This window comes from Natator depressus, chromosome 1 (assembly GCF_965152275.1).
Source record: "Natator depressus isolate rNatDep1 chromosome 1, rNatDep2.hap1, whole genome shotgun sequence".
Taxonomy (NCBI): Eukaryota; Metazoa; Chordata; order Testudines; family Cheloniidae; genus Natator; species Natator depressus.
Window position 1 is genome coordinate 162,953,960 of NC_134234.1, and position 72,089 is coordinate 163,026,048.

Below are 72,089 nucleotides of genomic sequence, written 5' to 3' on the forward strand. Positions count from 1 at the left end.
CATCCATTCCTATTAATTTTAATTGGAATTGGGCATCCATATTCCTTTAGACAGCTTTGAAAATCTCTTCCAAACTATTTAAGATTAAAGAGACAAAAATTATATTTTAATTTAAAAGGTACAGACATTTACTAAATGCTATTGATTAATAACATTATGGAGACATGTTTTTAGAACACCATAATCTTAAAACTGTTTGATTTTTACCATATAAAAATCTACCCTGGGTCCAGCTGGGCCATGCAAAGTTTATGGAAGATCAGTTTCTCTTGGGGGATTTGGGGGCAGAAGTGTGTGTGTGTGTGTGTGTGTGTGTGAGCGAGAGAGAGAGAAAATTGTCTTAGAAAGTGGAGTTAGCTTCAACCTTAATTATGAAGCAACTACTACTGTGTAAATTGCCAGCAGTATTAAGCCTATCACTCTGAACTGGTGAATCATTTAGGACAGTACTCGGTGGTGGTGGTTGTTTTTTTTTTTAAGGTTCTTATATATATTTAACTATACTGCCCTATGCCTTAGTTTCAAATGTTCTTCCTACACATATTATTTTAAGGTGTATGTGTGTGTGTGTGTATATATATGCACATTTTGTTCTCCAGTCTTATTACCAAATGACCTGATAGGAAAGAAAGCCCTAGACCATGTTTCATGCCTCGCATAAGCTGTTTCCCCATAATCAGCAGCAAGCTATGCAGATGTATGGGTGGACATTGTCAGGCGTCCCCCGGGGCAACCAACTTCCCCGTTGCTAGCAAAAGGGGAAAAGAAAAAAAACAAAACAAGAAAAAAGGGTTTGACGGACTCGTTTGAAACTGGAAACGCCGCAGCACTGATCTCTGAGCCCAGCATAACCAGCAGTGTTAGGATGGATTCTCGCAACCATCTGTTGCAGACAGAAATGCATTAGCACATTAACAGCGTGCTCTGCCTAAATATCATTCTGTATGGAGTGAACGCAGCAGAGCTAACAAAAAGGAAAGGGATGGGTTTTGCATAAGGCCACTGTTTCGACAGTCCCCAAAATTGGAATCTTCCCATAACCCGCCCATGCCCCCGATTAGCGTATTTACAGTACTTAGTGCACTTACACCTACTGTATTCACAGCACTGGTCACAGCTTAATAGGAAAGGGCTGTTTTATGCTGGTGAAGAAATCTTAGATTCTTCAAGTGAGCACATCCGACGGATTGTTTATCACGTTCTAGTCTAGCTATTTTTCTCTTGCTCTTGATTGGCAAAATGGATTAAGAAGGGAGTACCCAATTTTAATTCCCTTTAATCTTCAAGTGACTGCTACGGCTTGAGGTCTTGATCCTTCTTTGCGCCCCCAGAGAATACTAAGATTTAAAGAGACCTGTTTTGACCGCGGCGAGGGGAATGTTACTTTTTAAGCTTTATGAAATGCGGCAATGCTATCAGATTCGGGATTTCATCCTCCCAACCGCACTCCCGGCACCAACAGCGCCAGACACATGCACGTCGTGATCAGCCTGGCTTTTGCTTGCTTGCTGGGTTGTTGTTTTTTTGCGGGGTGGGGTGGGGTGGGGGGAGACGGAAGTATATTGCGTAGAAGGGTTCTGCTGCTGTATTGATGAAAGATACAGACGGAGAGATTCTGGAGGAAGCTGCTGTTTGTTTTTGACAAATGCGCACCCCGCTCTATTCAAAGAAGAGAGGTCGATAGGGTCTTTAAACTGAGCTGCAACTCTTATCACTCATCAGAACGCCTTGGAGCGCAGTTAGATCGGCTGCCAAAAATGGGGGAACCGTGTCACTCCAAATTCAAATGATTTTCAATCCTTAGAATTTGAAAGGGACCTGTGTTCGGTTTCCAGGGCTTTCCATTACGTTTTTACCTCCATTGGTTTTGGGGGGGGGGAGGATAGTTTTTAGTGAGAAAATAAACGAGCTGGAGAAAGGGGTAAACAGTGAGGTGGCAAAGTTTGCAGAGGATACTAAAGGGCTCAAGATAGTCTAGACTAAAGCAGACTGTGAATAACTTCCAAAAGATCTCACAAAACTAAGTGCTTGGCCAACAAAATGGCAAATGAAATTTAAGGTGGATAAATGTAAAGTAATGCACATTTGGAAAAAAATAACCCCAACTATACAAACAATATAATGGGGGCTAATTTAGCTACAACTAATCAGGAGAGAGATCCTGGAGTCATCATGGATAGATCTCTGAAGACGTCCATGCAGTGGCAGTCAAAAAAGCTAACGGGATGTTAGGAATCATTAAAAAAGGGATAGAGAATAAGACGGAGAATATCTTTTTGCCCTTATATAAATCCATGGTACACCCACATCTTGAATACTGTATACAGATGTGGTCCCCTCATCTCAAAAAAGATATACTGGCATTAGAAAAGGTTCAGACAAGGGCAACTAAAAGATTAGGGGTTTGGAACAGGTTCCATATGAGGAGAAATTAAAGAGACTAGGACTTTTCAGCTTGGAAAAGAGGAGACCAAGGGGGGATATGATAGAGGTATATAAAATCATGAGTGGTGTGGAGAAAGTGAATAAGGAAAAGTTATTTACTTGTTCCCATAATATAAGAACTAGGGGCCACCAAATCAAATTAATGGGCAGCAGGTTTAAAACAAATAAAAGGAAGTTCTTCACACAGTGCACAGTCAACCTGTGGAACTCCTTGCCTGGGGAGGTTGTGAAGGCTAGGACTATAATAGGGTTTTTAAAAGAGAACTGGATGAATTCATGGAGGTTAAGTCCATTAATGGCTATTAGCCAGGATGGGCAAGGAATGGTGTCCTTAGCCTCTGTTTGTCAGAGGGTGGAGATGGATGGCAGGAGAGAGATCACTAGATCATTACCTGTTAGGTTCACTCCCTCTGGGCACCTGGCATTGGCCACTGTTGGTAGACAGGATACTGGGCTGGATGGACCTTTGGTCTGACCCAGTATGGCCGATCCTATGGCCTTAAAATATTGTGGGTTTTTTTGTTTGTTTTAGTAAACAATTAAAATGATTTTGGTAAACATACGAATACAAATTCCTGTAAAAACATTGCAGGAACTATCACAAAACTCGGATTTTTTAAAAATGTCAGCAATTTACAAAAATGAAACTTTTCATACAAAAAGGCCATTTCCTCGGGGGGAAACAACCCCCAGCCTTTGTGAGACGTTTTGACCGGCTCTAATTGTTCTTGCCCGGGTAGAGGCTGCAGGAGCAGGTTTCACTCCCTGCAATACAGCGTTTATCCTGCATTGCAGTACAGCCACCTCTGGGGTAAAACAGCCGCTGTAACCTGCAGCTGTAGGCCAGGAAGTCTCCCCGTCTCTCCCTGGAACTGCGGGCGGTGAGGGGTCAGCTGCCTACTTCTGCCCAACTGCCTGAGATGGAATGGAATTTGTCTCGTGTTAACATTCCCCCCCTCCGCCCCCCAAACACACACACTACTGCAAAACCAGACACACACCCTTTAGCGATCACCAATGGTGGGGACCTTTGCGTTTACAATTTAGGCAGAATGCAGAAGAAATCTGATTTTAGTTCCGACTGATGATAATCTCTCGTTGGCATGATTTTCTTACATAGTTCCCTGTATAAGTGAGAACAGGATAGCTTTATATAAAGAGACTTTTTAAGACCAGACTTTCTGAAGTCCGATAATCATGGAAAAGGAAAATAAAAAGTGCTTTTTAAAAATCCTGTATAGTTATCGTTGTAAAACCCTAATGTTCGCTTAAAAACCCCCTTGCTGCATATAAAACGAGCAAGTCTTGCTGTAGATATAGACATCCAGTGCATCTGTGAAGATATATATATGGCATGCCGAAAGAAAGGTACTGCAATGTTTGTATTGTAAGATAAATATCTGGACTATGAGTTTACTGAGAGGAAGTCGCCAGTTTCTGGTGCATTTAACAAAATTCAATCTTTGTATACGCCTGGAAGGGGAGGGGTCTTGTGTGGACTTCTTTTATTCCAGGACTCAAAACAATCGTGTCTGACTTTGAATTGGGTGATATCAGACAAATCAGAAATGCCAGGTTTCTGATTACCGTCCTCTGACTACGTTCGACTCAGTGACAGGGGCTGGGAGTAGTGTTTTTGTGAATATTTGTATTTGCATTGCAGCTTCTGAGAGAGAAGGAGCCAGCTGCAGTCAGCAAAAGTAATAACCCCAAGTGGCTGATTGATATAAATATCCTGTGCTCCCTGCGTCCCCGCCACTGCTGGTTTGCTCACATGATGGCAACCAGAGCAAAAGCGATGATGCTTCTAATTGGAGACAGGCTGCTTGCAGCCTTGCTACCTGTCCGAGCTGCAGGTTGAAGAGCTTATTTACATCTCTCTCTGGAGAGCAGGCACGCTGCTGTCCCTGCCTTCATGCAGCAAGCTTTAATTCTAAATCGCTTCCTTCCTGGCCTTACTACACAGATCAACCCTCCGTCTTCATTAGGTTCCTTCTTTATCACATCCTCCGGGGCAACCTGGGAATCCCAACGCACCTTCGGCCACCTCTTTCCCAGATCAGTGCTTCCCAGCCTTCACTGGACTGTATTGGATACACTTACCCAATCCGCGCACACAGGGAGCTCTATTTAAGCACAAAACTCACCTTGTGCCCAGCACTCATATTTACCAAACTATATTTCCATGGAAAGGAAGGAGTTTAGATCAATGCGCAGTTTTTTCTTGTATATAACAACCCGTTTTAGCCGGATGTTTAAATATATTTGCTTTGGTTATTATATGGTACACATTTTATTAATACCCTTAAATATGTCTCATTTGGGAGGCTCTGGCTCCACTAATAATTAGGATTATTAGAGATCATAAGTAGCGTCTTTGAGCTCCCTTCACAATGCACAATTAGAAAATGTCGGGAACTTGTTACGCTATGATATCCTACCTATGCCAAGAGTAAACACGGGTCACCGCTTCGTGTCATCAGTTTGGACGTGGGGGTCCACCGAGAAGCCTGCTTTTGTTACTACTCCTGCTAGGCCACTCCTGCGTTTTATCCTGACTGAATTTTGGTGTCATTCCCTGGGAAGCTGTCAGGAAGTACTGTACTACATCGAGTTAGAGCTTCCAAAAGGTGTGTGGGGAAACTGCTTTGCGTGTGACCTTTGCGGTGTTATAACCAGCTCACATAAAGTGCGAAAAAATAGATCATTTCCCTAGCTCGTTTGATAGAAGGATGTTAAGAAGCGATTAGGTGGCTCTTTCCAGTAAAAGAAAATGGTATTTGTTCAGGTATTGAAGCGGATCATCATTCCCATCAATAAAACACGGCTTAGATCAGATCCGTTTTCTTAGAAGAGATTCTACTCCCAATGGCTTCACTGAATATTCCTTAAGATTCTGACTAGGAAAACCAGGATTTCCTCTTCCCCCCATCGTCTGATTGTACAAGGCGAGAGCTCAGCCCCAAACAGAAGCAACGCTAGCCTCTCTCTCGCAAATCTCAGTATAGAAGGGTGCTGGGCATCGTAGGAGGGGACAGTTATTTGGAAAACCAGTAGGGCGCTACAACAGTCCTTTAAGAAATCTGAACATCTGAGAAGCCAAATAAATCTAAGGGCAGATTTACAACATCTCTTTTCAGGGTATGTCACTCTGGAACCTGTAATCTTCTGTTGCTCTCCAGCACATTTTAAATGACTAGCTGCAGGTGCATGGTTACATTTCGCCCGATATTGATCAGAAACATACAGCGCAACCACTCCAGCTGGCTGCAAACGACCAAAGGAAACCGATCCCCCTGCACCTTTTCTGGGAAGCACAACTAAAACGTCTAGATTTCCGGCCTGCACCTCATCTATGCCCATTGAAACCATTCTGATATGGAGGGATAACTCGGATATACTAGCGGTGAAATCTAGACACAGACGATTGTTCTCAACTCCATCGGGTTTAGTGTCGTGCTTGATTCTGCTTGAGATTTCCCCCTGCAGTTCACCTCCCCCGCCGCAGCACATATGAACCTGTAACTTGGTCCCGCTAATCTGGCCATTCTTCAATAAACCTCACGCTTTGTCAGCCAAGGCAGAAGAGAAATATGATCCGTCTTAACAAGGAGAAAGCAATTCGCTGGTTATCTAAGGGAGGCTGTTTTGTGTGACCTTAAAACAGCAATGCGCAGTGTGCAGTGGATAGTGTGGCTTCCACCATTTCATTTACATTAAAGGTTTATACGTTACCGGTTTTAACTTCGTCAACAAAAACCCTACAGGCAGGTTTTCCTTTCGTATCAGATTTTAGAACTCTGTAGCTCGCCTGACTCTCATCTGATACTGGGGTTGTTCTGATCAGAATTATCTGACGAATTCAAAACCAAACCCAAGCTTGTCACGTTTCCTTTCCATGTAACACTTCAGGGGCTGTAGTGGCAGATGAAAGGATCAAGGAAACGAAATAAGTGTTATACGCGCCCTCACCCCCGAAGTAAGGAGATGTAACAGTCCCCAGCTAACTGCATCCTTCCTCCACTACAAGCAGAGCTGTCATTTTCGTATCGGGCACAAGCCTGGAAGAAGTCACTGTCATTGTCTCTGTCCCCGGAGGCGAGGGAATATTCTGCTGGGGCTGCTGTACGTTTAGTCGTTTCAATGTACTGAAGTGCCCAGCCCCTTCCTCTTAACGACTTATCCAAAACCCGTTGAAGTCTCCGTGGGTGTCTTTGGTTTACTTCAGGGGGCTTCGGATCAGGTCCATACTGGGCGCTGCAGCGTGACTATTACCAGGCTAGATCAGAAATCACAAGTGAATTGAATGGCAAATGCACCGTTCGTCACATCTCTGGGTCACACCACGTCAGGGAGATAGGGCTGCAGCTGGGAGCGGAGGGTTCATATGCTCCGCTAGCGGGAGAACGATCCCAGTGGAGCTATTTTGATTTACACTAGCTGAGGCTCTGGCCCTCGTATTTTTGAGGCGCATCCCCAACAAGTTCAGGGAACACACACGCTGTAGGAGGTGGCAAAGGTGTCACTTTCCCTCGAGCCCCAATGAGCAGATTTTATGCTTTGGGCCCGATCCTGCAGCTCTTTCTCAAGTGACTCTAGTGGGACTCCTTACCTGGGGAAAGCCTGAGGAACAGGGCCATTTGTGAGGCTTCTGGAAACATTCGAAAGTTAGGACCAAATTTTGCTCCTGTGAGTTGTCCAATTAACTTTCACTACTCCCATGAGTAAAGGACGCGGGGCTTGGCCCTTTTCTCTCTTCATTCTGAAAACGGACAGTCAGTGAAACTGAGGCCTGCAGAATTGACAACAACTCATAAATGAGAAAATTCTGAGCCCTGGAAACGAAGCACAAACGGATAATTTCTGAAACAATTTAACTCGATTTTTAACAGCTTCCGTGGTGAATGGAATGAAACGAAATTGGGAAAGGAAAGCAGATGGTTTGCAGTGATGGATGCCACGTTGCTACTAGAAGAACTAAAAGCTAAGAACTACATATTGTATTTTCCATTACATTAACTAAATACACTGGAATACATAGTAGGATCCCCCATAGATTTAGCTATTCAAATGTGAACCAGCTCCTGGGTTCTGCAAAAGTTTACTTGGTGCATAACCTGTGGAAGTCAAGGGGTGACATCCTGCCTCTATTAAAGCCAATGGGAATTTCACGGTTTACTTTTGAACAGGGCCAAGATTTCATCCAGGAGGTCTACTCATCCGCACAAAGCACGTGGGTACATCTTGGCAGGATGGGGCTATAAGGCCCACCCTGGCGATCCTTACCTACGGGTCCATATCCTTCTCCGCCCTGTTGTATTGTGGTCCTTTCAGCAAAATACCCCCACTTTGGTCCCAAGGAATGGATTATGGTGGGGAGGAGGGGGACGGTTAGGGGCTTTTCAAAGTCTTTACAGCTACAATTTCCAGAAACCTGTGGGCCCCATCTTGGAGCCCAGTTGAGAACCTAAACAGAGACTGTACGATGCAACCACAGGCTCTAGCTTTCTGGATAAATGAAACTTAGTTATATACGATCTAATCATATAATGCTCTGGAGCACAGGGCAATGGTATGAAAAGGGAAAAGAAACATTATTTAAAGTGTGTTTGTATACAGCTTCCCTGGACTGACATTCTTTTTCCCTGCAATGAGTATGACCCGTTAGTAGGTTAGATTAATACTAGCAGGTCTGAGAAAAGGGAGGCGATTTGATCTAACTTGCTGGGAACCGTCTCCAGGCCTGATCGAAAACCCACTGAAGTCAATGGAAAGGGGTTCTTTGGCTTCAAGGAGCCCTGAAATCCCAGGGCCCAATCCTGCACCGCTTGCACACCCATTTAACCAGCGGCGTTTGGGGTGAGCCGGAAATGAGGAAGGGGCCCAGGATGGTATTGGTGACTTGCCCCAGCCTGTGGTTACCTATTGTATCCATCTCTAACTTCTGTCACTGAGTCTTCTTTTCTTTCCTCACCTTTCTTGAGCAGTGGCTCCAGATTACTGTACCCCTTTCCGGAGTCTGATTTGTCTTGTGTACCCCCAAGTTACACCTCACTTAAACGATTTCCTTACAAAATCAGGCCTAAAAATACAAAAGTGGCACAGCTCATTATTACTGAAAAATTGCTGACTTTCTCATTTGTACCATCTAATTATAATATACATCCGATGAAGTGAGCTGTAGCTCACGGAAAGCTTACGCTCAAATCAATTTGTTAGTCTCTAAGGTGCCACAAGTCCTCCTGGTCTTTTTATCAATTGGAATATAAATACTGTACTTACATTTCAGTGTGTAGTATACAGAGCACTGTCTGTATGAAATTTCAGTTTGTACTGACTTTGCTAGTGCTTTTTATGTAGCCTGTTGGAAAACTAGGCAAATATCTAGATGAGTTGTGGTATCCCCGGAAGACCTCTGCGTACCCCTCGTTTAAGAACCACTGTTCTAGGGGTTTGAATGTTGCAGTACGCATGTGGGAGCTGATGTAAAGTAAATCTAACCTGGTGTATGTAGAAGCATATGGACAATCCCACCACTACCGCCAACTCTGTAACTCTAGATGAACCAAGCATTGGCTTAATCTACAGTAAATGTAATCAGTGGAGCCCTGTGGGGCATTTGCCCGTACCGAGCCAGCAGGGGAACATATGGGCATAGCATAGGGTTGATGGGATTGCGGATAAAAAAAATCAGCTAATTTCATTGGCAGGTAAAGTGAAAGGCAATGCAGGAACACCGAGCTGGGAAGAGAGTCACTGAACAGCTGGCAACTGGATCTGTGGGCTAGTCCTGTGGGAGTGCGGTGAAGGGGAAAAGAACAGGAATATCCCGCCGGTTTTTCCGCTCCAGGCGTTACTGCTGATGGTCAGAAAGGAAGCGGGGTTTTCTCTCTCTTTCTTTCTCATACACTCTTTCCTGTTGTCATATTATAATACTTTGCACCTGGCGCCATGCAGCCTAGAATCTGATAGTCCTACAGACGCTGAATCAGCATCATAACAGCCCTAGACTAGAGAGGCGTTATCCTATACTACAGACGGGGAAAACAGAGGCAGGAGAGGCTAAATAGCACATAAGGAATGACGGACAACAGGCTTCCTAACTCACTTCCCAGCCTGTAAACTAGGGCTTCCTTCCTCCTGGGCATGGTTCCCAGGGGTGCCCATTTATTGCAGCAGGGAGCCCGATCCTGCAGCCCTTCAATAAAAGAAGTAGGATTGTTCGGCGGGATAAAGATGGCAGGGCCAGATCCAGGGAAGATGCCTTCACTTCCTGAATTCAGGGCCCCTCTAGAAGGGTGTGAGGTGGAGGAGCTCCCTAGCGGAAGCAGAAGGGCCTGAGCCTTTCAAATCAGCGTCTCCTCCCTCTGCACGGGATCCTGCCTCGGATGTTTCCTCCAGTTTGTAGGTTCAGTTCGGTTGGCTCGAAGAGGGGGCAAGTCTAGGTACCTTTCTGGTCATGTAGATTCACAATACTTTGGTTTGGTTCCTTCCTTCCTTCCCACCCCACCATCCAGTCTGTTTAAAGTGAAGTCACCACGTCAAGGAGGAAACGAACCATCTCAATGGTCATGGTCGGGATCCAAAAAAACTGTCACTAGCCCATCAGGGATGGGCCCAGGACTAGTGCTCTTTGTAAGTGCTGCGATTTGATTAAAAGTTTCCCCTTTCAGTTTGATCTAGTGCACTACCCCCAGTTTGTACCCAGTAGTGCACTACCCCAAACTCTTAGCTGACCTCATCAACAAGATCAAGAGAACTCACACGCTCAAACTGTACTTTTCCCCTGTGTGGAGAGAGAGAGAGAGTGTGTGTGTGTGTGTTAGAGCGACCTGCTTCTTAGGCGTGACATTCTGTCACTGTTCTATATTTGTTCCTTCAAAGATGCTGCTGATCTTGTAAATCCAGGTTTCACTGGTCTGGTTCCATTTTTAACAACTAAATCTCATGGAAGGAACAGAGTGTGCGCCTGCTAAAATTGAGTTCCAGTAAGTATTTTTCAAAACAGAGTTTATTGAATAGAAGAACATTCTTCTTTCTGTGGCGATGCTTGTTCTTATGCAGCCCTTTTCACCCGTACAACTCAAAGCACTTTACGAAGGAGATAGAATTGCTTTAATTGTTACGGGGGAGGGGGGGGGAGTGGGAATTGAGAGACGGAGATGGACTAGAACCCTAACTCCCAGTCTACTACCTGATAGCCACAGCGCCCGACTGATTTCTGGGGAAGCGGTTCTGGCTTTTACAAGGAGAGAAATGTATTTCGCTGTTGATTTAGCTGAGTTACTACTAGCTATTTACGGGGTGCAACCTGATGATCTAGCTGCAAAGCCTGTTCTAAATGACTTGCTCATTGTATTTTTTATGAAAATCGCCCGGGGTTGGATGTACATTGACAAGTCTCTCTAATAACACGGGGGATGCCTCATTGAGGAAAATATTGTTTCAGGTTGGATGATGGCATTCTGCTGAGGAACATTTTATAGGCCGGGATATATGAAATCATACTACACCTTTGCCTCTATGAGAGCCCGATCCCACTCCAGTCCACCTCGGTGAGAGTTCCTCCGTGCTTTGGGAACTACGTCCAGCCAGTCACTGTGCTGTAGGCCAGTTTTTTCCTTAGTCACTCAAGAAAAGTATCAGTGCTATGAACAAATTCCATTGCATGAACACCAAGGAGTGTGACTGTAACCCAGCTCATAAAAAATTTAACTGTTACCACGAGGCAAGCCAATTAAAGCAAGTAACCTGGTCACAGGGTCAATTAGTGATAAGCGTGGCCTGCTTCACTCAGAGAGAGACGAGGAAGGGAGCCAGAGCCTTCTTGTCAACTGTCTAAATGGGCCATCTTGATTATCACTACAAAAGTTTTTTCTCCTGCTAATAGCTCATCTTAATTAGCCTTTCACAGTTGGTATGGCAACTTCCACCTTCTCTGTATATACATATTATAGATATATATATAATCTTCTTACTATATGTTCCATTCTATGCATCCGATGAAGTGGGCTGTAGCCCACGAAAGCTTACGCTCTAATAAATGTGTTAGTCTCTAAGGTGCCACAAGGACTCCTGTTCTTTTTGAGAATAGGAATTGTGAGTTGAGGATCTTTCCACTGCATTATTCTACATCACTCTTCCTAATGTGGTATGACATCTCCATCCCCCGAGCAAGAAGGAACACGGTATGCAACATTTCAGTTTGCCCCCCAACTATCTCCTCCTTTGCTCCACCTGTTAGTCTTACGGAAAGGCCCTCTGGGTAGAAGCGAGCGATCAGCGAGACAGCCGTGTAGATTTAGTAGCTTCTGGCCTCTGCTGAATCTCTGCATCTGGCAGGGTGCTAATTGTTGCCTTTAATAGAGACCAAGCACAGTTCCTAATGGTGCTCCCTCTAATTCTCGCCTGCTCCTGCGCTTCCTGCAGCATCACTATCTCACCAGAGCGGTGCTAATTGGGAAAGCTGCTAAATAGTGTCAACGGGAAATGCATCGGGGTTGGGATAACTGTATTCGTGGGGAACACATGGCGGGTTAATACTAGAGTTAACAAGAGTCTCATCTGGGGGCGTTCAAAGGAGCTACCGCGGTGGCTGTCTTGTACCGGAGTCCAAAGGGGTGGTAGGGGAGTGATTTTTTTTTTAAGAGGTGCTGAGCATCCACAACGCAGACCGGCTTTAAAGAGATCTCTGAAGTGTCAGGCTCCTAGTGACCTTTCTACGTGGAGGTTCTTTCCGGTATCGTGTCTTCTCTTATCCCCCCGAGCCGAGCTAGACTGCTTTGGATGACCACATAGTAATACTGTCTCTACCTCCTTTAAAGTGACGGCTGGGAACTGGCTGTTTGCGGCAATGAAGGCCGATCCCGCCCTCCTCCCTCCCTCCACTCTGTGGGAGCGTAGCTTGCAAGATAGCTGCGGGATCGGGCCATTCCTGAGAGCGGTGCCCCTGGGACAGAAGGGTGATCTGCTTCCTTCCCTCCAAAGAAAGCCAGTGCCTTAGGTGTCTTGCACAATACATTGCCAGGAAAGGGAACGAGAACAAGGACCTTAGTGGCCAAAGCTTACTTTGAGTGTCTGGCGTTTGTAACACCCTGCTAAATTCGCATTTAAAGCAATGATCAAACCCTGCGAAGTGTATATTCAAATATATTGCATGGGCTAATCTTGAGGGCCAGCAGCATCGGTGCAGATGGCGGCCAAGAGAGCTCAGAAAATAGAAATTCACCAGGGTTCACGCCAGCTACCTCTGATAAACTGCTGTGTCTGTGTGTGTGTGTGGGGGGGGGGGGGGTCTTGCCTGCTAAGGGCATCTAACACCTTGATAACCACCTGGAAGTGCTGTAGTGGGAAAACCCAGGGGCTGCTTATTCTTTCTACTAATGCACTCAACGATATTTGTTCTAGAAACCAATCCCATATTTTCCACACTGGATGCCAGCAAACGAACCACTGGGTTAAATCTTAGCCCCACGGAAGTCAATGGGGCCAGGATTTCACTCATTGGATCCTGTATTCCGTATGCAGCAGTCTGCAGCTTCATGAACTACATAACGTGTGACGAATGGAAGTAACTTTGGGCTATGTGATTGAGCCCCTACTCTGGAGACACACTCCTCTGTCTCTGTTTCGGTGCTTTAGACCGCGTTGTGCACAGGGACAAAGAGAACCTTCGGTTCCATCACTCCACAGTGGATGGAGATGTCAGTCACACCAAATGGCTTTATAGCTGATGTCTTCTTCCGATCCCTTTTCTGCTGGCGCGACTAGCCCCTTAAGGATCCGTTCCTTTCTGCTGCCGCTCTGAGAAGTTTGGTGCTTAAAGAGCTCACCGAGTGACTCGTTTTAACTCTGAAGACGGTGGTGGGGTGAAAAATCGAAAAACTAAACTTATTATTAAACAAAACAAAACTAGCTTTTTGGGCCGGAGGGGGAGGCTGTTCGATTTGATTTCCCCCTTTTCAAACAATTAAGGGAGAATACACCTGCAGCATTTAAAAATAAATGCCTAAGGGCGTGGGTTATTTAAGGAAAATCCTTCCTAAACCGTGCCCTGAGAAGAGAACAGAGGAAACTCTTTTCTCCGATACAGCAGAGAGGGATGGGAGAAGGTGCCCCCATTCTAACCCAGGTGGGTGAGTGAGGCTGGGTACAACCCGCGTGGGTGTCGCTAAAACTCACTATTGATTCCTCGCCGTATCTAATGAGCACCTTTGGTCTTGCACACAGGAAATCCCAACGGATGCGCGTATCACCTTCTTTAAGCAGAGCGCCACATTAACATACGAAAGAGCCTCTGGTTGCACTCGTATAGGAAGCAATCCAATTCTCTCTCTCTGTGTCGGGGGCGGGGGTGGTATATCTCGGAGCATCTTCCGAATTGCTTCCCTCCAGAGACTCTTAGGGGGAGTTAGGGAATACTATGTAAGGAGAGATTGGCTTCACCAGGCCAGCTTGTGTTTGAAACTGTATCTGCTGTTCCGAGTAATCCTGGTCAAGAGTAATAATTAGCACAGGAAAGAGCGTTCGCCAATAGCAATTGCTAATATTCTCTGTCTGCCTGATATGTTCCCGGAGCCCCGGTTAGACCCTAATGGTCTTCTCTTGCTATGCCAGTTTTTCGCTACCAAATAAAACGCTCTGCCAGCCGCTGAACGCAGTGGGAATTTAGCCACGGTCTCCAATGGGGAGCAGGATCTGGCCCCTCGCTTTATAACTGTATGGGTAGAAACTAGCTTAACAGAACTCAGCCAGTTTATTTTTTCGGGGGGAGAGGGATAGCTCAGTGGTTTGAGTATTGGCCTGCTAAACCCAGGGTTGTGAGTTCAACCTTGAGGGGGGCCCTTTAGGGATCTGGAGCAAAAATTGGGGATTGGTCCTGCTTTCAGCAGGGGGTTGGACTAGATGACCTCCTGAAGTCCCTTCCAACCCTGATATTCTATGATTCAGTTTCTAGCATGGGGTTTAAAAGCGATAGCTGCGCGCAGGGAATGGCCGCCAGTCGTTCACATTTTCCAAAAAGAACAGGAGGACTTGTGGCACCGTAGAGACTAAACAATTTATTTGAGCATAAGCTTTCCTGAGCTACAGCTCACTTCATCGGATGAATTCAGTTACTGTAGCTCATGAAAGCTTATGCTCAAATAAATTGGTTAGTCTCTAAGGTGCCACAAGTACTCCTTTTCTTTTTGCGAATACAGACTAACACGGCTGTTACTCTGAAACCTCACATTTTCCAGTGAGTGCAATCCTTCACCTGGCGGTTGTGTTGCAAGGTTTTCCTTGGGAAGGTGATAACATTAACGGAGAAGCTTAAAATTCTCTCTCTCTCTCTCTCTGTCTCCAGTAACAGCCATTAAATCTGTAAGGCTGTCTGGACTTATTGGAGTGGGAGAATTTTAGCCCATCAAAGGAGTTTACGTCTCTCGTCTCTGTTCCGCAGACTGGTTTTTAGTCGAGTCCCATTCCTCCTGGACTGAGAGAAAGAGGTTTATCTGGAAAAGCCAGTTCGGAAAATGCCAGTCTTTTTTAGTTGTCCTGAGAGAGTGGATCGAGTTGCGTATCAAAATAGCCCGAAAAGACCTCCTGGCAAATCATTCAGCACGTTTCTCGGGCTCTGTGCTCTTCCTCAGAGAGACACCCAGCCCCTTTCCCCCCACACCGAAAGGGTTAATGTGGAGTTCCTCTGCCAACTTCGCAAGGCTAACTCGCTTTCTGCCAATGCTAGATCTCTGCGTAGCCTGTAATTTATCATCGTAAACCCCGCTCCTTGGCTCCTGCTTCAGCTTCATTTAAGTTCGTACTTCAGTGTTTGTAGGATCCGGGCCTAACTAAGGGTGGTTTAGGCTACTAGGTGCCCCAAATGTTTAAGGTGCATTAAAGAGGGGATAATAGTAATGGCTGTTATTGATCGATAGAAGTGCTGTGATCTGCCTGTAGGAAGTAAGAAAAATTAGCCCTGCCCGTGGGAGTTCAAAAAGGGCTGATCCGTAGTGGAACTCAGGCGCTGTGCTCCGAACCGACTGAAAGGCCCCGTGTGGATCGGAGCCTTCCCCTGGGTCCAAGACCTCGAAAGCTGCAGGATTCTCACGCTAGCTAAAACTGAGATCGCCACGCACACGCAGAAATCTGCTTTGGGCATTGCTTCAAAATATTCACATCTTGAATAAAAATGCCCCACAGAACCGAATTCACTTCCATTCCCTGGCAGGTTTGGGGGGCACAAAAACGCCTGCTGGGATATCTTGGGGTCAACACCAGGAGCTTTTATGTAATTTTTAAAAATGGCTCCTGAAAAGAGACAGGACTTGCCGGCCAGATGCTGTGCACCTGTCCATTGAAGTTTTGCCTGAATAAAAAGCTCAGGATCGGGATCCACTGAAGTATTTGCACAAGTAGAAGCAAGAAACTGAGATGGGGTGTGCAAAAATACTATTGCTGAAGAATTTCTCTGCACTATTCAATAGAAACGCGTGTTATTGTGGGGGAAGTGCAGTAACATCTAGAAAGTTAAGCGAAGTAGTAATAAAGCTGAAAACCGTAAGGAAGAGTTAAATGGGAAAATGAGTGCCCGATCCTGCTCCTCTGGAAGCAGATGGGATTGCTGCCATTTCTTTCAGCGGGAGTAGAATCGAGCCCAGCGTGTGGTGTCAGATGTTAAGTATATTAACAACCAAAGCAAAATTGCTTATTTGAAAAGTGTATTTGCCTCTTTTTTTTGCTAAGAAGTGGAGTTAATTTTTTTAAAAGTGAAGAAATAAGGCGTCTTTTTCAGTGCGAACCATCTCCTCATACCTGCCCTTTAAATCAATTAAATCATTTGCTCTTTTAGAGCTGGAGGCTTCAAGCGCACAAGAACTAAAATTTTGCTCCAATATATTGTTGTGTCTGAATATCTCAGTTTAAATAGGCAAATACATGGATACACAGTGAAGTAGAAATCATTTCGTTTTCAGTTTTTTGTCTAAAGTCTCCTTATTTTGAACTGTTTAAACATGCAACACCAACCTGCGTTTAATATTTCCTTCTCACAAGCAATTCCTTATCTTTGCTGGATGCTGAGTTTTGTTTAAGAAAATCTTAAAAGTTTGGACTTCATAAACTAGGTTAATTGATCATTAATCTTGCCACTTAGAGAACTGATGGGAAACCAGTTTCAATTGCAGCCTTGTAAGATTGTTAGGAAAAAAGGCTGGAAGTATTATCTTTAAAATGTTCTAAATCTTTTTCGATCTGTTTTTTGGTCTATTTAACCATGGTGCCATATTAATATTTCTGAAAGTAAATGTGTCTTGTTCTTCTTCACCCCAGGCTTCAGCCACTAGACTTCCCAAAATATAAATGGATGGAAAAAAGCAATTTACTTAAAATGTTTTTTATTTAAAATCTCAACAGTGGATCACTCGTTTTGTTTTTGCAACCAAACAAGTAATAAATATTATTTAGCAACTTTTTTTACAAAAATAAACAGATGATAAAATCTCTGCAAGGGGCAGTAATAGGGAACATTGTTATTTCAGAAACAAGCCCAAGTTCTCAGTATTGCAACACAGGCAGCGTGGAGTTCCTACATCGAAAGCACATTAAAGTTTTGTAACTTTGTTAATGGTGGCAGAAAAGAAAAACGTGTTATACACTAAAACAAAACAAAAAATCCTTTACCATTCGTAAGGTTTCCTGTACAAGTGCACAAACAGAAAGCTCAAGCATAACGGACTTACATAATCATTGGACAGTATATTTACAAATCCAAACCCCAGAAAACTTTGCAGGCTACATTTACATCAAAAGCCTTCATTCTTGCAAATTATGCTGGTAGGAAGGCACCAGCCCGGTGCTCGGAATAACCACTTTGCATGTCTTTAGGATATGAATCAGAAAATGTTGAAAGGGACTATGTAAAAATAATAGAGAAAAGCAAACAAAAAATCCTATGCCATTTTGGTTACGTCATTCGAGGAGGAGAGGCTATAGCTATTTTCAGCTCCTATCAAAGTTTAAAAAGATGCACATATATTTATTTAAAAAATGCTCTGTGGGTTTACACACTTGCTATTGAGATTGGACAAAACATCAAGTAACGCTGGCCTCCATTCCCTGCTGGAAATGCTGGAGGAGAGAGGATCAGTTCTGCGTGGAGTCGTTTGCAGGAAGAGGAATTGGGTTTTGTTCATCTTTCTCACTGGTGGGCTTCAGGGATTGAGTGTCCTCAGTCTATCTCAGTATGGAACATGCCTGAAGGTGGCCTTGGGACCAACCTGTAGTGAGGGGTGGGCGGGGGGGAGGGTGTGTTTAAAAAACTTGGCTGAGACCGGTATGTCCTTGTAAGTCCTTGTATGTGCCTGTGCTTTTAAGGGAGGCCCCCCATAGAGTCTGTGTCCCAAAAAATGTGCCCGCGTGTCCTCGGGGCTTGAAGCTGGAGTCTCTCTCCCCATTCCCCACCTTGTTTCGGCAGATTCTCTCCCCCTCCCCTGCCCCACTGGCGGCGGGTCCCGCGGGGGTTCATTTGGTGTCGGTGGCTAATCTGGGCAGGCTGGCCGTGCTCATGCTGGAGACGTGGTGGTGAGGCGGAGCGGGCACCTGGCACATGCTGCACGGGCAGGGCATTCCTCCCCAGTGCTGGAAGCTGCTGCCCAGCGGGGCCGAGGCGGCGGCGGCCGAAGGCGACTTGAGGAGCCCATGCGGGGGTCGGATGGAGCTGACCGCGGAGAGGCCGGAGCCGGGCAAGGAGGCGCTGGAGACGGCAGCGGGGGGCAGGATGGGGTGGTGCACGGGGTGGGCGGCGGGGTGCCCGGGGTGCCCCGGGAGCGGGGCGGAGTGGGCGGCCATGCCCCCCGGGCAGGCGGAAGGGTGGAAGCCGGCGTGATGGCCGCCGTAGATCTCGCTGACCAGGCGCTTCATCTCCTCCAGGGAGTTGGTGAGCATGAGGATGTAGTTGCGCGCCAGCAGCAGCGTGGCGATCTTGGAGAGCTTCCGCACCGAGGGCCCGTGCGCGTAGGGCATCACCTCCCGCAGCCCGTCCATGGCGATGTTCAGGTCGTGCATCCGCTTGCGCTCCCGGCTGTTGATCTTCAGCCGCAGCTGCTGCAGCTCGGGCTCCGTCATCTGCTTCTTGTCCTTCTTGGAGGAGGAGGACGAGGAGGAGGACGAGGAGGAGGAAGAAGACTTGAAACCCAGCTTGTCCACCACCACCACCCCGGCCGCGCTCATGGCGCTGCGCAGCTCGGCGCTCAGCTCCGGCGGGGAGTCGCTCTGGGTGGAGCTGGACACTGTGCCCCCCGAGAAGCCCCCGCTGCTGCCTTTATTCCTCGCAGAGAGGAAGAGGTCATCGGGCTCCGGGGAGGAAGGTCTGCTGGATACCAGGCTAGCGTCGGAGTCCATGTCCCCGGCGAGGGGAGAGCGCCGCGCACCAGGCTGCCTGCGAGGAGGAGAAACCAGAGAGCGACCCCAAATCAACGGGACAAGGAACTGCGCGACAGCCTCAACTTCACCTAGCTAATGCTCCAGGCAGCTCCCAGCTCCTAGCCACCCCTGGCCACTGCCCAGCCTCTTCCTCCCTGTCCCCGGCAGTGTCTGCGAGATCCTTCATGTGCGACCTTCCCAACGGGATCCGAGACCCTCCATTCCCCTCTCCCGCGATCACACGCCTCCAAGTTCAGCAGCAAGGAACTCCCCAGTCCGCTATTGTCTCCCGGGCTACTTTCCAACTCCTGCGCCAGAAGCAAACGCGTTATTCCACCCTGTCTCCCAGGATAGTTCCCAACCTGGCCTCCTCCCCTGCCCGCCCTTTCCCCACCTCCCGCGCCAGGATGCTCACCGGAGAATTGTCACCGGGATACCTTCCAATTACTCCCCATCACCCGCCAGCAAAACCCTGGATCTCCACCCTGCTCCTCACCCCGCCAAACAGCACGATCTTTTAATATATGAATCTTGCACGACTGGTTTCCGAAGGGTCACAATTACGCCCCAGCACGGGACAAACCGCTACAAAAGGAGGCGGAATCCTGGTTAAGTGACCGGAGTCGCTGATGGGGGCGGTTCGGGGAGGACCGGGGGAAAATGAATCATATTCTCGGGGAGACCTTCCTAACCAGATCAGTATTTGTTTAGACACTTAACACACACCGCTGTCTGCCCCCGCATCTGTCACCTCCCTCCCTCCTCTAGCTTGGGCGAATGAAGAGGTTCATTTCAACCCGGATCAGCGCCCGCGAGGAGCCCAAAGCGGCGAGAATCGGAGACAGAACCGGCTGGGTGCACAGTTCCCTTTGGGGGGGCGGGGTCCTGTCCATCCCCATTTATTTATTTGGGGTTAGTGGGTCAGGGCTACTGGGGAGGCTGGCGGACGCCTCCCTTAGAAAGTTAGCTGCCGCAGCCCACAGGAGTCAGGGAGTGAATTTGTTTGGGAACTTACTGTTTGCAGAGTGATCCCTTTGGCAGGACGGACCCGCTGCAGCGCCGCTGGTGGTTGTCACAGATCACAATAATAATAAGCACCTTTTGGCGACTCGATGGTGTTTTTATAGGCACATCGGCAAGCAGCGCCGGGTAAGAACAATGTTATTGTCCTGGAGGGGCCGCTGCACCAATAAGCAAAGTGCTGCTAGGGGGCTGGGAAACTGATGTCATTCCGGCTAATTCCGCTCAATGAAACTGACTAAGACACGCTCCTTTGCAGCGCCAGCCAATGGCGTTTGTTAGGAGGAGAGACCCAGAGAGACAGGAGGGAGAAAGAGAGAGACCTTTGTCAAATCTATAATAAAATGTAACAATGCCAGCGTTAGGAACAGCTGTTGGGGGGGGGGGAGGTATAGACCAAACAAACCTTAGTCCCAGCATAACAATAACATTTTGAAAGGAACGGCCCTAAACTCCTAAAGCACTCCACCGGGCTCTGCCGCTTGAGAGTATTAATAGGTTTCACAAACACATCGGTATTTCTCTCCTCCAACTCCCCCCCCCCCAATGTAAACACTCACCAGGCACAATGCAACCCTTCCCACACTTACTTAACCACTTATCTCTGGTCTGGGCAATCTCCCACTGCACCCCGGACACACATATTTCAGGGCAATGAAAGACATATAGTTCAAGGGGGTGGGGGGTGTTCATAGCAGCCTAAAACCATTCCTAATGACCCCCGCTCTGCACTCCTCGGGGGAATGGCTGACGAAGGCAAGGTGATTTAGTCTTTTCTCCGCTTACTTCAGTAAAGAAAAAGAAAAGTGATTTTTTTAGCCACCCCAGTTTTTGTGTCAAAGGGTTTACAAAAGAACAAATGTGACTAAAACACTGCGATCGGACAGCGAAGTTAGCAGGAGTCACCACGGCCGCTAGCTCAACAGAGTCCGATATTTCTATTTTAAAATATTTCCTTCTTTAAAACCCCGCTCACAAGAGCAACCCTTTGCCACCATAAGGCTTTCGTGTTGCCCTAAAAATGCACCTGTCCTTATTTACAGGGTATTTTTGTTAGCTCTCTCTTAAAATAACATGCCCACAATATCATTTCAAGATAGCTCCTCCTCAAAACTGAACACTTATTTTAAGTAGTGACACAGTTTGGGAAGCAAGGGAGCTCTGCTTCCTAACTAGAAACTTTAATAATTTCTGTGCACCTGCCACATCGTTGAGGGGGCCGGGGTGGGGGAATTAACCTTTGGAAATAATGTTGGATTTTGCATCCAATGCCCCTCTCAGCGCCTATCAAGTAATGTCTGGTGTTTCCTCACAGCTACAAGCTGGCCCTTCCTTTCCATGAGTTTAATCGCTGGGTTTAGCTTTTCCTCTCGTTTGTATATATCCTTGTCCTCTCCTTCCCCACAGCCTTGCCGCCTTTGTTGTATTATTTTTATACCCGGGTGTTTCCCAGCTGGCTCGGCAAGCCTCAGTCATCCGTTAAATGTGTCTTTAAAACCTTTAAGAAGTGAAGCGTGGAAATGTGTTTCCTAACGGTTATGAGGATGATCCATAACAGTTCAATTAGCAAAATCTGTCACGGGGAGCCCCTGCCTCGCCGCTTGCGTCTGTCCGGCTCGCTGGGTCTGTGCCCGCTGCATGCGTCCCCGGGAGTGTGCCCGTGCCCGGGTTTGAAGCAGAGTGAGTGGGCAGGCGTCTGGGAGTTTGCTGCTGGGGGTATGGGTGTGATGGCGTTACCTGGCGTGGCGGGCACGGGTGCCGAGCTTCAGGCAGAGAGAGCGTCGGGGGGGGGGGGGTGTCTGAACTGGCCAGGGGCGCTGTGTGCGTAGGTTTAGGGGCAGGATTGTTGGGTGTGGACACCAGCCAGCGCGGCGCGCGAACGTGTCTGTGTGCGTGTGTCTCTGCCAGTGAGGGCATGGGGGAAGGAGAGGGGGCACTGGGATGTCCGTGTGCCTGGCCAGGCAGGGCAGGAGGAGAGAGCGGGGATCGCGCTGAGGGGAAGGCTGGACAAATATGCAAACGTTGCATTTCAAGATAAGAAAGTAATTAATTAATCAGCAACAACAACCCTTCCTTGCCCTTTGACGGACCACTCTATTGAGCGTATTGTGAGAGTCCCATCAAACAGGGCAAAATCTAGTCAAATCAATTCAGCCAAGTAGCATTTCACCGTCAGGCAGACGTGACCAGCGGGTAGCCAGAGACACAGTGAGCGACACTGGGGAAGGGCGCTGCAGACCAGAGGTTTTCGAAGTATTTCTCAGTCTAGATTCCCAGAACGGCTGGATCCGATCCCCAGTGAAACAGAAGGAGATTGAAGTCTGTGTCTTACGGGGAATAAGTGAAAGAATCGTTCTCTTCCTTGTCCCTTTCAGTCTATGAAAGCTGCTTGATTGAGTATATTCATTAATGAATTTATCGATATAACGGGACACGTCCAAGGCGGGTTTTAGGTTGCCGGCTCTAGTAGATAAACCTGGGTAACCCAAACTAATTAAAGTTTCTACTAATCCCTGTTTAATATCAACACCTGCCACCTAGTGGCTCCCGGATAAAAGCTCCAGAACTTCTCCCAAACTTTGCCCCGATGAGCTGGTGAAATACGTAATTTAGGGTTCGAAAAAAAGTCCTGTTTCCTTCTTTCCTTCCTTCCCTTTACCCTCTCCTGCCTTCTCCCTTTCAGTCCTTCTCTGTTAACTCTCTTCCTCTCCGTCTCTAAAGCATTTACTTTACCACTCATTTTGAAATGAGGTGCAACAAGTTTCCGTTCTCCAGAAGCAGCCCAAACTTTTCAGTGATGTTTCTCTGTACAAAGCAACGTGAGTCCACGCTGCAGCTTCGGGGGCTTTGCTCTGTTTGCTCTTCGCGCCGGAGAAGCGGGTCGAACCGGCGGCTAGGAACCGGGGACAAGCGATTGGCCCGTTTGATTGAGGCAGGATAAAAGTCGCTCCGAGTGCGCGGGGACTGATGTGTGTGACTCCGAACGCGTGCGCCGTTCCCTGGGCTGTGAATGCGCTTGTGGGTCTCGAAGTGTGTGCGAGGGAGGGTGTGTGGGTGTGATTGGAAAAGGTGGCAAGGAGAGATCCACATTTTACAAGGAAATGACACTCCGCCCCGGGACAGGCCGTGGACGCCAAGCAGTGATGGGGCAGTGAATGGCACACGAACACATACCTTCGATTATCAATTTTTGTGTCAATGTTAATAATCCAGGAGCCTTTTCAGATTTTTTTGGTAACCCACAAACACAAGATTATTGAGCCCAATGTGTTTTTTTGGCTTGTGCTACTGAGCCAGCACCGTGGAGGTTATTACACCGGAGCAGGAGAGATGGCACAAATCCAGATGGCACAAATGCGGAACATTACTCCAATATTTCATTTCGGGCGGTGAAGCTCCAGAGGAATGACGTATGTCTTTAAAATACATTTAGAACCTTAGGTAACATGTTTCCGAAGGCTGATTTTTGAAGCTGGACAAAAAAAGTTCCGGTATATATCTGGTTTGAGCTTTCATATCCCAACACTTCAGCACCTCGGCTTTTCTCGGACTCCTTTTCTTCTTTCTGTATTATGTCGTGGTTTTAAAATTGGCTGTACAGTTTCGATCCTGCACTTTACACTCAGCCAAAAGTCCCATTGAGAATTTTCTCTCAGTAAAGATCTGGTCCACACACAACATATCAGGTGTACGTCATACACAAAATGATCAGTTAACCCCCCCAATTCCTTACACTATTATCAATTATTATTATTATTTGCAATGGACCAGGACCCCCTTGTGCTAGGCGCTGTACAGAAATCTTTGTATTCTGAATTGTGCCGCTATGTAGATCTCTGTCTAGGTGATCTAAAATTCCTTTGATGAAAGTATGGTACCACACTACTATGTCTGACAGACAGGGCCGGGTTGCATTATTTGTAATTAACATACTGAAGAACGGGTTGATGGGGTGACCTGGATGGTTTCTTTTGTAAAGTGGAGAGCCACGTCAGCTTTGGAAGGGACTGTTTACGGTGTTGCCATGTTTAAGGGAGAGTTCAGCCCACCCTGGACCTTAAATGTTCTGTGAAAATGTCTTAATGATTCGGCGGGGCTTGCAGGGATTCGGATTTTACAGGTGATCTAAGCGTTGGCTTTGTCTTTCTATTAGTTAAACTCCCAACCGGAAGAGAACCCCTTTAATGTGGCTAGAAGGCTTGTAAGTTGGGAATCAAACTCCCCGTTCCTGCAGGCAAGGTCCAAAGCCTTGTCCCTGCAGTCTAGCTCCAGATTTGTTCCCATCCCACACAATCAGCTGTCATTTTACTATTTCTGTTGCAAACAATCCTCAAGGCAAAACCCATCAAAACCCGAAGCTGCTGCATCCAGATCACAAGCAGAAGAGCTGTGCTAAATAAATGAATCCCACACTTAATGTGACTTTGGCGAGGTCCCTCAATTCGCAGCCGTTTGCCACGTGGGCTTCTTAGCAGGTTGAGACCAGTGTAGACAAAGGAGGCCGGCCGAGAGGCGCTGAGCTCCCACCATCCCCGGCTTCTTTTGAGAGTTACCTTGTAACAAAAAGAAAAGGAGGATTTGTGGCACCTTAGAGACTAACCAATTTATTTGAGCATAAGCTTTCGTAAGCTACAGCTCACTTCATCGGATGGATACCACAGTATGCATCCGATGAAGTGAGCTGTAGCTCACGAAAGCTCATGCTCAAATAAATTGGTTAGTCTCTAAGGTGCCACAAGTCCTCCTTTTCTTTTTGGGACTACAGACTAACAGGGCTGCTTCTCTGAAGCTTGTAACAAATATTGCTCTGGGGACCTGACCGCGCTGGGCTGAGAGCACCGGCTGCTCGGGCCAAGCGGGACGTTGGGAGAAGCCGGCTGAATGAGTTCAGGGCTGCTGCTGAGAGCAGAACCGCACGGCGCGAGGCCCAAGCTCTGAGCTTCAGGCAGAGACGCCGGCTGATCGCGAGAAGGAAGTTTGTGCCGACACGCAGAGCTGATGCCCCCCTGCAGCCCGGCTCACCTACCCAATGGGTCCAACGGAGCTGGAGTGTAGGGCCTCCAGAGCGTGCGTGTGCAGGGCAGTTTTGTGACCCCCCCCCCCCCAGCTGTGTCTTGTTCTGTTTGTGGGAAAAAATCGACCATCAAATAAATGAGAAGCCAGGGTTCCCAATCATCTGCTGGACCTTTTACTCGGTCGGTTCAGAACATACAGATCGAATCGACTTTTTAAAATAGCCGGCCCACCGATCCGAATCGTTGCATCCACGCTGGGGCGCATCCTTCCCTTCGAACCGTTCGCAGCGGGTTCTCAAGCGATGGGGACATTGCTGCGCTTGGAGGGAGAAACCAGGCACCGCCAGCGAGGGGCTCTGAGAGCGTCTAACGCCCGCTGCTTTCTAAAGCGGTGCTAGTGGACTGTCCCGAGTAATCAGTTCATACACAGTCTCCCGGAATGTAAAACGTGAGAGGATTCGATTTCGGACTCAGATCTGCGGGCTGAAAATAAAAGGGCCCGTTTGTCCTGGCTTCGCAGAACAGATCTGCAGCGAGAGAAACAAATCCCCTGCCAATCCACACGCCGGCTGTTTGTCGGTAACAGAAAACCGTTCTTCAAAACACCCCGAAGCAGCTTCCCGGCGAATTAGGACGGGCTCTGTCAAGAATCGCGGGACATTTCACTTTAACAATCGGTGAAGTATCGTTTCACTGCAGTAACGTCGTGCTGAGGATCGTTTCACTGTCTAGGAAAAGTGCAAATACCTGCCACGGTTCACTAAGCCTTTAACAATTAAACCGCGCGGAGAACAATTTTGTGGGGATGAGGCAATGCTAAGTATCAGCAGTCACGTCCCCCAAATGCAAAGCCTACAAAAACCCGACAAGCCAAACCCCGATTTTCCTGTTAACTGACAGAAACAGAAAACCGTGTTTCTTCCCTGGGCATCGAGAAAGCTCTAAGGAGCAACGAGTGGTGGGGATCGAAAACTTTCTTCTGGAAAACCTGATGGTGCAGCCGCAGGAATACCTCGACTTTGGTTAGAAAACGCTGTCAGGACTGGAAACCTTTGGGACGTTTGCCTGGAGTTCTGTACAGTGTAGGAGCAATGGTTTTCCCACTGGCATTTGAACTCTCATGTGATAATTTCAGATAATTTCAGACAACAGATAATTTCATAGCGTTCGAGTTGTGGGGCAGGTTTGTGAGCGAAAGCAGCGTTTAGCCAAACCGGGGGAAGATCCTATAATGCTATAAGGAAAAAGATTTTTTTCTGATTCCCCACTGGTGAAATATTCTCTGCTGCTTCCAATTTGCTTTTACTTTGTGACAAATAAAACATGCAGGGAACTGTGTGTTTTGTGTTTATCTGTTAACCAATTCATATAATCTGCCCCTGTCCAAATCCTGGGTTTAGTCCTGTCCTCACTGAAGCTAATGGCAAAATTCACATAATCTTCCTTGTGAGCAAGATTGGCACTCTAGAAATTTAATTTACTAATTTATCTTCTAGTTCAATGGGGCCCGATACTGCAAGCTCCTCCTCTTTGGAGGGGCTCCACTGAAGTCAGTAAAAGGATACCTGGAGGAGCCATTCACCCCAAGTTGGTTTTGACAATAAAATGTGGAATTGAGCATACTTTATTACTTACCAATTAGGGCTGTCAAGCGATTAAAGAAATTAATTGTGATTAATCGTGCAATTAAAAAATTAATTGCATGATTAATTGCACTGTTAAACAATAATAGAATATCATTTATTTAAATATTTTGGATGTTTTCTACATTTTCAAATATATTGATTTAAATTACAACACAGAATACAAAGTGTACTGTGCTCACTTTATATTTATTTTTTATTATAAATATTTGCACCGTAAAACACAAAAGAAAAAGAAATAGTATATGTCAATTCACCTAATACAAGTACTGTAGTGCAATCTCTTTATCATGAAAGTTGAATTTACAAGTTTAGAATTATGTGCAAAAAAACCTACATTCAAAAATAAAACAATGTGAAACTTTAGAACCTACAAGTCCACTCAGTCCTACTTCAGCCAATCTCTCAGACAAACAAGTTTGGTTACAATTTGCAGGAGATAATGCTGCCCACTTCCTGTTTACAATTTCACCTGAAAGTGAGAACAGGCGTTCTCATGGCACTCTTGTAGTTGGCGTTGCAAGGTATTTACATTCCAGATGCGCTAAAGCTTCATATGTCCCTTCATGCTTCAAGCACCATTCCAGAGGACATGCGTCCATGCTGATGAGGGGTTCTGCTAGATAACAATCCAAAGCAGTGCAGATCAATGCATGTTCATTTTCATCATCTGAGTCAGATGCCACCAGCAGAAGGTTGATTTTCTTTTTTGGTGGTTTGGGTTCCATAGTTTCCGCATCAGAGTGTTGCTCTTTTAAGACATCTGAAAGCATGCTCCACACCTCGTCCCTCTCAGATTTTGGACGGCACTTCAGATTCTTAAACCTTGGGTTGAGTGCTGTAGCTATCCTTAGAAATCTCACATTAGTACCTTCTTTGCCTTTTGTCAAATCTTCTGTGAAAGTGTTCTTAAAATAAACATGTGCTGGGTCATTATCGGAGACTGCTACAACATGAAATATATGGCAGAATTTGGGTAAAACAGAACCGGAGACATGCAGTTCTCCACCAAGAGGTTCAGTCACAAATTTAATTAACACATTATTTTTTTAACGAGCATCATCAGCATGGAAGCATGTCCTCTGGAATGGTGGCCGAAGCATGAAGGGGCATATGAATGTTTAGCATATCTGGCACGTAAATACTTTGCAACGCCAGCTACAAAAGTGCCATGTGAATGCCTGTTCTCACTTTCAGGTGACATTGTAAATATGAAGCCAGCAGCAGTATCTCCTGTAAATGTAAACAAACTTGTTTGTCTTAGCAATTGGCTGAACAAGAAGTAGGACTGAGTGGACTTGTAGGCTCTAAAGTTTTTATATTGTTTTGTTTTTGAGTGCAGTTATGTAACAAAAAAAATCTACATTTCTAAGTTACACTTTCAAGATAAAGAGATTGCACTACAGTACTTGTATGAGGTGAATTGAAAAATACTATTTCTTTTGTTTATCATTTTTACAGTGCAAATATTTTTAATCAAAAATAATAATACTGTACACTTTCTATTTGGCATTGTAATAGAAATCAATATATTTGAAGATGTAGAAAAACATCCAAAAATATTTAATAAATTTCAATTGGTATTCTATTGTTTAACAGTGCAATTAATTGTGATTAATTTTTTTAATTGCAGTTAATTTTTTTGAGTTAATCACGTGACTTAACTGTGATTAATCGATAGCCCTATTACCAATATTTAGTCTTTTTAGATCAGATCTGTAGGTAACTAAGGCAAGAATGAAGACTCTCAAGGAATATCATGAAGGGAGTAGCCTAATAGTAATCAGATTATTGCTTTCATGCTGCTATCACTTGGAAATGCCATTATATTATTATTTTAAGTATTTAATATATGTATCAAGATAACTCTTTGAAGGCCTCAGTCACAATACAAGCCACGCTGGGTGCTGTAGTCTTGCAGTTCCTGCCCCAAAGAGTTTACTTTTTATGACTGTTGTTGTTTTAGGACTGGAAAATTGTGAATAAATAAAAAGAATGGTTTTCTGGAATTTTTGGAGAGTCAAACTGGTTTAATGGGTTGAGCATGGGAGGAGGAGCTAGCTATTCCTGATTTCTAGTACTGGATCTAGCAAGGACATATTGTGTGATCTTGGGCAAAGCACTTAGGGTCCAACTCACACCTGTACATGGGGACCAGCACAAGACCTATACATAACTCTCACTTAAGTCCTATTTTGAGCCAAAATATTGTGCTGGCCATTTGCCATGGGTGAGTTTCACCCCTGAAAATGATCTGCAAAGTTATGGGGGAAAGGAAGGGGTCTACGGGCCTGATCCAAAAAGGAAAGACTCTTACTGACTTCAGTAGGCTTTGGATCAGACTTGTATGGGTTTTTGGTGTACAAAGAAGGCCTGAAAGTTTTCCTTCTTCCCCAGTTTTCTTTTCTGCTGTTCCCCCAACCCCCTGGATAGACAAGACCTGAATTTATAATGTAGACTTTACAACTGAAGAATTAGTAAATTTATGACATCAGTGATACCAAGGAAGGGAAACTTGGTTAACTGAGTGGGGAAGAAATTTTTATTCTGATGGTTTACATCAATGGTTTATTTGTGTTAACACTTATTTAACACAAATGTTTGATAGAAATACTCTCTGTGCCAAAGACACAACACACCTACCCCTACAGTGAAAGGCTGGCATAGCTCCCAGTCCACATGGGTATCATCCAAGGAGTCTTCCAACAAAACTGGGGAAAACATGTCTTGATATTCTTGGTTTTTCTAGGGTAAAAGGATGCAGGAAAAACAAACAATCTTTTTGTCTTGTTTAAACAGAAAGATAGCTCTGATTATAGTAGAGCTGGTTAGAACATTTTCAAATATATGAAATTTCCTGGGGAAAGTCTTGGGAGAAGTTGCATTCTGTAGCCCAGCGGTTAGGCCACTCACTAGGGCTGGAGGAGACCCAGGGTCAAATCCCTGAATTAGAGCAAAGCTTTTCATCCCAATTCAGGCTGAATCTGGGTCTCTCCCATCCCAGGCTAGGCCCCAACCACTAGGCTCGACACCTCTCTCCCCAAATTGAAAAACTCAAGTTTCAATCAGCAAATGGACATTTCAACACAATTCCATTTCCACACAAACATTAGAAAGGGTGTAGTTTCCTTCCAATGTGAAAATAAAACACATTTTAATCCAAAACGTTGCTGCAAAACAGAGTTGTCCTCCTCTGACCCACTCTAGTTATAATACACCACTGACGACATTGATGTCCACAACAAAATAGATTATTGCATCACTTCCACGGCAAACCCGAACCATATTTTTCTCCCTTTGCTCTCTTTGGGACTGATCTGAAGTTGGTAAAAGTAGTGCCATTTACTTCAATTGGACAGTGAACGTGAGTAAGGCAAAGAAGATTCGACCTATTGTTTTGAATAAGCTTTTATCTAAGCCTTAAAATTCAATTCAATCTGAAACTTGGAATAAAAGATATTAGTCCAGAATCTGTTTTACTGTTTAATTTGGGAGTGAAGGGAGTGGGACAAGAAGAGGGGAATGTCCAGGTGTAATGATTAAATACATACTAATTCTGATGACTATTTATATAATTTAATGCAAGATAACTTTTGTGCACTCCTATAATATAAAACAACTTCATTTAAAAAGTTGTAATAGACAAGAAATAACTCCTTAATTGCCTTTGTAAAAAAAGGTTTAAAGACTGCTAAAAAAGCAAAGTTTGGGAAACAATTTACAGTAACTAGTTCCTTTCAATTAACATTTTCTAAAGTTTATTAACATGTGTGCTAGTGCTCCTTCCTGATGATGCATCTCAGGCAAATTCACAGGCGGAGACAGAAATGAATATAGAGCACAGTCCTAGAAGTGTTTTGTGCACAACACTGCTGCTGAAGTCAGTGGGAGTTCTGCATTCAGAGGGTGAAATCCTGGCCCCACTGAAGTTAATGAGAATTTTGCCTCAACTTCACTAAGGCTAGGATTTCACCCAGAATGTCTGATCCAAAGCCCATTGAAGTTAATGGAAAGACTCCCATTGACTTCAAGGAGTTTTAAAACTGGCCCAGGGTGTTTTCAGTATTGGGGTCACAGTCTGTCTCAGGTCTTTTATGTGAAAAGAAGGATCTAAGCAACATCTATCTTTGTAGCTGCATAAGCATTTTTAATTTAACTATCAGTAGGATGTCTTATAACAATTCTGAAGGAGTTTTTTGAGGCTATTAGGTAAGGAAACACTATTGGCACTGTTAATTCAGGTACTAAACTAAGGTCTGTGTCCATAGTTTGTAAACTCTTTGGGGCCGGGACTGTGTTCTAGGCTATGTTTGGATAGAACCCAACACAACTGGGCACTGAACTAGAGTAGGGCCTCTTGAGGCTACTTGAATTTACATAATAAATAATTATGACAATAGCAATCATAAATAATATGTGAAATATTCATTAGGCTTCATCATGCAAGTGCTCCTGGTGCAAACGCCTATTAACTTTACTACTGGAAAAAAACTAAGGAAATTCACAGAAACACCCAGAGTGAAGTAATTGTTACAATTTTGTTGTAAACTCACTGACAAAGGCAAGGAAACAAAATTAGGGCTAAAACTCAGTCCTTAATTTACCCAGTTGTGCCTAGTTTTATAGCATATAGGGAGTGGAGCTTTCAAACGTTCTCAGCTTGGTTTAACTGTGCTCCTGTTAACTTCAATACTCAATACTTTGGAAAACCCTACCCAGGGTGTCTAATCTATTTTGCTAGTCTCAGATTCCTACATCACCTGAACACAGCAGAGTGAGTTAAGGATAGATGGAATTATGGACAGAGGGCTAAACTGAGCCCTGGTGCAAGCTGCATGTAATTTCACTGAAGTCAATGGAATTGTACTTATTTACAGCCAGGGCTGAATTTGGCCCAGGAAGCCATATTCTACCCTCATTTCCATGAGTGCAGCCCTATTGCTTTCAGAGTGGTCTATCCCATGTAATGGAGGGCAGGACATGGCCTAGAGTTTTAGCTTTAATTTTGAATTTCCTGTTTGGCTGATTAATTACAATTTTACCACTCTCTAAAATGTCCCCTTTTGTCAGTATGTTACACCTTTCCCATTTTAGAACTACATTTTAACTGAGCACTATGAGGCACTTTTAAAGGTCCTCATTAAAGATCAAAATTAATGAGGTTTCAATAAGTTTGAAAAGATTAATATATAGAGAAAGAGGTACTTGTGTGTGTGTGTGTGTGTGTGTGATTTTTCACGTTCACACTCGTTGGACAGAAAGTTTTCATCAGCCAATTGCTTTGTCCTTTCCCAGTGAACATTTCCAAATTGCTTCCTGCACGTCATGAAAAGCTGCTTTAAAAATCCTTTGAGTTACCATCTTTATAATATATTAATATATTTGTTTCATTTAGTCTACTCGTTTCTTTTATTTCTGTTCTGAATGGTGTCCAGTCCCCAGGCCATGTCTTTTTAGCTTGTTCAGTGGGGTCGTGTGTTTCTTTTAACATACATCCATCTTTCCAATAACAACAACAATTAATAATGTGCTCATCATGATCATTTCATTTGTAAGCTTTACTTCAAATGTCTTGACTGATAGGAGCTGGAAGTTTCTAGCCAACCTGTTGTCTAATGTATGATAAAGAATGAAAAATAATGAATAGAACCTCGGTATAGAAAGGCTACATTAGATATCTGGCAAGATTTCTCTTAATTTGTCAAAAATTTTGGGGGGCTGTAGCCTTGTCATGTCATCGTGGGACTTGCATTAATGGAGTAACAGCTGAACTAAGTGTTCAGAATGAACATATCAAAGACCAGAGTCTGTACGACACCATCTCTTGTATTCCATGATGTCAAAGGTTGCTGCAAATGTATCCCTTGCTTTCTGGGTGGCATTGTTTAGGATAGTGGCCCCAGCAGATGGCCCAAAAACGCACCTCGGCCTAGCAAAGAGGGACCACATGTGATGAAGCATAGATGTCTCATTAGCAAACAGGGGAGGAAGGGGGGGAAAAGCAAGGATGAGAAAAAAAGATAAAAAGAATACACAAAGACATTTACATATTTACATTGTTTCTCCCTCATTTTAAATTCTCCTTTAGCTGAAGTGTCAGTGTGCTTGCTTTTCTCCTTCTGTTTGTATGTTTACTTGTGCTAAATAGATTATGATAATCAGGCACATAAATGCATGCAACTGTTATTATGGCATTTTAATCACAGAGTTTTTCACTGGAAGCCTTCATTAGAATTCTCATAATCTCACTTGTTAGTGTAACAAACAGTAATAAATGCCAAGGAACTTGGATTAAGTCAGAGACATTCAGACATTAAAGGAGGAATATGGAAATGTTGTCAAATCTCTGCATTATTTACTGAAATGTCACATAAACAGTTCAGGACTCTAAATATCTTACTCATTATAGGATAGGGAGCAGTGCAACCTGAAGACAGGAGTTACATTTTTTTATGGAGAACGGTAACCATATGTGTCTCATAGATTCTTTCTAACTTTGCTGAACTAACTGGATACTCTTGCACTTGTTAATATTTATTGATTTATTTTTATTTACAAAATCATCATCTGAAATACCGAGCAGTGGATGCTTTGCCCCCAGAAGACTGAACACAATTATAAAGCCTAATTCTTAAACTTTATGCTGCACTTTTACATTTTCAGAGTTCTGTACAATTGATCATAATTGATCATAACCAAACTGACCATAACCATAATTGATCATACCCCAACCCTCCTCTAATTACAAAATAGGCATCTGACGTGCTCCTAACATTTTTATATTAAATACTATTTTGGAAAAGAGGTAGCAAATAATTGTGAGCTGTCATAATTCTATAGGGCCAGATCCTGCTCTCCTTACCACACACAAACTCCAACTGACTTCAGCTGGACCACTCAGGGGAGTAAGATAATGATTTGCTCCTTATTTTTCAGCTTGGGTCCTTCCTGCGTGACATGCTTCCATAAAACTGCCCATTGAATTATAGCACTTGTTTGGGACCCATCTATTAAAAAATAGTTATACTTAGAGGATAATGTAGCATCAGTGAAAAACGACAAGTAACTGCTCCTTACAGGGAACTGTAGTTATATTTGTTACTTACAGACAGAGACACATCCTGCTCCTGCTCCTGCATATGAGTTGCCCTATTGGACTGACTGACACTATTACTGGGCGCAAGGCAAGTGGGATTTGGCCCAAAGCCAGGACTGAAGTGCCTATAAAACACTTTAGCAGTGCAGTGATTTAAAAGTTATTTTTCTTTCATTTTTTGTCTCCCTTATGAAATAGAGGGGAAATTAAATTAACAAAAAGTGTTAATGCAACAGTAAGATACAAAATCAAACACTCATCAGAAATTCTATTGGTTACATTTTCTACCACAATATGGTAACTCAGTCACACTGTAATTATGTTGTATTTTCTAGTTCTGATTTTGTACCGAATGTAAGACTTAGTGTATTTGTGTATATTTAATCTGTACCTTCACAAATAACAGGAAAAATCCTGGAGCTTTGAAATGTCATGCATTTTATGTGTTTGATTTCAGTTCCTTTAACTTTGCCTTAGTGCTAGATTTTGCATGAGGGGGCCAAAACCTGGTCCGGTTGAAGTCAATGGCAAAACTCCTGTTGACCTCAACAGGACCAAAATTTGACCCTTAAGGATTAAGAAGAATCCAGCTCTTGTGGAGACTCCAGATAGCATAGGAGGATTAATTGAATCAATATTGGAAGTTAAGTTTGATTCTCCCCTCTAAAGAGAAACAATTTGACAGGGTACCTTAGATACCTTCTGTTTCGAATAAAATTCAGAATCAGAATTCCTTGCCACAAAGGTTTATAGTGGGATTTTTTTCATTCTTCTGATAAGGATAAACTCCTATATTATGATCAGAAAGAAAAAAAACATGTGGACTTTATACACAGTACAACTAGTTTATATGCTTTATAATCTCTTTAAATTGACACACAGGAGAAGGAAAAAGATGGACTTGTTAAAAGTGAAAATATTGCCACTTTGATACTGATGTTTCTGTAATAACTCTTCTAAAATATCTATAACTCAAGGAGGAGTTATTACCGCATCATAGTTTCAGAACAGTGAGCTTTTTAAATTTCAAACTGTTTACTGAAAATTATGGGAGAGAAACTTTAATCCCACATTGTAATGATGTTATACAGAACGCAATTATTCCACAACATGAATCTGTAAACTCTGTGTTTATAGAACTTCTATACACCTGCAGAATCAGGCCTCCAAATTTTGTGTCTAGTAGTTTGCAGGACTCTTGCTTTCTCTTTCTCTCTTTGCGATTGTTTTATTGTCCTTTCCTCAGTTTGAATTCTTTAAAACTAACCCAAAGACAGTTTTTCAACAATCTGTTGCTCTAGAGAGATATATTCTGCAGTTGGCAGAGCTTATTTGTCATTTAAAAAAAAATCCTTTAGTTATCACTACAGTAAAACGCTGGTAGAAGTTTTGATCTTTTGTATGCCACATTGAATTTATTATCTTGCGTTTCTTCTCTTTAACTGCCTCCCCATCCCTTGACTTAAAGGGGCGTTTTGCTGGCGGACTGAGTTAGGGCTTCAGGATTTTGTGCAATACAGTTTGTGACAGGAATCACTTTGCCAGTGCTGTGGATCCCTGCTGTGAGATTTTAAGCACATGTTCCTTTTGTGGCGCTCTAAGGAAAAGTTCACAAGTGAAAACGTAACTGCTTTAAACAATGTTACTTATTTTAAAAGTTCTCTACGAAGCACGTGCCTGTCAGGACATCTATTATGCAAGTGAGATCCCAGCATTCTTTGCCTAAACTCTTCATCCTCCAAATCCCTCTCATCATCTGCTTTTCACAGGGTAAGTAGGATTCTAGCTGGCCCAGGCAGAGAGAGGAGATGGAGGCACCTGCTTTCCCATGCAGAAGGCCCAGGAGTGTCTCTGACAGCTCCCTCATATAATATTGGCACAGCCTGGAATGGAGGAGAGTTGATGCATCCAGGTTTGATGCTGCAGCATTTCCTTCCCCTCCCTGCAGGGGGTACTGTGAGCAGAGATGAACTTTTGTCCTCTTCCAGTTTCATTCCTCCTTTCTGCAGGCACTTGCACAGGACAAGAGGAGAGAAAACTGGAAGGGAGAGACAGACGATCCCAGGGGGTGAGCTAGGATAGATGGGAAGGGAGAAGGATAAAGAGGTGGTGGAGGGACAGAACAGAAGGCTCAGAGAATTTAATGAATTTAATTTAGGGAACAAAAAGAGGATCTATTGGGAGGGATGGGAAGTGGGGGGTCAGGAGGAGGGGAACAGACAGTCAGGGGAAGGGGAAAGGGGTTGGCAACAGACATTTCTGGGGATGGACAACTGGGTGCAGTAGAAGACCAGAGGAAGGGACTGAGGCACCATAGCACCAGGAGAGAGCTGACAGAGAGCTGAGGGGAAGACCGGAGGGTGAGGACAATGGTGGGGAAAGAGGGTGGTGGAGAGAAAGAACACTGAAGATAAAAAACAGTACACAGCAGGAGACAGGCGAAGCCAGAAATAATAGAATAGTGGGCCTGAGCTGCAGACTTTGGCACCAAATTGTGATTCCTCTCCTCCTTTGCACTGCAAAGCTTGGGGGCTATTGGGTCTGGGATTCAAGTTCATTCCATTGCAGAGATGGGGAGCAGCCATGAAATTCAGCTGCAAATCCAGGTTCTGATTTGGAATTCTCCCCCAAACATTTGGGGATATCTAGATCCAGTCTCTTAAAAAAAAAACACTGGCGAAAGAGAAAGAAAAGGGTTTGAGCAAAACAATAAACGCTGTGAAAGGCTGGCAAAAGATAGGCAGTGAGTCTGAGGGGAAACACAGACACCGGAAAAGAGCAAAGAAAAGAAGCACTGAAATAAGGACAAAACAGTGGTGCCTAAGAAGAGAAAAGAAGGCGAAAAATTTATAGTAAGTCATTTATAGTAAGTCTTTACAAACTTCCTTTATTCAAAGTGTGTGTTCCATGGATTTAATGTGTGCTTGGCTGTTTACTATGAAAAAAAAAAATCTGAAAAAAATGCTTTTTGGTTAGGCTCAGTTGACCTACCATCACCAGACCGAGGTTTTCTCAAAAGCTGACAGGTGTGGAAATGTAATTTTGTGTTACTTGTGACGTATTTTAGCACCTAAAAGGGGAAATACCCCAGACAATACACACAGAGACTATTCTGTACAGTGTCTAGCACCGTGGGTTCCTGGTCCATGACTGGGGCTCCTGGGTGCTATGGTAATACCAATACAGAATAATTATTACTACAATCCTCACACCATTTTACACTCTGTGAGTTACAGCCTGATTTCAGTGACTCTAATGGAAGTCTGGTGTAACACTACTGCCTACAATGAAGTCTCACTAGGCTCACATTGGTGGATGTGAGAGTAGAAGTCAGCCCTATCTGCTTCTCAGTGAAGCTGATGTGCCCCTAAAGCCTGATGAAATCAGTTTTTTAAATCTCAACTCAGTCAGAGTTTATCTGGGGAACTAAGCCTTTCATGAAAAAGATCCCACCTGTACAACAATAGGCCGAGTGCACCCTGGAGTAAACACAGATAGCTATCAGATCAAATTCAACAGTGACTTAAACTGTGGAGAAAATTATGTCAGGTGTAAGTGTGCATAAGTACAAAATAGCGTAACTTGCACTGATCTGGCAATCAGGGAGCATGCAAGCCAAGTGTAATTGGCTAAGGGCTAGACTGTAACTTTACAACCTGCCTTGAGTGCGGACAGCACATAGCCGCTCCGCCCCCAGAGCAGACCAGAGACTGAATGGTGACACTGTTCTTCCCCTGCTCCCACCTCACCCTGGGGGATGAGTAAGTTACTTCACTCCTTTTTGTAGAGCAGCTTCCTCCTCTGGGTGTTATGCCAGCTGCTGTGCCTGGCAAATGGGGGTGGGGGCATGTAACCAGGCCTTCTCCAGCTCCCCATGGATCTGGCCTCTTCCTGCCCACTTACTCACAACAACAGCGTGTATCAGGTGAACAGCCCCTGCGGTCCCCACCTCAGCCAGAGTGTCAAACTGATCAGGAGCAAGCGGGGGGAAGGGGCCTGAAGGAGTGCTGTCGTAATCTAGCCCATGGCCAGAAGCACTTCTGTCCAGGTGTAGGATATTAGCCCAAAGGGGAATTACTGTTTTTAAACCAGCAGTTCTGAGCTTCCTGTCGGTTGCCACAAGAACAATCTATTTTTCTGTAATAAAACATCATCGGTACCACAACTTGCTTGTGTTTATCCCTGGCACTGAACACTGTGGAGCACCTGCTCAGAGGTGAAATGAATTAGCAGAATGGTTTCAAACCAGATTTTCAAAGTGAACTTGCAGCTCTTGGAACTGATTCCCATTTATATTAAGACCTCTTTATAGCACCCAGTGGAAAGGAGCCTTGAAGTGAATATAAACTGCACGTATGCCCACTTTAAGGCAGGTTTACACTGTAATTGGCCATAGTGTTAATGAGAATCAGGGTTCATGAGTGTACTTGTGTGTACCCAAGCTTACTTGGGATTTGTATGTGCAGCTAGGCAACCAACTGCCCATGTGAATGAGCAGAATACCTGATTTGCACGTCCATATCAGGCACTGGTGAACATAAATTAGGCATATGCAAATACACATATGCAGTTGCATGCACCTAACTTTGAAAATCTGGCCCATGTAGCCCAAATTGATGGTATCAGGTAGCAAAAGTCTAATCCAAACATCTCCTGTGGGAGAGGCATTGATTTTTTTTTTATTTGTATTATTTATTGCCAACCAAACTGTTTCAGGGCTTACATTCACATAGGGAAATCTCTCTCTTGGGTCTGGAAACCACAGAGAAGCCTATGACTGTGTTAATGAAACAATCCTTCAAACATGACTGATGACAAAGGATGCTATGAAATGGCGAGGAAGAGATGTAATTTTGCTAAACCTAAGGCTGAGATTTCTGCAGCCTGTCGATATTCACAGCACTGGATCTGTTAAATATTCTTTTAGTTGGTGGAGTGTTCTTCACTTTCTTTAGCCAGGAGGCCTCTCTCTCTGCACTCAGTTTTCTTGTGCTTCCTGGGTGGTGGTGGAGTTGTGATGTCTTGAATACCAATAGTGAAGCTGAACATATGTGAACCTTTCCTAATCCTGCTAATCTTCCTTCAAAAACCTTTCTGAAAGTGTAGGCAACATCCAGATTTAGAAGGAAAAAAAAAGCTACTGAGCATTTTAATGACAAATAATCTTTGTAAAGGGGGAGGGGGTTGCTGCCTCAGCTGGAGATGGAGCTTATGAACTACAGCAGGTAGAAATAACTGCTGTATTACCTCATGTAATCTCCGCTATTCAGGGTCAGATTAGGCCTGAATGCAAGACGAAATAGACTTCTCTTTTAAACAGGGGACTTTGTCCCCACAACGGCTATTAGGCAGTAATTAGTTGTGACACAGAATTACCAGCCACACAATGGTAACTGGAGCCTTACACGTCCTTTGAAACTGATTGGAGAGATTGAATAGATTCTACTTTCAATTTTTAAATTCTGTTCCATTGTACGAATTATTTACGTTCTCTCCTCCCCCCTCCTCCTTTGGTTGCATAAATGTTATACCTACCAGACAAGGGGCTGGTAACAGTATAAATACGGAAACCTCCTGTTCAGAAGTCCTGGTGGCTGCACACAGCTTTTAGCAAGCCTGATGAGATAACAACTTTATCTTTGATCTCATTAGCTGTGATATTGTTAAGATGACTTTGTGGTTGCATTGACACTGTAGATGCTTTGAGACTTCCTCCTAGTGCCTGGAAAGGAAAATGAGAGCTAATGAAATCAGTAAACTTTGAGGTACCACCGATTGTGACTGTCCATTACTTAATGAGTCAAGTAACTGAATAGCAAAGCATCTCCCTGCATAGACTTTCATACAAAACACATGCAGGCTACGTTTCCAAGCAGCATCCAGATAATTTAGTCAGTGGGGTTACCTCAGATGCACACTGATATAAGAATCAGGCCTGTTTGGTTTAGTTTATAGTTTTATATATACCTGCAACATTTAGGAGTTGTGAAACTAGTGTTGTAAAGTTAGAATGAGGCTAAATCTCACTGCCTTTTGCAGTGTAGTAATGAAGTAAGGCTTTATCTTGCTGCTAAATCCTCAGTATAATCAGCAACAATAACTAGATTACAGCGAGCCCTCTATGAAGCAACTCTTTGCAAAATGTTTATTCAGCAGTGAACTTTAGCAAACAGTTTTAGATACAGAATCTCTATAGTAAAACACAGGTATCATGCATATGCAATGATAAAGTAAAGGAAAGCTTTCAAAACCTTTTCCTTACCCACCCAGACTTCGGACACGTGGCACATTTCACTTCCCAAGGTCACAATGATACTAAAAGGAAAGAAGCTGGCCTGACTGAGGTCAAATAGCTCTCCTCTTTTCTGAGTTTCATCTTCCTTTTGGAGCCGTTTTCTCCATTGTCTCATCTGAAGACCAGAGTCTAGTCCAAAGCCCATTGAAGTCAATGGAAAGATTCCCATTCACTTCAGTGGACCTTCTATCTGGCCTTATGTTAATGATACAACCCAATGTTGCTAGGAAAAACAACAAGCTTCATAGAAGGCTGACAGTGATGGTGGTTCATATATCTTATGGATACCTAATATAACTGTTTTATGTTATTTCCAATTTCTTCCAGTGAATTCCTATGGAAACCTGAACATCTGGGGAGGAAGGAAAAGAATTCTTAATGCTATCTATTGGAGCCATATTTAAGGAATATCAATTTCAAAATTCCATTCTCATTATTTTAATTTGCAAAGCACTCCCTGAAATCATACACTATTAATGCACACCAGTTAGCATTAGGTTATTACAAAAAGAAATACTGCTATAATGTGCACCTCGGGTGTGAGTACTGTAAAAATAAATGACCGCCCTGCCGAACTACAACTGCTGGTAGCAAAGAAAAACCTAATGGAAAGGAAATTTGATGAACGTGTTATTGTGAGGGATTCAATGGCAATTTTATTTCCATGATATAATCTTCCTGTGATTTATATGTGCATCTGTTATACAGTATATTTTGGTATTTCACTAGCTGTACAGATATTCAAGCATCTGAGCATCTAAAAGCCAATAAAAGATGGGGTCAGAAGCTGTGAGGCAACACAAATAGCATCTATTTCTTGTCATCTGTAGTTTCACTAAAACGTGCTGTCCAATAAAAGTTATTCATTGTGTTCAGCAGTCAGACTATTAGTTTACAGTTCTGTCATGTATTGTAAATAGCTTTAAAGGTTTCATGCCATAATCTACCCCTATTCCCAGTATCTCTTAATATATTATAGAGGCATGGTATTTCTTCTACGTTAATAAGGATTAAGTCTAGCTTCAATTTCATGCACACGCACACACCCCAGGGTCCAATAAATGCCTGCCAAAATGAAAATAAATAGTGCACTAGCCCTCATAACATAAGGAAACCCTCCGCTTTTTTTCTTTTAAACACCAGAAAAATATTTCCCTTTCTTTACTTCTGCATCATTCCATACTCCTTGTCCTGTACTTATCATGCATGGTTAACGTTGGAACATAATTCCAAAATTGCAGGTAAACAACGTCAAGCAAACAAAGAAAGGATGCACCCACCAGTGCGGATCAAGCACATGTTTCAATACAAGTTTTTCATGTTTCTCCAGAACATGTTGCAGTAAGGAGCCTGGGTCGTTAAATTAAAAATAGAGGATCAGGTTCTACCACCTTTACTCATGCTGAGTAGTGCCTTCCTCCATCAGTAGGCCCATGGATTTCTAAGCCACGTGAAATATCGTGAAAGAAAGATGAACAAAACTACATGTTATCTGTCAATATTCTACAGTTCTTGGGTATGCTAATTTCTTAATTTTTCACAGTAAATTAATTAGAACTAGGATCTTTGCTGCATGCATATATTAACATAAGATCTTTTTCATTAAGTATTGATTTCAGAATATTCCTAAACTTCACTGTGGATGAAGTGAAACTATGGTGAAGCTATTCCATTTCCTAGAAGACAAAAATGTTAAAAATAGATTTTCAAGAATTGTAAAATTTAAGTGCCCCTTTTCAGCAATGATTGTAAGGTGGACTGCTCCCATTGACATTAATGGGAGTTTTGCCATCCACTTCAATGGGAATGGGATTGGGCCCATTCTTAGCTGAGAAGAAAGTCTTTTCTTCTAGCTAAAGTGTTTATTCAAATTAATGATCAATTTATCAGAGCACTTCCTGATTCTCAGCATTCTCCACAATGTAGGCATGCTCTTAGGGCAAAACCTGACCTTGTGGCAACCTCTAGCCTTGACTTACCCACATTAATCTTGAAATCTCTTGACTTTGAAAAGTCATTTAATAGAACTATATCAAAGCATTAACATAGAGACAAGCTTTCGAGCTTACACAAAGCTCGAAAGTTTGTCTTTCTCACCAACAGAAGTTGGTCCAATAAAAGACATTACCTCACCCACCTGCTCTCTCTAATGTCTTGTGAATGACATGGCTACCACAACACTGCATAAAGCAGTAACATGTTGAATTACTAGATTTTCCCTGCCATATGCCTATTTTGTCTCATACTTAACATTATTTTGATTTAATTGTTAGCTGAACTATTTCTTATGATTTGGGCAACATGTAAGAAAACCTTCAAGTTAAATACAGTGTAACTTTGTACATTTTAAGAGAGCTAATAACCAATACTTAGCACTTGTATAGGAACTTCTATATAAGAATCTCTATGCTCTTCTCAAACACCTAGAACCAAACCTTCAACTGGTGTAAATGAGTGTAGTATTATTATTTATTATTAGGACCTACCTTGATTTACACCAGCTGTGGATCTGAACCTTAATTTACTAAGTCTTACAATACTATTATGGGGAAGACATCATTATCCCCATTTTACAAAAGGGTAACCTGAGGGACAGAGAGGTTAGGTGATTGTCTGTCACAGCACCGGTTAGAACCTCAGTCTCCTGACGCTAGCTCAATGCTCTGACCAATAGCACATGCTGCCTTCTATTATTAGTTATCAACAGGATAATACTGTGTCACAGACTGAAGCAAAAATTCAAGGATCCATCAGTCAAAGGTTTTGTTGATCTATGTTTACTGTAAATCTGTTAATAATAATAAATAATAATAATAATAATAATTAATAATACCCAGCTCTTAGATAGTGCTTTTCATCAGTAGATCTTACAAAGGAGGTCAGTATCATTATCCCCATTTTATAGATGGGGAAACTGAGGCACAGAAGGGGGAAGTCACTTGCCAAGGTCACCCAGCAGACCAGTGGCAGAACTGGGATCTGAATCTGATATCAGACTCAGTCTCTTATTCTCCTCTCTGGTAGTGGTTTGGAATGTTAAGAAAATTGTGTCCTAAATTGAAGCGGTACCAGGATTAGAAGTGTTTAAGAGAGTTTTGTACTCTTCCCATATGGATGTAGGAAATTATGGGGCAGGAGGGAGTGTGTGTGTATGTGTGTGTACTCTTACTGGTGGGCATGTGGCCTTGTTAAGCAGTAGGACTCCAGTATGTGGGAGAAAAATCAAAGGAGAACTGTCAGCTTTTCTGAAGGTTCTGGTGAAAATTTAGCAGCTTCCCCAGACCACAAGGTAATATACAGATTCATAGCCTTTGGTAGGGGCAGTACACATAGGCAAACATCCTTGTCTGTGTGATTTAAGGATATTACAGTGTTATATATCATAGAATAGCAGAAATATAAAGCTGGAAGGGACCTGAAGAAGTCATCTAGTCTAGTCCCCCAAACTCAGACAGGACTAAGTATGCCTAGAGACCATCCCTGACAGTGTTTGTCTAACCAGTTCTTAAAAGCCTCCAGAGATGGGTATTCCACAACCTCCCTTGTAAGTCCATTCCAGAGCTTAACAGCCTTTATAGCTAAAAAGTTTTCCCTAATATCTAACCTAAATCTCCCTTGCTGCAGATTAAGCCCATTGCTTCTTGTCTACAGTCATTGAACATGGAGAACAATTGATCACAGTCCTCTTTATAACAGCCCTTAACAAATTGGTTTCATGGTACGCCAATGATATACTTGAGCTACATCAATGATGTTTTCATCCTTGAGACAGACGGCTTAAACTCCCTCATAGATTTCCACCACAACTTCAACAACCACCACCCATCCACTAAAATCTCTCTCCCACACTAGTATCAACTTCTTGGACACTACAATCAGCTTCAGCAATGGAACCCTACAGACAACCATATACAAGAAACCCACGGATCACCACGTCCACCTTCATAGATCCAGTAACCACACCCCAACACCCCAAGAAATCTGTTATCTACAGCCAGGCACTCAGATACCACAGAATATTCACTGAGGAGGAAGTCCAAGATATACACCTTAACATACTTAAAACCACCTTCACCAAACAAGGACATTCCATCAGAGAAGTAGATTGCATCATGGAACAGGCCACCCAAATACCCCAAGAGACCGTATGTCAATAAGAAAACCCCCTCTGACTTCCCACCTCTAGTTGTCACCTATCACCCCACACTGGAACCCATATGGGGTATTATCAAACAACTACAAGAGATACTCAATGGGGACCCCATCCTGAAATAAATCTTTCCTGAACTCCATCTTCTAGCCTCCAAACAACTCCCCAGCCTCATCATCAGAAGCAAGCTTCCCACAGACCAGGACACATCAACTCAAAGAGGCACCAAAACCTGCAGACATATCTCCACTGCTACAATGATCAACACCCCTCACAACATGCCTTTCAAGATCCATGGACCCGACACATGCCTATCACAACATGTTGTATACCTCATGCAGTGCACCAAATGCCCAAATAACAACTATGTGGGTGAAGTGAACTCACACAGGAAAATGATAAACGACAAAAATGCCACACCATCAATGGCTGAACACTTTTCACAAATTTCAGAGTGGTGGCCGTGTTAGTCTGTATCAGCAAAAACAGCGAGGAGTCCTTGTGGCACCTTAGAGACTAACAAATGTATTTGGGCATAAGCTTTCATGGGCTAAAACCCACTTCATCAGACAGGCCAGTCCTCGCTTACAGACAGCCCCGCAACCTGAAGCAAATGCTCACCAGCAACTACACACCACACAACAGAACCACTAACCCAGGAACCAATCCCTGCAACAGACTCCGTTGCCAACTCTGTCCACATATCTATTCAAGGGACACCATCATAGGACCTAACCACATCAGCCACACCATCAGGGGCTCATTCACCTGCACATCTACCAATGTGATATATGCCATCATGTGCCAGCAATGCCCCTCTGCCGTGCTCATTGGCCAAACCGGACAGTCTCTATGCAAAAGAATAAATGGACACAAATCAGACATCAAGAATTATAACATTCAAAAACCAGTAGGAGAACACTTCAATCTCCCTGGACACTCAATAACAGACTTAAAAGTGGCAATTCTTCAACAAAAAAACTTCAAAAACAGACTCCAATGAGAAACTGCAGAACTGGAATTAATTTGCAAACTGGACAACATCAAATTAGGCCAGAATAAAGACTGGGAGTGGATGGGTCACTACAAAAAATAATTTCCCCCTGCTGATACTCCACCTTCTTGTCAACTATTTGAAATGGGCCACCTTGATTACATTGACCTCATTAGCACTACAGAAGTGATTTTTCCTCCCTTGGTATTCACCCCTTCTTGTCAACTGTTGAGAATAGCCCACTTCCACCTTAATTAAATTGGCCCGTTAGCACTGACCCCTCACATGGTAAGGCAACTACCATCTTTTCATGTGCTGTGTATTTATACCTGCCTCTGTATTTTCCACTCCATGCATCTGATAAAGTGGGTTTTAGCCCACAGAAGCTTATGTCCAAATAAAATTATTAGTCTCTAAGGTGCCACAAGGACTCCTTATTGTTTTTACTTTTCACAAAGCGATCACTCTATATCTGACCTCTCAGTCCTCTTCCTCAAAGGAAACCTGCACAACAACACTTTCAAAAGACGAACATGGGAGCTTAAATTCATTACTCTGCTGGACATAAAAAATAATGAACTGAATAGAGACACTGGATTTATGGCTTATTACAACAATCTGTAACTCACTAACCCCCTCTTTTTTTGTCCTATGTCTGCAGAGGTGTTAATGGGCCACTTTGCCTTGAATGGTCCCTTACAATATGTGCTAACTACTTATGCTAAACACTCTGTTCCACCTTGCATTTTACTATGACCCTGGGAGCACCTTTCCCAGACCTGAAGAAGAGCCCTGTGGTTTGAATGCTTGTTTCTCTCACCAACAGCAGTTGGACCAATAAAAGATATTACCTCACCTATCTTGTCTCCCTAATGTCTTACATACGACACTCCTGTGAATACACCAGAGAATTATATTAGCCTTTTATGCAACTGCATCACATTGTTGGCTCATATTCAATTTGTGATCCACTATAACCCCCTACATCCTTTTCAGCAGTACTGCTGCCTACCCATTTTGTAGCTGTGCATTTGATTGTTCCTTCCTAAGTGTAGCACTTTTCACTTGTCTTTACTGAATTTTCATCTTGTTGATCTCAGACCAATTCTCCAATTTGTCAAGGTCATTTTGAATTTTAATCCTGTCCTCCAAAGTGCTGTGACTCCTCCCAGCTTGGTGTCAGCCACAAATTTTATAAGGATACTCTCTACTCCATTATCCAAGTCATTAATGAAAATATTGATAGTACTGGAACCAGGACAGACCCTTGTGGGACCCTACTAGATATGTCTTCCCAGTTTGACAGCAAACCATTATAACTACTCTTTGAGTATGGTCTTTCAGCAGATATGCACCCACTGTGACAGACTGACAGTATCCCATAACATCCTGGACAAACCTTATGGAATTAAGTTAAACTTCATTGAATTAGGTTTAATAGCTTTGGGGTCCATTGTATTAAAAATGCAATAGTGTATGTTTATTGTGGAATTATATGTACCTTCTCTAGTAGGTAGGGGGATGCTAATGTACTTCCTCCATTATCAGTCCTTTGAAGCCATCCCCCCTGGAGAGATTCACATATACCAGTTCAAACTGGATTCTAAAGCGACTAACTGACAAAGAAAGGGTTTTCGGATAAATAACCTGGTCTTAACCTGACTCAGGCCCTTTATCCTGAGCCGGCAAACAGACTGGAACCATGGTCCACAGAGGGACCCAGGGACCCTCAGGGTACGGTTGGATAGGACATAAGACTGGGTGCTAGTTCAGAGCTGAGGCTGTTATAAACTTGTGACCACAGAAGAGACCCCTTTTGTGGGGTTTTGAAGGACTGCTCCTGCCAGAGCCCATGCCAGAGTTGGGATGATCTCTGGTTAACTTGTTAGTCTGTGTGGAGGTTCTTTTATTGTTTTCTATATGTTTTTTCTGTACTACTTTTACATTAAGAATAAAGTAAGCGTGAATAGAAAGTGCTGTTTGGGTAACTTATAACTTTAGTGGTTACACCCGTTAACTGTCTCTGAAGAGAAAGCAAGCAGGTTCTGCTTGGGCAGCCTGCCTCTGCTGGCATAGCAGTCCAGTAAGCATGGAACTGTGCAGCCTTGAAATACCCCCATCAGAAGGGAGTGAGACGGGGTCTCCATCCAAGAAAGGCAACAGCTGGGGAACTGGAAGCCTGAGAATGGATGCCCTTGCTGGACCACTGAAGCGAAATACTGGTCCAGTTGCCCTGAAATGAGACACCCATCTTATAGTAATTTCATCTAGGCCACATTCTCTACTTTGCCTATGAGAATGTAAAGTGGGACAGTGTCAAAAGCCTTACTAAAAACAAGATATATCACATTGTCTGCTTCCCTGCTTCCCACTAGGCCAGTAACCCTGTCAAAGAAGGAAATTAAGTGTTTGGTGTGACTTGTTCTCAACAATTCCATGTTGCCTGTACCTATTACCATATTATCCTCTAGGTGCTTACAAACTGATTGGTTAATAAGTGGATCCAGTACCTTTCCAGGTATCAAACTTAGGTTGACTGGTCTGTAATTCCCAGGGTCCTCTTTGTTTCCCTTTTTTAAAAATAGGTACTATCTGGGACTTGAAGAACGAGACCCTCCACCTCTCCAAGGAAACATGCACATCTGTATGAATACAGTGGTTTCCTTTTACAAATATGCTGAAAAAAATATTAAGTATGCGATTTTAAAAGTGTTGTAGTTCTCTAATTTTGAATCATAGTTCTAACAACTGGCCATTGTTTCCATCTTTACATATGTTCTGAAATCTTAAAGTAAAACAGAGATTGACTTTAATAATCTACCATACCTTAATTTCCCATATATATGATCTAAAAATAATACCTAGCTCTTACTTAGTGCTTATGATTTGGACTGTGGCACTAGAAACCAGAGTTTCATTGTGTGAGGCATTATTAAGGAACATAGGGATAAGGATATAAGAACAATAATCCGTAACCAACTGTTGTTATAACAAGTTCTCTGCTTTCTGTCTTAACGGGGGCATTGTGGACCTGATCCAATGCCGACAGAGGACAATGGGAGTTATTTCATTCACTCCAGTGGGCTTTGGCTTGGGTCCCATGTGATTTATCTATGTCCGTTCTAGGTGTTTCCATTGTAAATGAAACCGCAGACATTCCAAACTTACATTCTACCTTTAATACTCAAACAGGATGACACACTTTTTGGACTTGCTGCCATGGAGTTTTCTTTCACTGAACAGACATTAAAAATAGCCAGATAACTCAGTCACAAACCTGCAGATGCCTCTTTTTGTACCTGCGTGGTGAAAGTCAAGCAAGCTCATCGGTTTGCATGCATGGATGCACTTGCAAGATTGGTGCTCTAGTATTTATTTATTTACATAATCTTTCTTGTCTCACCCTAACTTGATGTGTGAGTTTCCATGACTGAAAGACCCCCGCATCATATAGTACACTGACTGATATAGAGAAGTTGTCCTCTTTTGCAGCTGCCAATAAATATGTTATCAGGTGCCCAGTGCTACTGTATGAAGAATCCCTCATTGGGATTCCCTATTGCTGGATCATTTGGAATAGTACAAGTGTTACATTAATTTTATTTTTCGCTAATCTTAGTCCAGTAGTCTCTTCTATTTATGCTTGTCCAGCATACGAGGAAGTACTAGCTCTTCCACCACATTCTGCGTCTGTCTGCACAATTTTTTTTTAATGTTTAAGCTGGATTGGAGCAAAATGCTATGGACAAAGAATTGTAAATTAGGGTTCTCTTATAGTGTACAGACTGAGGCAGTTTGTCCCCTGCACCCTCTTATAGTGGTCCTCTGCACCAAATCTTTTGTTTGTTTGTTTTGTCCTCCCACAGACTAGCCCTATTGGTGTCCTGATCCCATCTTTCATACAATTAGTTTGTTCTTTCATAAGTAGGTAACATTTAATGTATATTAGAGATTAAACCTTTGTTATTTTCCTGAATATTTGCTTGAATTATGGGCGGAGTCTATTAATCTTCACTTTTCTATCCCTTTGTCACACAGTGTGAGGCAAACCCGCCGCCACACCAGGGCTGCTCACTGAGGTGACATGATTCACCTTCCTGCAGTGACTCAGCCCTCAGACATACTGCAGCAGCCTATCCCTGGGCAGGGCTTGGATCAGGTGACCCACAGGTGTTTCACTGACCCCACCAGAGCTGCAAGTTAGTCAGCACAACAGCACTACTCGGCCAGGAACTCTCCTGCTGTCTGACAGTGTTACAGACTCATTAGGCTTCCAGCCCACCTTTGGTCCAATTCCTGCCCCTGCCTAGTCTGTGCCCTACCCTGACCTTACTCCAGGCCTGCACCTGCCTCCTGAGCCCCAGATCCCTGGACTGACCCAACCTGGCTTTGACCTTTGGCCTGCATCCAGCTTCCAATCCTTATTCAGCTTGTCTAGGGACTCTGATTTCTGCTCTGGCCCCCGGTCTGTCCTTGGACCCTGGTTTCAGACCTGCCCTTGGCTCGGTCCCAACTCTACGACTGGCTTCGACCTTGGTACCTGTTCTTGACCCTGGCTCTAACCATCAGGTCTGACTGGCTAGAACTCAGAGCCTGACACAAAGTGCCTTATCTGTAAATATTGATAAAATCAGATAAATTGGCAATTAAAGTTACTTCTAGTTTCATCAAATTATGTAAAACGCCCCCTTCTGAACTAAAGTGAAAATGTCTGACCTGAGGAATTTTGGGAGCAGCTGTCTAATGGCTACTTCTCTACTAATATTTCTGGAAGATGGGTAAATGAGTGGGCCAAAAGAGGTGGATTTATTTCCTTACTAAAGTGATGGCCAACCCTTCTGGGTGATGTGACTTCCTCAGGCATACATTTATTATTTATGTGATTAAGAGGCCATATCGCTAGCAGACTCTTCCACTCAGTGTCTTCAAGGGAAGTCAGGAGGAGTTTGACTCTCTTTGTTCTGTATGTTGAGAAAGTGGATTGGCTTCTGCTTGTGCTGTGCCTTACTTCAGAGCTGCCAGGCCCGACTTTAATATTTGCAGGGATACAATTATTAGCTGTGTCATTTTACACAATCTTTATTTCTCAGTAGACTGGATATTTTCAGTCACTCCCTGTGCACAAAAAAGTTAAGACTGATTAAAGATGAAAATCTTCCCCAACGTTTTTTCGTTAAGCCATAATGTGATAGAGTGGTATTAGATGCACCACCAAACCAGCCCCTTCCTTAGTAACGGCCTTTTCCTTATTAATGCTCTCTTCCTCACATACCCTTTCATAGCAACATTTTCCCCAGCATGGCCTTTCCATGGCAAGGCTTTTAAACCTAGCAGAGCCTAAACCTAAAGCTGCCGTTCTGTGACTGGCAGCTGCTGGCTGCATCTTTCTCTCGTCCAGTTAAGTGCTGTTATGTTTTCTTGTTGCTGAGGCAATGGCACATCGTCTCATGCAGGCCAAGTAAAGTTGAGCAGCATTTCTGTGCTATTCCTCCAGTGAATTTTCTGTGACCTAGTGATGCCAGTCTCTTTCTTTGTGAGAGGTCATTCCTTTTCTGCATCAGCTCAGCCTGGCAGCTGGGTCCTACTGCACTAGAGGTGGTCGCTGTTGTACAAAACTAGGTAAGAAAGATGGACACACATCCACGGGCGGCAAACTGAGACCAACAGATAGATTCCAGGGGGGAAACTGAACTGCAGTAGAACCTTGGGTAGGCCACCAAAATTGAGTGCCTTTTCCACGTAATGCTCTCACCAGCCTCTTGGGGGATACTCCTTTTTATTGCACTTTTGCATGTTATGTTGCGTCACAAGGCTGTGCCTAGATCAAAGGACACACAAACTGTCCTGAAGCTGGATACTCTACATCAGTATATCCTGGCGCAGACTGTGACCCTCATTCTAGTGGCATATAGGGGCTATAATGGAGCTGCATTGGCCTGAGAGAGATTTTTTGTGGAACAGAAGCAGTGTAGAGTCAGCATATGCATCCCTTGGCCTGGCATAGGGATTTCATAGAATCATAGAATATCAGGGTTGGAAGGGACCTCAGGAGGTCATCTAGTCCAACCCCCTGCTCAAAGCAGGACCGATCCCCAACTAAATCATCCCAGCCAGGGCTTTGTCAAGCCTGACCTTAAAAACTTCTAAGGAAGGAGATTTCACCACCTCCCTAGGTAACGCATTCCAGTGTTTCACCACCCTCCTAGTGAAAAAGTTTTTCCTAATATCCAACCTAAATCTCCCCCACTGCAACTTGAGACCATTACTCCTTGTCCTGTCATCTGCTACCACTGAGAACAGTCTAGATCCATCCTCTTTGGAACCCCCTTTCAGGTAGTTGAAAGCAGCTGTCAAATCTCCCCTCATTCTTCTCTTCTGTAGACTAAACAATTCCAGTTCCCTCAGCCTCTCCTCGTAAGTCATGTGTTCCAGTCCCCTAATCATTTTTGTTGCCCTCCGCTGGACTCTCTCCAATTTTTCCACATCCTTCTTGTAGTGTGGGGCCCAAAACTGGACACACTACTCCAGATGAGGCCTCACCAATGTCGAATAGAGGGGAACGATCACGTCCCTCGATCTGCTGGCAATGCCCCTACTTATACAGCCCAAAATGCCATTGGCCCTCTTGGCTACAAGGGCACACTGTTGACTCATATCCAGCTTCTCGTCCACTGTAACCCCTAGGTCCTTTTCTGCAGAACTGCTGCCGAGCCATTCAGTCCCTAGTCTGTAGCAGTGCATTGGATTCTTCCGTCCTAAGTGCAGGACTCTGCACTTGTCCTTGTTGAACCTCATCAGATTTCTTTTGGCCCAATCCTCCAATTTGTCTAGGTCCCTCTTTATCCTATCCCTACCCTCCAGCGTATCTACCACTCCTCCCAGTTTAGTGTCATCTGCAAACTTGATGAGGGTGCAATCCACACCATCCTCCAGATCATTAATGAAGATATTGAACAAAACCGGCCCCAGGACCGACCCTGGGGGCACTCCGCTTGATACTGGCTGCCAACTAGACATGGAGCCATTGATCACTACCCGTTGAGCCTGACATTCTTTCTATCCACCTTATAGTCCATTCATCCAGCCCATACTTCTTTAACTTGCTGACAAGAATACTGTTGGAGACAGTGTCAAAAGCTTTGCTAAAGTCAAGGAACACCATGTCCACTGCTTTCCCTTCATCCACAGAACCAGTTATCTCATCATAGAAGGCAATTAGATTAGTCAGGCATGACTTGCCCTTGGTGAATCCATGCTGACTGTTCCTGATCACTTTCCTCTCCTCTAAGTGCTTCAGAATTGATTCCTTGAGGACCTGCTCCACGATTTTTCCAGGGACTGAGGTGAGGCTGACTGGCCTGTAGTTCCCAGGATCTTCCTTCTTCCCTTTTTTAAAGATGGGCACTACATTAGCCTTTTTCCAGTCGTCCAGGACTTCCCCGGATCGCCATGAGTTTTCAAAGATAATGGACAATGGCTCTGCAATCAGATCCGCCAACTCCTTTAGCACTCTCGGATGCAAAGCATCCGGCCCCATGGACTTGTGCACGTCCAGCTTTTCTAAATAGTCCCGAACCACTTCTTTCTCCACAGAGGGCTGGTCACCTCCTCCCCATGCTGTGCTGCCCAGTGCAGTAGTCTGGGAGCTGACCTTGTTCGTGAAGACAGAGGCAAAAAAAGCATTGAGTACATTAGCTTTTTCCACATCCTCTGTCACTAGGTTGCCTCCCTCATTCAGTAAGGGGCCCACACTTTCCTTGACTTTCTTCTTGTTGCCAACATACCTGAAGAAATCCTTCTTGTTACTCTTAACATCTCTTGCTAGCTGCAACTCCAGGTGTGATTTGGCCTTCCTGATTTCACTCCTGCATGCCCGAGCAATATTTTTATACTCATCCCTGGTCATTTGTCCAATCTTCCACTTCTTGTAAGCTTCTTTTTTGTGTTTAAGATCAGGAAGGATTTCACTGTTAAGCCAAGCTGGCTGCCTGCCATATTTACTGTTCTTTCTACACATCGGGATGGTTTACCCCTGTAACGTCAATAAGGATTCTTTAAAATACAGCCAGCTCTCCTGGACTCCTTTCCCCTTCATGTTATTCTCCCAGGGGATCTTGCCCATCAGTTCCCTGAGGGAGTCAAAGTCTGCTTTTCTGAAGTCCAGGGTCCGTATTCTGCTGCTTTCCTTTCCTCCTTGCGTCAGGATCCTGAACTCGACCATCTCATGGTCACTGCTTCCCAGGTTCCCATCTTTTGCTTCCTCTACTAATTCTTCCTGGTTTGTGAGCAGCAGGTCAAGAAGAGCTCGGCCCCTAGTTGGTTCCTCCAGCACTTGCACCAGGAAATTTTCCCCTACCCTTTCCAAAAACTTCCTTGATTGTCTGTGCACCACTGTATTGCTCTCCCAGCAGATATCAGGGTGATTGAAGTCTCCCAGGAGAACCAGGGCATGCGATCTAGTAGCTTCTGCGAGTTTCCGGAAGAAAGCCTCGTCCACCCCATCCCCCTGGTCCGGTGGTCTATAGCAGACTCCCACCACGACATCACCCTTGGTGCTCACACTTCTAAACTTAATCCAGAGACTCAGGTTTTTCTGCCGTTTCATACTTGAGCTCTGAGCAGTCATACTGATCTCTTACATACAGTGCAATTCCCCCACATTTTCTGCCCTGCCTGTGCTTCCTGAACAGCTTATATCCGTCCATGACAGTACTCCAGTCATGGGAGTTATCCCACCAAGTCTCTGTTATTCCAATCACATCATAATTCCTTGACTTTGCCAGGACTTCCAGTTCTCCCTGCTTGTTTCCCAGGCTTTGTGCATTTGTGTATAGGCACTTGAGATAACCCGCTGATCGCCCCTCTTTCTCAATATGAGGCAGGAGACCTCCCCTCTCACACGCTCCTGCTCGTGCTTCCTCTCGGTATCCCACTTCCCCACTTACCTCAGGGCTTTGGTCTCCTTCCCCTGGTGAACCTAGTTTAAAGCCCTCCTCACTAGGTTAGCCAGCCTGCTCGCGAAGATGCTCTTCCCTCTCTTCGTTAGGTGGAGCCCGTCTCTGCCTAGCACTCCTCCTTCTTGGAACACCATCCCATGGTCAAAGAATCCAAAGCCTTCTCTCCGACACCACCTGCATAGCCATTCGTTGACTTCCACGATTCGACGGTCTCTACCCCGGCCTTTTCCTTCCAAGGGGAGGATGGACGAGAACACCACTTGCGCCTCAAACTCCTTTATCCTTCTTCCCAGAGCCACGTAGTCTTCAGTGACCCGCTCAAGGTCATTCTTGGCAGTTTCATTGGTGCCCACATGGAGAAGCAGGAAGGGGTAGCGATCCGAGGGCTTGATGAGTCTCAGCAGTCTCTCCGTCACATCGCGAATCTTAGCTTCTGGCAAGCAGCAGACTTCTCGGTTTTCCCGGTCGGGGTGGCAGATAGATGACTCAGTCCCCCTGAGGAGAGAGTCCCCGACCACCACCACCCGCCTCCTTCTCTTGGGAGTGGTGGTCGTGGTCGTGGAACCCCCAACCCTAGGACAGTGCATCTCATGCCTTCCAACTGGCGGAGTCTCCTTCTGCTCCCTTCCCTCAGACGTATCATCTGGTCCACTCTCCGCATTGGTACCTGTGGAGAGAACATGAAAACGGTTACTTACCTGTATCTGCATTGGTGGTACATGGACGTTCCCCTTTCTTCTTCTGGAGGTCACAATCCAAATTTCTTCGCTGGCTTCCTGTCCCCGCTGTGCAGCCTGCTCTGAATGTTCAGAACCTTGTGCCCGTAGAAGCATATCCTGATGTCTGTCCAGGAAATCTTCAGTTTCTCTTATGCAATGCAGGGTCAATACCTGTTGCTCCAGACCTTGAACCTTCTCTTCCAATATGGAGACCAGTTTGCACTTTGTACAGACAAAGTCGCTTCTGTCCTGTGGAAGAAAGACAAACATAGCACATCCAGTGCAGGTCACAACAGCTGAACACCCCCCATCCATATTACCTTCCTTCTACGAGCTTCCTCAGGAGATGCAGTAATTACTCAGAGAAGCCGGCAAGATGTAAGTCTCAGTGGGCTCTCCCCAGGCGAACTCCCAGGCAAACTCCTGCTGTTAGCTGCTCTGCTGTTCGCCGCTGCTCAGCTGGTTCCCCGCCACTCAGCTGGTTCGTTGCCGACTGGCTTTTTATACAGTCAGGACAGACAGCTCACCTGCAACAAAGCACTCCCAATTCCCGCCCTTTTCAACCAACCAATCAAACTCACGGTCAAACTGTCAAACTGTCCTCACAACAAACACTCAGATCCAACACTCAGATCCTCACAACAAACACACACTGTTTGGTAGGGTAGGTTATGTTTTGGGGGCGGGAGGGGGCGTGGCTAGGACTATGTGGGGCTGCAGAGCAGTCCATAAATAGCCACGGGGAGGCTGCTGTAAATTAGCTGCTTTAACATGTGCCAGGAGCTGAACCATCCCCTAGAGTGGGCAAAATCCGAGAGGCACAAAGGTGTCTGAAAGCCGACTTTACCCACTCCACCCTTCTCCTGGGCTGCCCCTTCAGTGTTGGGCTAGAGGCCCAGTACTGAACCTAACCCCTGGCCTTTATATTTTAGAGAATGAGTATTGCTGTCAGCCTACGGAGTGATACCCTCCCTGCCCCATAGATTATGAGCAGTCCTTCTCCTTTGTAACGCTGAATAATGACATTCAGTTATGAACGGCTGTGTGAGTAAGAGTGAAGCAAGAGACACAATCCACATTTAGTAAAAACAAGATCTCAGGAGGATAGTGTTATCTTTCTGGACACCACACCACAGTGCGTGAGTTTCCAGGCTGAGAACTATCCCTAAACCAACATATTTGATGCACATACATAGTCTTTTGGCTGAATTCACTCATGCCCATCTGTTAAGATGGCATAGTGCCCACTCCCAAGTTGGTCAGAGGCTTGCCATAGGGCACAGATCCCAAGAAACTGTGGGTTTACGTGGGCAGCCTGCATAACAATGCAAGTGCTATCTCTTTTGTAGCACATCTCACCTGCGGGCCAACACCGCCGGAACAGCACCACATTCATCTTCAAACTTGATCTCACATGCCCCCTATTTAAAACGCACAACAGACGGCTGCCTCAGGGTGCAGAGAAGAAAGGAACAGGCAGCACGTTTGTCTGCCCTTGAGATGGTTTGCATTGAAGTAAACACTGGGAATGTCTGTGAAGACGAGGGCATTATACCAGAGTGAAAAAAACCTGGCAAGTAGTCTGGGTGCTGCTGATTGTGGCACAGGGATAAGGGAAAACTTAACTGCAATGCAGTGAATCCATTTGTCCAGGGTACAGTATTAAGAAATAGATTCAGAAAAGGTATAACTGCGCAGCAAGGGGGAATGTAATAACAGTTCGTGTGGGGCAGAGGCAAACATGTAAAAAGACTGTACCTGTGTCACCCGCTGGTCAGGGTGTGTTATGTGTCTCCCTTTGTATCTGAGCCACAGAGGATGGGAACCTGTTGCAGTGCCAGGGATGGAGCCTTGCTCAAGCTGCAGAGATCCATGGGCCGGCTACACACAAACTTTAGTTAAACTGGCTCAACTTGTATCAGCGGAGACCTGGCTGAGTTGCTTTTGCTGTAAACTTAGAGGCGTTGTAACTGTGATGATCTCAAGATATTGGAGAGACAAGGTGGGGGAGGTAATATCTTTTATTGGACCAACTTCTGTAGGGGCGAGAGACATGCTTTTGAGCTACACAGAGCTCTTCCTCAGGTCTGGGAAAGGTACTTACGGTGTTCAACACCCCCCACAACACACCTGTCAAGATCCATGGGTCCTACACATGCCTATCACAACATGTGCTGTGCCTCATGCAGTGCACTAAATGCCCCGATAACAACCATGTGGGTGAAACCGGGCAGCCACTACGCTCTCAGAGGAACTCACACAGGAAAACAATAAAAAACCCAAACCCCACATCGTCTGTGAGTGAACACTTTTCACAAAGTGATCTCTCTATATCTGACCTCTCAGTCCCCATCCTCAAAGGAAACCTGCACAACACCTTCAAAAGACGAGCCTGAGAGCTTAAATTCATAACTTTGCTAGACACTAAAAATCATGGACTGAACTGAATAGAGATACTGGGTTTATGGCTTATCACAACAATATATAACCTACCAACAACCCCCCTTCTTTATCCCCACTTCACCTTGAATGTTTCCTTGAAATAACTGCTTATGCTAAACAACCTATTCCCCCTTGTATTTAGCTGTGCCACTCTGAGTACATCTCCCAGACCTGAAGAAGAGTTCTGTGTAAACTCAGAAGTGTGTCTCTCTCACTAGAAGAAGCTGGTCCAATGAAAGACATTACTTCACCCTCCTTGTCCCTGTACATTTACACAAAGTTAAAACAATACCAGCCAGATGTAAATCAATTTAAGAATGTCCACACACAAAGTTGCATCAGTTTAATTCAATTTAGCACCTTTAGTTAAATCAGAGCAGCTTTGTGTGCAGACCAGGCCTTGTCATGCTTGTAGCTCTGGAGGTCCCTGGTTCAGTCTCTGGTGTCAGCCAAGATGGTGACTGTTAGTTTTGTTTTCCTCCTCAGGAATAACCTTGTTTATGTGAGCCAGTGGGAAATAAGCACATATAAGGTCTCCCAGGAGTGAGTCTGTGGACAGAAGCAGATTAATGCAGCTGGATGGCAACATCACAACATAGAACCTAACAGCACCTATTGACTAGGTGACCATATGTCCCATTTTGGCCGGGACAATCCCTTTTTTAAGGCCTGTCCCAGCTGTCCTGACTTTTTTTTGGCCAAAGTGGGCATTTGTCCCATTCATTGGCTCGTGGCAATTTGATCAGTTGGCAAGAGCAAATGGGACAAATGCCCACTTTTGTCAAAAAAGTGGGGTGCAGTGTGGGGGAATTTGTGGGGGAGGGGGCAAGTGGAGATGCCAGCCCCTTGCAGGGGGGGAGCAAGCAGGGTTGCAGGCAACAGCAACAGTCTCTTGTGGGGGGGGGGAAGGGGGGGCAGGTAATGTTCCTGCAACCCCGGCCTGTTCGGGGCAGGGCGCGGTTCCAGCAACCCGAGCCTCATGAGGGGCGGGCCAGGTAGGGTTCCAGTGACCCCAGCCTAGCGGAGGGGAGGAGAGAGGACTTGAGCCAGCCCCAGACGGTGTCGCATTTTCCCTTTGGGAAATAAGGTCACCCTACCATTGACAGAGGGCTTTCAGAAACAAACACAGAATCAGATCTGTCTAGCTTCAAGGTGAATCCGCTACCCTAGTGCTGTTAGTCCTCCACTGAGAACCCATCTGTCCGTTTCAGAGTTTTCTCTGCTCATGTTCAGGTGAAATAGTCTGAGGTCATGAAATGACAGTACCATGATGAGGGGTTTAATCCTAGAACCACTGTAATCAATAAGAGTTTTGTCATTGACTTCAGTGGGAACAGGCTGAAGCCCAGACTTATATCCTGTAACTAGAGGGGATTACTGCCATTATAATGAATCAATTTTGCATACTGACTCTGTGCCGTGAGAAATCTCTCTGAAGCCACTGCAGCTCCTTTACAGTCTATGCAAGTCAAGGCCTTGAAGTGCATCAGCCAACATGACAGCAGATGATTCACTTATTTTAGCCTGTTCTTCAGACAGTCAGGATGACTGGCTTCCCGTTAGTACTCAGATATTACAATAAGTCAGTGGATATTCAGTCATTAAAAGGACACTGTCAGGGTACTGTTCAGAATTTACAAAATAAAAACCATATTTTTCTCTACACTGAGCACCATTTAAAAATAAACCTCTGCACCTTCCAGCGTTGACCTCAATGTGAGGAAGCAGGAGAATCCTAGAATCCGGAGCACACAATGGTATAGCCTGGAATGTCTTACTGCAGTTATGAAATAAGATATTAGAAAAATAAACTTTCATATTTAAAAACGTGATTGAAATATAACTACAGCAACCAACATATGTAAATAACTGTAATGAGACCATCACAGAAATACTCTATGGGCCGGATCTGTAAACTGGCATCGCTCCGCAGAAGTCACCGAAGCTGTTCTGTTCTACTCTGGTTCTTATATCGCACTCAGCTCTGGAGTATCTGATCTCCTTCTGTTAGCACATTGAACAGTGTAACTAACATCTGTCATGTGTTTGTCAGCTTCCAGCAGAGGATCTGGCTCCGTACATACAACATGATCTAAAATATCAATTTTTTACAATTAAGCATTGAAAAATAGCATGTTTTTAGCTTTACTTGCGGTTTTACTGATTTGGGCCTCTCCCTTGGAATGGTCAAGGTTTGTAGGTCACATGTTGTCTAAAACTGCAACAGATACAAAAGAATTCCGTCATGATTCATTTTAACCTGTAGTTTCACAGAAACTGACCTGTGATCTAGAACTCTAGAGCGAGAATTATTTAATTTTAGAATTTAGCTCAGTGGAGTTATGCTGATTTACACCAGCTGAGAATCTGGCCTGTAAATTGTGGTTTAGGATGGTAACTATCCCACGTGAACAAACTACAGCTCTTTTTCTATACTACCCTTCCATGCTGGATCCCGCACGGCGCTTTCCAGTAGTGCCAACAGATCCCTGAGACCACAACGATCTTCATGTTCATTTTTAAAATTTGAAATCAAATAATTGCAAGAGATTAAATGTTCCGTGTTTTTGTTTTTCAGAATGTTCAGTGACAAAGGCAAAATGCTTTTGGTGGGCAGCTGGTGAAAAAGTACTATCAAACCTTGTTATTTTAATCTAACCCATGTGTTAATATAGTGCTGACTACAGTTGTCAGCAGTGCTTCATGTTCCAAGATTTTAAACTTTAAATCCAAATTATTGTGCCTCTCTGTATTTAGGTTTTTCTCCACAAGGAAAAGTGAACGTTAACAGCCCACTTTTGTGTTTCTAGTGCACCCAGATCCTCCCCCGACCTCTGGTTATGATCCCTTCCTAGCAAAACTGACATTCATTTTATTTTTAAAAAAGGAAACTGTTTAGATTCTATTGCTCTTATGTGTAATGAATTATGGTGCTTCTTCCTCTTTTCCTTTCCACTGCTGGCATTTGCTTTCATTCATGCATCCTTAAGCTCTGGTGAGGCCAGAGCAACATATTGTCAGCACAAAATACCTTTAACTGCTGTAAAAATTCAAGAAAAGGTTTTTTCATGTAATATGCTGGTGCAATAAAATGATCAAGCTGCATTCGTTTCTGTGCAAAATTCTTCCACTCCAAGCCTGCATGCACTCTTCCCAAAGCCTGCCCCAAATGGGAGCCAAGAATCCTAATTTATTGGTGGGGTGCTCGCTCTGTTTTTGTTTTATCAGTAATTTACAATGTGGAATGCCCCCATAGTCACCTTTGCCTCTTCTCAAGTAGGTGAACACAATGTAATTGTCTTGGTTGCAGAAAAAAGGATGCTTTCTCCAAGGCCCCATTAATTGGAAAACAGCACACAACTGACAGGAGTGTGGTGGGTGTGATTATCAGCACCAGATGAGAGCCATTAACAAAATGGAGAGTGTCATCTTCAGAGCACAAATATTTTCCCTAACTATAATACCCTCTTAAGGGGACCTGAAGTGGACATGCATTGTCACATGCACTCCCAATTGCACCACCAATCATTTTTTACTACTGCTAGGGTTTTCAGAGGGAGAGCAGAGCAGCCCAAGAGATCTTAGTACTTAGGCCTATTGTACTTTATCCTTTAGACAAAGAAGCCACAAGCCTTTCTCTACACGTCTCTTAAGCTTTGTCAATAACTTAAAGTCCAAGTAATAATATTCAGACTTCATCCAGGAATCTCAGAGAAGTGTTTCCAGGATATGGAAGATTTTTAGATTAACTCATTTTGTTTTAATTCTTTCTCTCCCTGCTTTCCCTTTTTGTTCAACTCCCTGTGGAACAGAAGATGGGTTTGTAGCCCTGAATTGGTAGAATTGTTTCACATCATCAGCCTATTCATTCTTTCCCCTCCCCTGTTGTAAAACACAAGCTATTGCCAGTGCAACAGTGGTGGCATTGTGCTGCAGCACTATACCACCCAGATTTTACCTCAGCGCTCTCCGATCCCTTTTTTTGTTTTCAATCAAAAGAAAGCATTTGCTCAGAGGAGGGGAGGGAGTGTTCCTATTGCTTCCACTAACATGGAGGTTAAAGGAAAGATTGATGGGAGAAAGTTCACCTAGAAAACCAGGATAAATTTCTTGCTGGCCAAGGCCAGTTGTTCCATTGTCCAGGGGCCATGTTTTTTGTTAATTATCTCTCACTCTCTCCTTTTATCCAGGAAACTGGCAGCAAAGCTCTGAGAAAGGAACAGGATATAGGGGTCAGGGGGTCCCATTTGGCCACCTAGGTATTCCATTTTAAATGCTATGGGTGGGTTAGACACAGAGTGAGTTTTGGTTGCTTGGAGTTGGGGAATTGAGGACCATCAAAATAATAATTAATTTAATGCATTTATTTATACCTAAAACTCTCAGCCTCAACTTAAAAAAAAATACTGCAAAGGGACCTTTTAAAAAAAAATGAGGGAAAGTTGCTTCAGACAAGACCATGTTGTCAAGGAAATAAACCTTCGTGAGAGTAGGCATTAAACACACAGCTGCTAGATTTGGCTGGGCCTTAGACACTGGTGGTAATGACAATGATTCTTAGTGGCAGCAAACCAGATCTAAACATAAATAGGACTGCATGAAAGGAAAGGAAATGGAACAAAACAGTTCCTTGGGTACCACTGGCAGAGGAATAACATCAATTTTGATTAAAAAGCAAAAGAATCCCCCTGTTTCTACACATTAGTAAAGGCATGCAAATTCATAACTCACCAACAATGTACCTTTGAAATGCAGCTGCACCCCACAAACAGGGCCTTTTTTCCACTCAGAGAAACAGCCCTATTTCAAGCGGAAAGAAAACCACTATTGAAAAAGCCACAAGAGACTGAAAAAGTGGGGAGGGATGGTCGGGAGGGGTGGAGGGAATGGTGTTCGTGTTGGCAGATGCCATAGATCAGCGTTCCTAATATAATGAAGCCTTCTTAGCTGGTTATGACGAAAGTCAATGATTGTTACACGATCCCCAGGATTCTCAGGCAGGTTACACTTGGACAGCTGTTAGCAATGTAGAAATGAACTGGAGAAATGCCATGTGTAATTTCCATGTGCCATATTCCTGCATAGGGGTTTAAGATAGTGCCTCGGGATGATATCACAAATCCGATTACCCAAAGGGAGGCCGTCTTCCATGAGGCCATTCCTTGAAGGACTTCTCCTCACAGTTATGCATTGGGAGGGTGGCGGGGGGGGGGAGGATGGGGGGGGGAATGATTTCACAGTGTCAAGTAGCTCTGGCTAACTGGTGTTGCGACTTCAATCCAGAACAGCTGTCTCTTAATTCTCTTAGTTCCAGGAGTGTCATAAAAAGGTAGTAGACAATAGTTCCTGACATACTTGCAGATAAATTGTATATTGTGGGTGGCTGCGGCTAGCTAGGCCAGTTGGGTATTTCAGCAATCACTCCTCTCGGATGTAAAATGGAATTGTTTAAAAATAGATAGGAGAAATGCAGTAGTTTAATGTCTAAAGAACATCCTTCCTCTTGCTGTTGCACTTGGGGTGATGTACTGACAAAGGCAATAATAAAAATAAGTAACCACGTACCTATTGTGCCTCTCATCTGAGGCTCTCAGAGCACTTCGTAAATTCTAATGAATTAAGCCTCACCCTGCTCTTGCAAGGTAAATATGTGGCATTATCCAAGGGTACCTTTAAGCACAGGCTAGATAGACGATCACAGTGAGTGCCAAATTTCAGAGGGGCACCGTGAATCTGGCAGGAGTTTCCACTGCAGAAAAAAAATCATCTAACCAGATGACCCACATACCCAGGGTCAATTCTTCACATGTACCCAACAGGCAGAGAGTTAGGTGGCTTAAAAACCTCTCTTCGCACTGCCCTGATCCTAGTGCTGCTCTTTATGCGCTCTTACCCCTGTGGCATGCTAGAGCAGACTGGAGGCTGCTAGTCTATAATGGCTACAAAGGACCAAAATGTAGCTCAGAATCAGTGCAGTATGGAGTGGGGATCGAGCCTCCTTTTCTCCTTTATGCCCAATTTCCCCCACTATGCTGCAGGGATGGCAAGTGGTGCACCAACCCCTGTGTTGTCTACATCATTTCAATGACTTTGAACAATTTTTTGTATTTTTTCCCCCTAAAATCCAACTTGCTCAGAAGTTCATCAGACTTATGTTCCCTGTGGGACGTCAGTGAAAACGCAGAGAAAGAGAGAACATAACATTTGGAAACTCACCTTGGCAGTTTGAAAATGGCTCACTTTTGCTTCTGCTTTTAAGTGTCAGCTTGTTAATGTTTAAAGCCATCTCTATCTGCTCGCCCTTCAGGAACATTTCTTTTTAAACCTAAAAAATTCATAAAACTGCCTCACTTCTAAAAAACTAAAAAAAAATTAAAATGGGTTTTTAAGCTGAAATGATCAAATACTGTCTCCAGGGGCTTGGGTTCTTCTACTTCGACTCATCTTGAGCAGTACCTTACTCACTGAAGTAAATGGAACTACTTGAGGAGTGTGTCAGGGTAGCACAATCTGTCTCTTGCATGGTAAGTACAAAGGTACCAAACACCTGCTGAAAGACGTCTAGCAAAGTGCCCCAGAAGGTACAACTTGATTCAAGATTCTTCACTCAGTCCTGACATTCTTATTAAGACAAAAACTCTCATTGACATCAATAGGATTTTTGACTGAAGCTGAAATTCAGTGTTGAGCTTTCTGCTTAATGCGTACTCTGGGTCACTTCTCTTGTGCCATTTTACAATTGTGGGAGATCATCCTCGCTAATTAAATATCATGTCATGCTGTACCTGTTCTGTGAACAGAGAGAGGACTTGAGCTTTTATGAACCCTTCATAAGTCCTAGATTCTCTTAAAAACTTCCCCCCAAAAATGGCATGCTGAACTCAATGTGATTTTGCCGGAGTGGGAGCCTCCTGATTTGACTCATTCTTTTTAAGGAAGATTGATTTCTGCCTCTTAAACAGTGCAAAAACATTGGTAAAATAAAATATTTGCTACCTGATTTATCCTTCCTTACTTGATATACATTGTTTTGAAAAAGCACAGGGCAAAGCCTTGGACAGACTGTCAGAAAACAGAGTGACATTTATTGTCATGAGACAATACTATTATTATTAGTTGATAGCAAAAATAGCCATTGCCTGGTGGTGAGTCACTGCTTTTTAGCTCCTAAACTGATTGAAAACTCTTATCTTTTCTTACTGTACACCATGGTGACAGCTGGATCTCCAACTTTGGGCCTATTGTCCCTGGCAACATCCGACAGCTCTTAATCAATCAACAGTTTTGTTTCTGAATGTATGGAGAAGAGTAACTGTGGGGTCATTGTATAGGCCTCGCAATATGAGCTAGCAGATGTGAGGTGCTTAGTCTAGTGAAACGTGTAGGGGACATGCTATTGAAAACTTGAACATAGCTACCGAACCCAACAAACAGATTTTATGACAAAGCCCTCGTAGAAAATACAATCACAAATCTGTTCAAGTGGGACAAATACTCATGCAGACACTCGTTTTGGGGATGCAAATAGGGTCTGAACTAGAACACACTGAAGTCAGTGGAAAAACTCTCACCGACTTCAGTAGACATTGGATCAGGCCCATGGTTTACAGAGAATTTCTGAAAATGATTCCTGGATTTATTTAACATATAAAATTTAGGACTAAATTCTGCCAGTAGATGCATGTGCACAGCTCCTGTGGAAGTCAATTGGAGCTTCTCTTCCTTCTGAACAAAAACCAAATCATGGACCCTACACAAAGCCCAAGTCAGTGGGTTGTGTGCAGCAGCGGGGGACCTGTATGAAGTTGGAGATTGCACAATCACCTCCCGTGTGAATCTGGGGAGATTATATTACACCCGTGCAACACTCCAACACTGCTGCTCCAGCCTAGAGGCGTTCACTTTTTTCCACACATGCTACTGAGGAACTTTCGGCCTGCTTCACAGAGAAGAGCATCCACATGCAGACGTAGCTGAATCCTAGGAATTGGAGGCAGTGCATTGGAATGCAAATGAAATACCTCACCATCCATCACACAATTCATGGAGCTACAAGTTCTCAAAGTCTTGAAGGAAATGTGATCCTCCACTTCTGACTCACCTTTGTTACTCATAGCTGGGAAAAAGCAGTGGAAGAAAGACATATGCATCTCTTTGGACCATCTTTGGCTGGTCAAGGAGCTGCATCTCTCTAGACTCAGTTATGGCAATCCACCGTATCTGAGGGTGAAAGTAAATACCGCTGAGCTGCAGATGCTAAAAAATGTGACAGTTTATCTTTTGAGTAATACAAGGGAATGACAGCACATCACCACGGCATTCCACACATTGCTCTGCTTCCCCACCAAACACTGGATGCAATTTAAGGCTATGATACTGATCTCCAGGGTCTTCAGTGGATTGAATTTATCTCTGTGACAATACCATAACTGCTCTGACCAGGGATGCTGTGCCTCTTCTCAGCCAGATTAATCCCCACTAGCTCTGCTGCACTGGAACTGTGTTCAGATTGCTGGAGCTAGTGCTGAAGGGGGAAGCTCGAAGGGTGGTTAGTTCAATTTGCTGGACCCAACAGGTTGCTCTTGCTAGATTTAATTCTGTTGGTTAGCCATGACCCCCATGTTCACATGCTAGTGCTATCAGTTATATAGGGCCAGGCTTTCTACAGCCCATTACTCTGTCCTGGCAAGATTGTGACATTAGATTGTGAGTGAGATTGCTAGCAATAAGGGGGACTGGGCTTTCTTGGCTGCTAGATCGTAGCAGTAGTACTTCCTTACGCATCATAATGGCCATGGATCTTGCCATGTTCAAAGTAAGATATAAGCAATATCTCTTAGCAATAGGTTTCTATCAATAACAAACCAAGAATAGCTTGGTTTCCTTATTAATCGCCAAGCATGCTCCAACGGTGTATATGGGGAAGGAGTGGAGAATACAGTCTTTCTGACTTCTTATCTACTTCATTTTTGTTACCAGTCAGGTACCATGGTGATGGTCACATTATAAATACCTAGCCAGCCAACCAAATTGCATTGTGATACATAATTTGTGACTACCATGTGCTTTAAGACACTATCCAGTGAGTCTGAGTCTTTTTTTCCTCCTAGTCCATCTCTTAAAGACATTTAACAGTGAAAGCAGGTGGAGTTCTGGGGTTTGGCTTCTCTTGCCTTGTGACTACTGTCTCTGTACAGGCTTAATTTTCATACATATTCATCATTGTAACAGGGTAGCTGGCCCATTAAATGAAACTGGGCTCAGGTCTCCTGTTCCAGTCCAGGTGCTCCCAACTGAGCCAGTTAAGAGGGTGGGGCAGTACCTAAGCTATAAAAGGTCAGCCAGGTGTTGGAGCAGACTGTTAGTGAGGAGAGAGGCAGGAGATGAGAGCTGCTAGAGGGAGAAGGTAGTTCCTCGGCAAAGGTTGAAGGCAGGAGAGCAGAAAGAGGGATTTGCTGCCTAGCGTTCCAAAGCCAGAGCACCAGGGTTGGAGAAAACTGAAGGCAGGAGGAGCAGCAAGAGAGGGAGATGTCTCCTAGCTCTAAGCTGGAGAGCCAAGGACCTGAGAGGGCTGAAGAAAGGGGGAGCAGCCGCAAAGGGGCCTACTACTGACATAGCTGGGGCCAGAGAACTTGACCCTGAGGAACAGTGAGAGGGCTAAGAGGAGTCAGCAATGCTCCCCTGGCAAGGATGCTCCCAGTAGAGAGGCTGTGGGGCACCCTCTGAGAAGAGTGGGCTTGCATCACAGAAGGAAGGGCTGGGTTGGAGGGATGGAGATATGGCAGAAGACACTGGGGTATGGGGGAACAAAGCTGGGTTTTAAGGGTTATATGGACTGGGGATGATATGGATTATGTTTTGGGACTTTTGTTATGGACTATTTGCACTATGATTTGTTAATAAACGATGTTTATGGACCACAGGATAAGCTTGCATGGCATTACTGGGGACCCAGAGGGAAACTGAGGCAAAGAGCCACGTGCAGGGCTGCTCGGATGCCCTGGGTGGGTACCCAGGAGGAGGCCATTGCTTTACAATCAGGAAGCAAGCATAGCTTTCATCTATGTCTTCACTTAACATTGATTTATTTTCTCAAATAACTTCCCACCTCATGGCAGTTGGCGGTTGTAAAAATTACTATATTTATATCTGGTAGCACCCGTGGTGCGATAGGTGCTTTCCAAACAGAAGAAGGCTTGAGCTCTTCCCCAGGGCGCTCGCTGTCTAAGGAATGCTGAGTTCAATCCATCGTTACTCTAGCAGTAGAGTGAACTTTGGGGAAAATATCAAGTGCCTGGGAAAAGCACCATTACTTTGCTCTAGATGATTTTTAACAGCACTATTCCAGTCTCTCTCCTCACTGCTGTAAGCTGTGTGACCAGCTTTTGAAAAGGGTTCTAATTATGGACTGCTTCCTCCTCCTTTCGGAAGTCAGCTGCAGTGTTCTTTTCCCCCAGATGCTTTTACCTTTTTATCTTGTAAATGCTTTTCTCTTCTTACATAGGGTGTCTTCACTGTCTGTATTTTCCATACTGAATGCCACAAAAAGTGATGAAGCACTATATGTAGGTCTGACAAATTTTGTAGTATGGCATCTAGAGCTGCTCTATTTTCCACAATGCGTTATCTATCGCTACGGGAAAACATTACCTGTTCTTCCTTACACTGTCTACTGGAGTTTTCCTTCCTTTCAAATAATACCTATTATTTTAAGTTCTCTCTCATTTTTATTCCTTCACAATGTTAACAAATCCACTACATTTATACCTCTTCGTTTCTTGGTTGCCTTGCTCTGGCCCACATAGGCCCCTGTCCATCAAAGCACTTTAGAGTGTGCTTAACTTTAAGCACATGTGTATTTCTGTTCACTTCAATGGGTCTACTCATATGATTAAAATTAAACAGGGCTTTGTGCTTGGCTGGATTGAGGCCCTATTTAATAAGGTTATATGGATAGTGGGCTAGATCCTCAGCTGCTATAAATCAGCAAAGATCCATTGAAATCAATGGAGCTACACCAATTTCCAGCAGCTTAGGTGCCAGTTTAGGCCCACATACCTGTGGGCCTAAACCCATGTCCAAGATTGATTTGAGTGATTTGTACATGATGACTATCATATATATATATACACATACACACACACACACACATTAAAGGGAATCTGTCTTTGAAAGAGCCAAATTTTGACCTAACTGTTGGTATTTCACGTTACAAAGTCCACCTAATTGTTTCTCCCTATTTTGTGTTTGAGAACAAAAACTTTTACTTTTATAGGGGGAAAGAATTTATGAATATTTGCAGCTCAGTATTACTGAGTATCCCGACGCTAAAAAAGAGATTGTATGGTAAGGAAGCAAATACTTCATCTTACAGTCTTTGGACATATGAAACTATTGTTTCAAAACAGCTCTCTAACATTACACATGCAGTTCTGCATGCCCAAAGTTTTGTCCCCACAAACAATAGTTACACATGCATGCTGGTTAGACTTCTGACTACTTCAGCCAATGGGACTACTCATAGTGCAACTAAAGTTAAACCTGTGCACAAGTCTTTGAAAGATCAGGGGCTTAGTTTTCATATAACAGGAAATTCTGAAGAAAATGTTTACTATCATTTATTGTTTCCGGAAGTGCTCACAATGTACTAGGTGCTGGACAAGCAAAGAAGGCCTGGGACCTGCCACAGACCAAAATAGACACAGCAGAGAAGGCTGAGGGTAGAGGAAAAGGCAACAACAAGAAGCAAGGTGGTCAGGAGGTAATTAGATATCCTGATAATACAAACCTTTAATTGCATACATTTATATACAGAGCAAGACAGATTTGTACCAGCTGAGGAACCAGCTCAGAGAGGTATAATGACATATGGACAATTCCAAATTACCCTACCATTATAGACATTTCCACATTTTGCAAATTACACAAGACAAAAGAGGAGGATTGTCTCTCAACATGGCAGAAAGCCAAAACATTGCCTTCATAGGACTGGCTATTGTGGAATTGTGCGAATAATTTCACCTCGTATCGCAATGTGTTTATTTTGGTATAAGAACACTTACGTGATAACAATTAATATTTCCCCTAACAAGCTTCTTTAATAGTACATCAGTAATTTTGAAGATTGCTTCCATTACTTTTCATACAAACTTGTATTACTTTATGTCTGGCATTTTCTAAATGGCATTTTAAATATAGTTTTGCATTTTCATATCAGATGGCTGCACAGAAAGGCACAATAATAGTCTGATTGATAAAAGGACATTGCAACACAATCCAAAATCTTGCCAGTTTGCTTTTTTTTTTTTAAACCACCCAGTTACTTCTGTATATATACATTTTACAACAAGCATACAGGGAGATCTAAAAGGCTAACAGTCTGGTTATAGCCTCAAAAATGACAAAGTACTCTGTAAATACTTTATCTAGAAATGCCATCCTCTCTGCAACTGCTTCTCTGGAGAAGAGAATCAGTATATTTGCCTAGATACTTAAATCTATTTAGTATAACACAGAAGATTGAGAAAGAAGTTTGCAGCTGCACTAGCTTCTGTGCCTTTAGTACACTTAAAAACCCCCATCTGATACCCCCCCACACAGCAGATAGCATTTAGCTAGGGTTAAACCATGGCTTTTGTGCACAAAAAGTATAGCAGTGAATAAAAATGACTAAGTGCAGCTGTAAATCTCTAACAATATTATTCAGAGTGAACAAATCATAAAAAGAAAAATCATCCAATCAAGAAGTCTTAAAGCATATTAGACCAGCTTCCAGCTCTCAGTGTGGGAGAGAAACCTAGTATATTATCCAAAGTGCTAAGGAGATTATCAATGGATTTCACTCCTGCATCCCTTTTACATCACCCGTCTCATTAGAATAAGTAATAAAGATGTGATAAATGACATAACAGAAAGCTGTGATTAATCAAAAAAGCTTGCTGAAATTATGTTCGTTTTCTACCTAAACATTCAATACCACTTTCTGAAGTTCAGCTTTAGCTTTGATTCAACAGCAAAAAGTTTTAGTATCAAATCAAACTAACATTATTATTATGCAAAGCTTTTTTCCTGTATTCTGCTTTGCTAAATGACCCCTATTAACATGCAGATTGACTGGGGATTACCAGACGGTCTCCCAAAATAATCATCAGAAAATGTCTTTATAAAGGACACTTTCGTCTCCTGCATGCTAGGCTACAGCCACCAGAATACATTCCATAAACCTCTCTCCTGCTACTCACATGTACTATTCAGGGTAGCTACATGATGGAGGTAGCAAGCCTAACAATCTAAATAATTTTGGTTTTACCAGCTAGCAGGGTCTATACTATTGGTAGGCTCTGTGAATCCCAGTAGAAATAAGGGTGAAATCCTGGCCTCACTGAAGTCAGTGAGAATTTTGCTGTGTGACTTAACACTTTTGCTTTGAGCTAATACAAAAGTTAATGAGCGGAGCCCAGAATAGATGTGATCTTAGAGTGTGGGACTGCTTTGCTTTGTTTTTTCATTTGAATTGTCTCTCTCTATATAAAATGTGGATTTTACATATCTAACACAATCCATTTTTAAATGTTTAGTGATTTCATTATTTATTAACTTTTTCCCTTTAAAAAAATTACTATATATTATACCTAATGGCCTATTCGTACTCACGTTTACCCACATGTTTTACTTCAGGCACTTGAACATGCCTACCGACTTCATTCAGAATACTCACGTACATACTGTTAGGCACATATGTAAGTGTTTACAGAATTGATTGAAAAGATGATGGCTGTTTAGACTAGAGAAGAGATGAAAAAGGGAGCTGGAATAAAGCTATACCAGGTTCTCCTATTTACTGTTTCTCATAAAATAAGAACAAGGGGCCGGGGACATCAGTGAAAATGAAAATATAACATTTTAAATTGACAAAAGGATATGCCTTTTTATACAATGTGTAATTATCCTAAAGAATTCATTGTCATAAGATATCACTGAGTTAGCAGGGTTCAAAAACAGATCAGACATTTATATGGATAATGAGAACTTTGACGCTTAAATAGGATACAAAATGTGTAAGGGATATAAACAGGACATTAGCCATCCACTGAACAGCAGTTAGGCAGAAACTTTCCTTATGGGCAAGTTATTTCATTATGAGGTCTCTTGTGCCGTCCTTTAAAGAATCTGGCACTTTCCAATGTTGGAGGCAGACTCCTGGCCTAGATAAACCATGGCTCTGAGCCAGTGTGGCAAGTTCTATGTGGCTATTGGGGCTTTTTGTCAGGGGAAGAGGGAGGATCTTTCAAAAATTTTACCAACTCATAATGTAGCAAAAAAGGCAGCAAAGGTGAGTTTTTTTTTTTTTAACCAATAACTTTCCAGATTAAATCTGGGGCCTAGAGAATGTTACATTTGCGAGTAGGCTATATCTTTCTTTCAGTCTTTCTTTGAAGATGTACTTCAGATTCACTAATTGTAAATCATTTCATAGAACTCCTTTTGAGCCCTTTAGTTCAGCAGAAGCATGGGCAGTGGACATGCAGTGTATAGGCGTGTTTCCTCCTACTTAGAAAGAGAAATGAAACAAATCATAAAATAATGACAAAAAATACGTCACATTCAATAATAGAGTGAAGTACAGAGCTCTGTAACTGAGGATCTGCTTAAAGGGAAACTTCATTCCAATCATTTTAGTATTAAAGGCACGTCCTGAATGCCTTATTCAACAAATTGAGGTAGAACGCACCCTTTCAGTACGCTGAGAACGCACTGGTCCCACTGACCTCTACAGGAGTTGCATGTGCTGACTACCTCTCAGGATCAGACCTGGAGTTCTTAAAACTCCTGTTCTGTTGGATATGGTGTTGTCTAAGGGTGTGTCTACACGGCACTTAAAAACCCAGGCTCATGCCAGCTGACTTGGGCTA

The 72,089-nt window shown here is 43.8% G+C and overlaps 1 protein-coding gene across 2 annotated transcripts; it reads right to left on the bottom strand.

Annotated features, from left to right (window-relative positions):
• Positions 1 to 16,839: 16,839 nt before the first annotated feature.
• OLIG2 (oligodendrocyte transcription factor 2) lies at positions 16,840 to 20,072 on the bottom strand. Of its 2 annotated transcripts, XM_074946719.1 has the most exons (3): positions 19,862 to 20,072; positions 19,262 to 19,431; positions 16,840 to 18,862 (listed from the first exon to the last, which is right to left on the bottom strand). In XM_074946719.1, the coding sequence occupies exon 3, from the start codon at positions 18,823 to 18,825 to the stop codon at positions 17,947 to 17,949; it is 879 nt and encodes a 292-aa protein (XP_074802820.1). In that variant the 5' UTR covers positions 18,826 to 18,862; positions 19,262 to 19,431; positions 19,862 to 20,072; the 3' UTR covers positions 16,840 to 17,946. The 2 variants fall into 2 exon arrangements, with proteins under 2 accessions (XP_074802820.1, XP_074802819.1); XM_074946718.1 differs by lacking the exon at positions 19,262 to 19,431 and having other exon boundaries at positions 19,862 to 20,070.
• Between the last annotated feature and the right edge of the window lie 52,017 nt (positions 20,073 to 72,089).

Coding starts and splice junctions, on each gene's coding strand:
- OLIG2 (XM_074946719.1), bottom strand. CDS start 18,825: ATGGACTCCGACGCTAGCCTGGTATCCAGCAGACCTTCCTCCCCGGAG.